The sequence below is a fragment of the Cupressus sempervirens genome, chromosome 1 (genome assembly GCF_028749045.1).
Source record: "Cupressus sempervirens isolate cs-2001-9-10 chromosome 1, ASM2874904v1, whole genome shotgun sequence".
Taxonomy (NCBI): domain Eukaryota; kingdom Viridiplantae; phylum Streptophyta; class Pinopsida; order Cupressales; family Cupressaceae; genus Cupressus; species Cupressus sempervirens.
Window position 1 is genome coordinate 775,855,040 of NC_143118.1, and position 72,089 is coordinate 775,927,128.

The 72,089-nt window shown below is 33.1% G+C and overlaps 1 protein-coding gene across 1 annotated transcript; it reads left to right on the forward strand.

The window, feature by feature from the left end:
* Nucleotides 1-42,579: 42,579 nt before the first annotated feature.
* On the forward strand, nucleotides 42,580-55,041 carry LOC149580173 (metal tolerance protein 5-like). The gene is made up of 6 exons (XM_089789883.1): nucleotides 42,580-42,841; nucleotides 45,842-45,951; nucleotides 46,076-46,321; nucleotides 51,661-51,741; nucleotides 52,565-52,798; nucleotides 54,339-55,041. Exons 1-6 carry the CDS (start codon nucleotides 42,673-42,675, stop codon nucleotides 54,684-54,686), a joined length of 1,188 nt encoding a protein of 395 aa, XP_089646009.1. The 5' UTR covers nucleotides 42,580-42,672; the 3' UTR covers nucleotides 54,687-55,041.
* Nucleotides 55,042-72,089: the final 17,048 nt, after the last annotated feature.

Here is a 72,089-nt window from a genome sequence, read left to right on the forward strand (position 1 = left end):
ATCGCTATATGATCCAGAATGTTATGAAGTACTGAATCTAGTAGTAACTTCTCCCATGTATCCAAAAAATGTAGCATAGGTTCAGAGTCCCTTGGCTCCCAAAATTTTGTAGCAATTATTCTCACTATTGGAAGAATAACTTCAATGAAGAGTTGAGTGTAAGGAGTTGAAGAAGCAAGTTTTGCTTCTATGTAAATGTCATAATCAAAATGTGCATTCCCTTATAGAAGCCTCTTCCATAATGATATTACCTCTAAACCATGCAAAGGATGTTGAAGTGATTCTCAACCTTGAAACACTCTTATAAGCAATGGCAAAGAAAATGCAGATGCAATACATGACAAATTACACAACTTGTAGTCTTTATATATAGAGACATCTTTTTTAAGGTGCTTATTACATATTAGAACAATAGAAAAATTGATCTAGCTACATAAATATTCTAGAATCCAAATAATAAAACAATAAAACTCACTCAACCCATGCTAAGAGACTTAGCTCATGATCCTACACAAAAATAATGCAGACCAAGAAAAATGGGCAAAGTTCACAAGAAATTTTATAAAAACATATCATAGCAGATATTGTTAGAAAGAAACAAGCCATAACCTAGTTAAATTGGTCTAGTTACTAATTAGTTGGGTTGATTACAAATTCCTATAGAACTGTCATTGGATTAGGTACAATAAAATGTGCAATCAATTGTTCCTAGCTAGTAGGATCAAATACAATTTTTCAAGGCGATAAAATTGCATATGTAGATGCATCACTTCCATGCCATGCATAAAGTGCATTTCCAAACTTATAATAAATGGTTGGATATAAAGGCTCCATATGTTGGCCCAACAATGGATGCCAAGGATGTAACCATGCATGTATTGGCACAGTCTCCCTACGAGGATCCTAAGTATCTATTGTTGCTATTAATTTGGGAATCACTATATGATCTAGAATGTTATGAGGTACTGAATCTAGTAGTAACTTCTCCCATGTCTCTAGAAAATGTAGCATTGGGATGATATCAATTGATATTTAGGGGATTATTGTATGATTATTTTTAAATAAAATGTGATATAAAGTATAACTAGTATGATATGGAATGTATAAATATAAAATGGTTTGGTTAGAACTTAGCATAGAATTTTCTTTGGTGTCATAACTTATTTTATGTGAATAAGCTAATCATTTATAATATTTTCTTTTCTCACTTATTCAATATGTAATTGAATAGAAATATTATGGCTAAACTTAAATGGAGATTTAGAATTATATGCTCTTTGGCATTACTTTGGTTTAACGATATACTTCTCCAATCATCTACATTTCTTTTATATTGTAAAATTCTAATTCATAGTTATGTTATAAACTTTCCTATTTTTTGTTAATGATATGTTTCTCCAGCAATCTACTTTTTTTTTATGATGATATTATGAAGTTCTATTTCCTAGTTATATTTCAAACTTTCCTATTTATTATTTTAGGATTCATTAGTTTCCATGGAATGATTATTCTAATCTCTTTTAGTCTAATCATAATTATTACTTTCTAATAACTTTTTAGATCTAGGCTCTTTTGGGACTCAAAATTGCCTTCCCGATATTGAGTACCATTGAGAAAATCAAGCCCCATAAATGCTTTTGATGAGTTTGTACCTGGTTGTCAGTCTAAGGCCTAAGAGGTGTTTAATGCTTCTAACTCCTTTCATTTAGTGCATCTATGTGTTTCATGAAGCTAAATTGACATTCTGAGTCATTTTGTGAAGTCTTGTTTTGAGCAATTGTCATTTCTACATTTTTGCCAAAGTGTCAAACAGTGATAGGAGCCTGTGTTTGCAATTAAATATCTCACACCCAGAAATATTTCATGACTTGCAAATTTTTGGGAGTATCTAGTGTCCATACCTGAGAACCTATGTTTCAGATTTTGAGTTGTTTCGAGTCCATTTGACTAGGTTTTGAATCCCTCAAAGTTGGTCTTTTAATGTTGTCATGCTGATGCAATTTGTTCTGATTTCTTAGAAGCCCTGTTTGACATGTTATAACTTTGACCCAGTTGACCCAAATGCTGAAATTATTTTTGCGTTTCATTTTAGACATTAGAGACTTGTTATGTTTCACGTTTCAACTTATGACAAATTCATTTGATCATTTTTCAAACACAATTTCTACCTTTTTACTAGTGTCAGCATTTGCAGATTTGTTGGAATCCCTATTCGTGATGTTATAACTTGAGATTTGTGATTGGTTAGATCAAATTGATTATACCACTATGTTGCACTCTAAAAATACTTTAAGTGTGCCAACTTTTCAAGTCTTTTCAAATCCATTTGCACACTTTTCCAGGTCAATTCCATTTGCAAAAAATGATTTAATGCTAGTGTTTCTAGTCTGCTAAATCCAAGTAGCCTACATTGACCGCTCACCATTTGTGTCTTGTTATTCATCATGAGAAAAAATCACAAATCCATACTCTCCTCATGATAGAGAACCAATGCCCCAATTTTTGTTTTCCCAAGTATCAGTTTGCCCTATTTTCAAAGCTAATTCTAAACCCAATTTAGTGTTTTCTGACATGTTTATTTGCAGGTAATTATGAGAAGGCAACTTTGACAACTAATATATTTTGACTCCAAATTCATCATGAGATAAGATTCGAGGGGGTAAAAGTATGTGGAATAGAGAATCATTGTGCCATTTTTTAGAGCCCGGTGAGAGGTTTGGGTTAGTTTTTAAGGCCAGTCAACAGACCTCTTGACATGAAATTCATAGTTTGCAAATTAGTGGTAAAATGGGTTTTTAGTTGATTAATCAGTGGTTGAAGTTGGTTCTAATCAGTTTAAGGTGATCGATGGATCAATTCAGCATTCCAGTTGTTCAAAAACAAAAATAAAATTAGTCAAACCCACTTTGGGGCCTAACTAGTATTAGAGATGATGTGGCACCAAACAAAAGATCAAATGACAAATACTTAAGATTGTGACATGTGTCAAATCCAACAGCCAGTGCATGCTCGCTTCCCAAAGATGCAAGGTACTTAAAAAGTGCAGGGTTGCGGAAAGGCAACATGTGGCACCGGGTTAGGGAAGATGATGATGAGGCAATGATTGTGCAAGTTGGCCAATCACAAAGTGCCATGTGGCACCCGATCAAAGAAGAGCTGGACCGAATGGAAATAAGGGGAAAAGTGAAATAATTAAAATATTAAATATTTTAAGCATTTTCCCAAGTTTAATATGCACGTTCACATTTTAAATTTAAAAAGTCTTTTTCTAAAGTTGTGACTTTAGAACTTTTAAATTTTTTATTTTTAAATTTCAAAGTGTAGAGCTGAACCTTCTACCAGAGGAGTGATTTTCAAATCAACTTTTTGGAGGTTTCTTGTAGGCTAACAATGTAGTACTATATATCGTCGAAATTGGGAGAAGATGAACTTTTCGATTTTGAGGTTAGTTTTTGCATAGGAAGCAGTCTATTCAGGATATAAGAGGTTTTCTATCATATTCCTAACTTGCAACCAAATTCAAGTATCCAATTTCAGTTGTGATTTTTAGCAAGGTACTAACCTAAATATAGGTAAAAGACCATGGAAATAAAATTTGGGCTGATTTTAATCACATATTCAATAAAAACTAAGATTTCACCAGCATTTTCACGAAGTTATCAGATATTTTGATAACTCAAGAGTTTTTCATCATTGAGCAGAGATATTTCAAGATTAGTTACAAGTAATGATGAAAACAAAATTAGATCAAAGGGGTAGAAAGGTGAGAGAGGTTTTCAATTGTAGGAGATTGAATTTCAAGTGGACAGATGTCAGTTGCATAACAGATTTGGGAATTCATTTCTTGCTATATCTTTCTTTCATCCATTCATTGTAAGGGTTGAGAAATTTTGAAAAGTTTCTTTGGAATGAAGGCATTTAGTAGAACTAGCCCTAGAATTGATGAACTCTAAATGGAAGATATGGGATGTGTTGGTTCCAGACCACACAGCTTTGCTTTGGCTATGATACCTCATTCTCATCCCATCAGCTTCTCATTCCCACCATTTTCTCTCTTATATGATAGCATTTTCTCATTGTATAGTCTAGTTTATTAGGTTCTTTGTGAGTTAATTTCATGTATTTTTATGTATTGTTTCAAGAAAATCAATACAAGGAATAACAAGTGTTTAGTTTTAGTTTAAATCTTGTCTCCTTTCTCAGTTGAGCTGTGATGTTTTATGATCTTTGAACAAAGATCCTAGATCATAAGTGTAGTCCCTTAAGGTTGTATGTTGCTTCATTGTCGCTTGTAATTCAAGAAATTATGTAAATGCTTTAGAGATTCAACAGGGTTGCAGGTTTAGTGAGGAGGATATCAAGTAAGAATGAGATTTAAGTTGAACATTGATGTCTATTTACAAGGTGAATGGATAGATCATATATCTGAATATATGAATAAATATCAGATATCCAAAATGCAGGAGGGAGATTCATGAATTGCCCAATGGATCAGGCACTAATCAACTATAGGATCATAAGTTTGTTGTTCAAACCTAGTTTTCATCCACTTTCCCTACTCACATAAAATTAAATCAAATTCAAATCATCTTTACATTTTATGTTGAAGAGCTAGAATAGTTTAACCCTCACTAGGCTTGTGAATGTTAGAGAATTGAAATTTGCTACTGTAGATCTATGTCATTTCATAAGCCATAAGGAGATTTAGGGGTTTTCATCTGCTTAATAGATTTAGGGATATGTTTTGCACTGGTATGGTATCAATTGAATCTAAGGTCCACCCACCTAGGTCTTATAGAGTCTAAAATTAAGAAGGAGATATGCCTTAGAGTTGGCCCAAGACTGCAATCTAGTGTATTTGTTATAGAAAGTTGCTAACCTTAGATGCATTTATCTAGTTTCTTGGTCATTTTCAAAACTATTAAATCAGGAGCCAACAAAATGGCAACTCTGCTGGGGACTGTATTGAATCTAAATGATAGAAAAATGTTGAAAATTTAAAAGAGGAGATTCAATACAGCAGAAGAAGTGTATAAAAAAGTTGCAGCAGTAGGTTATCTAATGTGTTTTCTAGTTTTCTTACTCAAATATCATGCACCCCAATTGAGCTTTATTCATGGATAGTAGTATTTTGTGAAATTTGATGTAAATTGTGTTCTATGACTGTTATAGGTCCATCTTCAATCAATTCAGTTTGCAAGTGCTATTGAGAAAGTTTAGAGTCAAGAATTGATTTATAAAGTCTAGTTTCTTTTCAAGCTGATTAACAATCTGCAAGTTTCTCCTACATTGAAGGTCTGGTTCAAATTTTTCAAGTGACAAATTATGTTTTATTTCTCACATGAATGAGTGGTAGCTCTCAAGTCTTTGTACCAGTTTGTTCCTAGTTGATTTCATTGCAAAATTTTGAAGGATTTTCAAATGTATGGGCAGATCTAAAGCTTTTGATAGTCTCTTGGAAAGAAAGTTTTAAATTCTTGATAAGTTTTAAAGTGTTGTTTGCAATCTGCTGTTATAAGAAATTGAAATGTAAAAAGTGAATCACAGAAGTGATCTCTTTATCCTCTTGAAAGGAGGTGGCGGCTCTACAAAGTTTGACCAATGGTGTAAAGGATTTTCAGTCTTGCACCTATGCCAAATCAGCATATCAAAGTTTAGCATTAGCACTTGAGGTATTTTGATTTTCATGTTTTCTTTTCATGGAAGTCAAATGTTAGAATCAGTGCCTCTATTCAATGATTTTCAGCACTAGAAGGAAGAGGTAGAAATTTTGTTTTATAATGGAGTTAGATCTCAGATCTAAGATTATTTTTCCAAATTCTAAGAGTTTAGAAACTATGAATATAACATTGCTATGTTGAATAGACTGGTCTACAAAAGGATTGTCAATCTTATAAGAATTGAAGTAGGAACTACTCAAGGTTTAAGTGTTGAACAATGTTATTTAAGGCTTAAATAAATAATCAGTAAGATGCCTTTTCATTGTAGACATGAGGAATCTTCCCTACCTAGTGTTTTCCTTGATGTTCTAGTGCTTAATTCAGTCAATTGGCTAGCACCTATAAGGTTACAAATAATTTTGCAAATTGAAAGATTCATTGAGGAGATCAAAAGCGGTGATTATAGATTTCTTGTTATGTCTTCTAATGATAATGAGTGTGTTGAAAGCCAAGGTAGCAATGAATATAATGGATTAATATATAAAGATAATCTATCTTCTGAATGGGAAGAGAAGGATTCAAATGCAAGTGAATTGGGTAATTGCAATCAGCATAAGGAAGATGGATGTTAAAGTGAAAGTAAACTTGGTTATAGTAAATATGAAGTTAAGGAATTATGTAACAATACTAAAGGTAGTGATTACTATGATAAGAATGAATGTTGTAACAACTCTGAATTTCTAGATTGTTATACTAATGATCTTGTTGTTGTAAATTCTTCATGCCATCTGGATGATAATCACAGCCGGGAGAAGATTCGTGAGGCAATCTTCTTGAACTCTGATGAAATTTCAGATTTGTTGGCTCATGATTTTGAAAATAATGTAAGTACTTCCAAGGATCTTCATATTTTTCGTCATAATGTTTCTTCATTCAGTCAAGTTGCTTCCCCAAGGTTTGATGTAGAAAGAGATGTGGAATCTAAACAATCCTTATCAGATTTTGAAGGTGTAGATGATAGTAACTCAAATGTCTTTGCACATGATGATTTGCTGGATGCAAAAGATGTTAATGAAGGGAAGGATAATGATGTTTTAGATTCTTTTGTTAGATTGTGGTGACTGATTAGGAAAGTATTGTACGTGCTTCATAAATAGTGGGGTTCGGGGCATCGCCCTGAAAAAAAATTTTGGGCAGTAGCCGACATATTATGGCCGACATATGGCCGACATGTTATAACCCTAAAGCGGTTTAATACTTGTATAAAAGGGCTTAGGGTTGGGTATTTTTCATAATGTTGTGATACGAAATTGGTTCTTGCGGCGATATTGAGTTGTAAGGGATTACGGATTGTAATTAGGTTGTAATCACTAGATTGTAATAAGATCGAACTTGCTGTTTGGTGGACATAGCCCAGGGATTGGGTGAACCACGTTAAATCTTGGTGCCTTGTTTTCATTTCTGTGTGTTCTATTATTTTCTATTATTGGTTATATTTGCATGTAGTTTTTATTTCTGTCCGTGGTTTATCCTAACATCTTCTTGTGTTGATCTGATTATAGATTTTCTTTATATGCTGATAAGTCTTGTAAAGATAAGTTCAGGGTTTATTCTGACATTCAGTTAGATGAAGAAAATGATTGTGATCAGCATAGTTTAGATCAGCACTTTCAGAATGAGTTTTCATGCTTGGTAACTAATTAGTTGTTTGAAGAATGTGAAGAGGTTTCAGTGAAAGAAGAATTTGATTTAGTGAATGATTTGACTACAAGTAGGCAACAATCAGATTTCAAATACTCTTTACAGCCAGAGACACAAGGTGAGTTGCAAGTTTTTGGTACATGCAACTTGATGAATGGTGTAGAATATGAAGTTTTTGTGTTTTTGATCAGCATGCATGAATCATTCTTGGATTTTGATTCTTACTTCAGTTTGTGAAGTCATGAGCATGCTGATGTTTTTTCTCATAGTGAGCATGAAGATGAAATAGTCTTTGAATTTTATAGGCACTATGAGAATGATGATAATTTCATTTTACCAAGTGATGTGATTCAAGATGTTAATCTGATTGGTAAAATTGAGAAAGATAATTCCAACTTGCCTTAGAGAGATGTAAATGAGAATCATATTTTTGACAGAGGTAAGAAGTTTTGAAAACTTTTTCGATGGCCCAGGGCCATCGTATGTACATAATAGTGTAGTTGTTTCCTTTCTTTCAATAAAGCTATTCGAGAGAATTTTTGAAGTTAGGTGTGTGTTCTACTTCTCCCAGAGATCTGAATCCTTGCCATGCCTGCAAGGGACATGCATCCCTAGACAAAGCCACTGTTGGGACTCAAAATTGTCTTCTCGATTTTGAGTACCATTGAGAAAATCAAGCCCCATAAATGCTTTTGATGAGTTTGTACCTAGTTGTCAGTCTGAGGCCTAAGAGATTTTTAATGCTTCTGACACCTTTAATTTAGTGCATCTATTTGTTTCATGAAGCTAAATTGACATTCCAAACCATTTTTTGAAGTCTTGTTTTGAGCAATTGTCATTTCTGCATTTTTGCCTAAGTGTCAAATAATGATAGGAGCCTGTGTTTGCAATTGAATATATCGCACCCACAAATGTTTTATGACTTGCTGCTTTGGGAGTTTCTAGTGTCCATACTTGAGAACCTATGTTTCAAATTTTGAGTCCATTTGACTAGGTTTTGAATCCCTCAAAATTGGTCTTTTAATGTTGTCATGCTAATGCAATTTGTTTTGATTTCTGAGAAGCCATGTTTGACATGTTATGACTTTGACCCAGTTGACCCAAATGTTGAAATTCCTTTTGCATTGCATTTTAAACATCAGAGACTTGTTATGTTTCAAGTTTCAACTTATGACAAATCCATTTGAGCATTTTTCAAACGCAATTTCTATCTTTTTACTGGTGTCAACATTTGTAGATTTGTTGGAACCCCTATTCATGATGTTATAACTTGAGATCTATGATTGGTGAGATCGAATGGATTGTACCACTATGTTGTACTCTAAAAATACTTTAAGTGTGCCAATTTTCAAGTCTTGTCAAATCCATTTGCACACTTTTCCAGGTCAATTCCATTTGCAAAAAATGATTTAATACCAGTGTTTCCAGTCTGCTAAATCCAAGTAGCCTACTTTGACCACTCGCCATTTGCATCCTATTATTCATCATGAGCTGAAATCACAGATCCATACTCTCCTCGTGATAGAGAACCAATGCCCCAGTTTTTGTTTTCCCAAGTATAAGTTTTCCCTATTTTTAAAGCCAATTCTGAACCTAATTTAGTGTTTCTAACATGTTTATTTGCAGGTAATTCTGAGAAGACAACTTTGATAGTGAATATCTCTTGACCCCAAATTCATCATGAGATAATATTTGAGGGGGTAAAATTATGTGGAACAAAAAATCATTGTGCCAATTTTCAGAGCCTGATCAGAGGTTTGGGTCAATTTTTAAGGCCAGTCAACGGACCTCCTAACATGAAATTCACAGTTTGTAGATCAGTGGTAAAATGGGTTTTTAGTTGATTAATCAGTGGTCGAAGTTGGTTCCAATCAGTTTAAGGTGATCGATGGATCAATTCAGCATTCCAGTTGTTTGAAAATGAAAAAAAAAATAGTCGGACCCACTTTGGGGCCTGACTAGTATTAGAGATGATGTGGCACCAAACAGAAGATCAAACAATGGATACTTAAGATTGCAACACGTGTCCAATCTGACGGTCAATGCATGCTCGCTTCCTAAAGATGCAAGGTGCTTAAAAAGTACGAGATTACAGGAAATCGACACATGGCACCAGGTTAGGGAAGATGATGATGAGGTAGTGATTGTGCAGGTTGGTCAATCACAAAGTGCCACATGGCGCCTAGTCAAAGAAGAGCTGACCCAGATGGAAATAAGGGGAAAAGTGAAATAATTAAAATATTAAATATTTTAAGCATTTTCCCAGGTTTAATATGCACGTTCACATTTTAAATTTAAAAGGTCTTTTTCTAAAGTTGTGACTTTAGAACTTTTAATTTTTTGAATTTTTAAATTTCAAAGTGCAGAGCTGAACCTTCTACCAGAGGAGTGATTTTCAAATCGACTTTATGGAGGTTTCTTGCAGGATAAAATAGCAGTATTATATATCGCCAAAATCAGGAGAAGACGAACTTTCCAATTCTGAGGTTAGTTTTTGCATAGAAAGCAGTTTGTTCAGGATATAAGAGGTTTTCTATCAAATTCCTAACTTGCAACCAAATTCAAGTATCCAATTTCAGTTGTGATTTTTAGCAAGGTAATGACCTAAATATAGGTAAAAGACCATGGAAATATAGTTTGGGTTGATTTTAATCACATATTCAGTAAAAATTGAGATTTCACTAGCATTTTCATGAATTTATCAGATATTTTGATAACTCAAGAGTTTTCAATCATTAAGCAGAGATATTTCAAGATCAGTTACAAGTAATGATGAAAACGAAATCAAATCAAAGGAGTAGAATGATGAAAGAGATTTTTAGTTGCAGGAGGTTGAATTTCAAGTGGACAGATGTTAGTTGCTTAACAAATCTGAGAATTCATTTCTTGCTATATCTTTCTTTCATCCATTCATTGTAAGGGTTGAGAAATTTTGGAAAGTTTCTCTGGAATGAAGGCATTTAGTAGAACTGGCCCTAGAATTGATGAACTCTGAATGGAAGATCTAGGATGTCTTGGTTCCAAACCATGAAGCTTTGCTTTGGCTATGATACCCCCTTCTTGTCCCATCAGGTTCTCATTCCCTCCATTTTCTCTTTTATATGACGACATTTTCTCATTGTATAGTCTGGTTTATTAGGTTCTTTGTGAGGTAATTTCATGCATTTTTATGTATTGTTTCAAGAAAATCAATACAAGAAATAGCAAGTGTTTAGTTTCAAATCTTGTCTCCTTTCTCAGTTGAGTTGTGATGTTTTATGGTCTTTGAACAAAGAGCCTAGACCATAAGTGTAGTCCCCTAAGGTTGTATGTTGCTTCATTGTTGCTTGTAATTCAAGGAATTATGTAAATGCTTCAGAGATTCAATAGGGGGTTAGGTTTAGTGAGGAGGATATCAAGTAAGAATGAGATTTAAGTTGAACATTGATGTCTATTTACAAGGTGAATGGATAGAGCATATATCTGAATATATGAATAAATATCAGATATCCAAAATGCATGAGGGAGATCCATGAATTTCCCAATAGATCAAGCACTGATCAGCTATAGGATCATAAGTTTGTTGTTCATACCTAGTTTTCATCCACTTTCCCCACCCACATAAAATCAAATCAAATTCAAATCATCTTTACATTTTATGTTGAAGAGCTAGAATAGTTTAACCCTCATTTAGCTTGTGAATATCATAGAATTGCAATTTGCTATTGTAGATCTATGTCATTGCATAAGCCATTAGGAGATTTAGGGGTTTTCATCTTCTTAATAGATTCAAGGATATGTTTTGCACTAGTACAATATCAATTGAATCTAAGTTCCACCCGCCTAGGTCTTGCAAAGCCTAAAGTGAAGAAGGAGTTATGCCTTAGAGTTGGCCCAATGCAGTCTAGTGTATCTGTCATAGGAAGTTGGTAGCCTTAGATGCATTTATCTGGTTTCTTGGTCATTTTCAAAACTGTTAAATTAGGAGCCAATAGGCTTCACTAATAATTTGATAATCTTATGTCTCAAATAGACCAAGGTATACCATATACACTAGATCCTTTTATTGTGTAGCAAGGACCTTATATAGACATGTCCAGTTCTAAATGTATATGGCAATTTTGAGTGTTTTTATTTGCTATTTGGTATTTCTATATATCAATTTTTTTCTTATGCCATTTTCTTCAATTCAATGGTTGCAATATGAAATCTTGTTACCTTGTTAATTTTTGTGAATGTTCCCATTTTGAGTGTTTTATGATACCTTAGTTTCTATTGAATATCAATTGATGTTATCCATTGATTAGGTTTAATTATCATAGGTTTAATTGTCATATTGAAATAGCTCACATTGAAGATCATTGGATTAAAATTATTTTTTACATAAGGTAAAGACTTATAAAGATTAATGGATTTGATAGTAAATAGGTTATAACTAATTCCAAAGTTGTTTGAGGAAAATGGAAGCTATTTCCAAGGTTATCATGACACAACAATAAAGAATGTAGTTCTTGCTATAGATTGGTTGAACAAAGTTGAAGTTTTGACACAATAATGATTCATGTTTAACATTATTCACATGCACACCGGATAAACCAATAGATGGCTAAGTTGAAGGAAAAAAGAATTCCATTGAAATATGAACTAATGAAAGATGTAGAAGAACCAAATGAGGAATCATGTGAACAACACCCTAAATGTTCAAGAAAATAAGAAGGCCAAAACAAGAAGAAGACTGGAGGGAGTGCCAAGCAGTTACAAACAAGATAAATGAAGAGGAAGGAGATAGAGGACAAGGGGACACCTAAAAAAAAGCAAAGGTCAAAAGGCAAGATGGCTTTACAAGTTGTGACTAAATTAGAGACAACAAGAAGTTCAAGTTTAGGGTGCTCACCCTTATTTCCAAGTAAGTAAGAGATAGATTCCCCCTCTAATGAAAGTAAAGAACAATATATTGAGAGACATTTTATGGTCAACATTTAGGCCCTTTGAAATGATGATCAAATAGGGCCCTAAGGTGCAATTGTCTTGGACATTAATTTGAGCACCCAAGATCATGATTAAGGAATTCAAAGTCATGAGGATGAACTAGGTAAGATCACCTCCCTAACATGGAAAATTGTACATCTTGTAGTCCTCCTAGTATTTGGCCTATAAATTCCCAAAGACACTTGCAAGTGATTCCAATGTCATAGTACCTACTACAACACTTCCATGGATTCTATCCAGTGCTCCCATAATATCCTCTATGTTGACTAGTTGTTGTTTCTATTGTGCAGTCTCTTTCTGAAGTTGTTCCTTGTCCTTCTGGTATATTGCCATAGACTCTCTCTCATGTCTTAAATTTTGATCAAACTTCTAAATATCTTCCTCTACCATGCCTAAAATCAACTTCGCATTATGTTGTAACTCTGGCATAGGTGTTTGATCCTTTCTAACTTTCATTCTAGCATTCAAGTTTTCAAGATTGGTCAACACCCTCACTTGTGGACCTTTCAAGTCAAGTACTTTTTGTATATTTCAACACCATGTTCTTGCTTCTGAGCTAACAATTCTTTAAGTGAATTTTATTCTAAAACATTAATTTTGTTGAACAATTGTAAACTCTTAGAAAATGCATTTTTATTTTCTATTATCATTGATAGGATTTCCTTTAAAAAATCAAACTGAAGAGGCATAAATACACCAATTTTTTCTTTCAAAACTATATGTGCAAATATAAACATTAAGTACATGTCCAATATTTTTGTAGATATACACATTAATTACACCAAAAAAAAATTTCAAACCCATACATACAAATATATACATTAACTACAACATGTCCAATATTTTTGTAGATATACACATTAATTACATCATATTTTCCTTTCAAAACCATATGTGCAAATATAAACATTAAGTACAACATGTCCAATATTTTGTAGATATACACATTAATTGTACCAAATTTTTCTTTCAAAATGATATGTGCAAATATAAACATTAAGTACAACCAACTCAATAATGATACAAGAATAGTTGATTCCCATGAAGAAGGATCATGTCAAATAATACAAGGGAATTTGATCAAAAGAGGGAGACAATCACTAGATTGTTGTCTAACTTTCAAAGAGAAGGGGATGAAAAATGCTATTGTCCTTGTAAGAGTTGTAATGGCTTCAAGACAAGAAGAATCAAAATCAAAATAGGTAAGAGATATTGTAGGGAGAATGGTCACACTGAAGGGGGGTTTGATTATCATCCATTGGTAATTTTTTTGTTATATTATTTTCATAATTAATATACATATGAACCACAGAATGGGGGTTTTATTATCATCATTTTTATATAGGTTGATCTCCCCAGGGTAGTATGTGATATGGACCTACACATCTCAGAGAAACATGGAGGTGTGAATATGGAGGAACATGGAGGTGTGAATATAGAGGAACATGGAGGTGTGAGTATTGAAGGAGAAGATCACGATCCCATGGAAGATGATAATCATGAGCAAAAAACACATTTGAAGATGATGGTACAAATGCATTGATCCATGATGCATTTGGTACTGGTGTTGTTGGTAGTGATGATGATGATTATTATTATTATTATGAGGGTGACATTGAGGCCATCCATGATATACCTCTACTTGATAAGGCAAAGACAACCCTTCATGAAGGATCCCAATCAAGTCTTCTCTCTACTATATTATTATTGGTGAATTTGAAGGTTATGAATGGTTTATCCAACATAACAATGTCACGTATGCTAAGGTATGTGATATATGTCATTATAGTTTTAAAAAGGTGAAATATGTACCATTAATATTGTTTATACTAATGACTTCTTCTTTTTTGTAGATTGATAGGTGGTTATTTGTTACCACGATCAAATGTTCTCCCTCACTCATACTAAGAATTATTTGCCACTATGAAACATATTGGAATGGAGTATCAAGCAATAGATGCTTGTCCTAAAGATTGTGTAATTTATCATAAATAACATGAAAATACAATAGAATTCCCTAATGCCATATGGGAAAATATTGAGATGATCAAGTGACAAAAAAGGTGCCTCACGAGGTTCTTCATTACATCCCCATTATTCCACATCTTAAACAATTATTCAAGTGCAATATCTTGGCACAATTTATGGATTACCATGCATGTTATAGAAGTTGAGATGACATTATTTGAATACCTATAGATGGTTCATCATTTATGGACATAGAATAAAAGTGGCCACACTTTAAAGAAGAACCTCAAAATCTCAGGCATTTTCTAGCAACTAACAGTGTAAATCCATTTGGAGAGATGACATCTGTTTACTCAATGTGGCCTATTTTTGTTATCAACAATAACCTTCCTACATGGATGTCAATAAAGAGGGAGAAAATTATGTTGGCAATGATTGTTCCATGTATTTTATTAATTTATTGTTATCTATATGTAATTATAAGTCTTCGAGCAAAATGACCACAATAATTATTGGATGTTGTTCATTCAACTAGGTAAGTACCAAGTGAAAGATATGAATGTATATATTGTGCCTCTTATTGCTGAGTTACTGGTGTTATGGAATGGTTTTACTATGTATAATATATCTAGACCAATTAGACAAAAAAAATTCAATTCCATGCATTTCTTGTGGGGAATATTCATGATGCCCCAGGGTTGACGCATTTTTGTGCTATGCTATGCTAAAATCTAATTGTACATGATAATACTAATTCCAAAAATGAACATATTTAATCCAATTGTATCACTGTCTTGTAGGTCTTCAAACAAAGGGAAAATTTTCATGTCCAATGTATGGTCCAAAGATGAAATATTTTCATTCCAAAAGTTTCAGAAACTAGGTGTTTAATGAGAATATGCACTTCCTCCACATAAATCATAAGTTTTCAAGTGTTGAAAAATATCTTTTCAATGGGAAAGAAGATACTACATCAAAGCCACGAAGAATGACACCTCACCTATGATAGTTGGAATATAATAGAATTTGAGGTAGTATCGCTCCACCTAATGGTTTATGTTTTGAAATTATATATTTTAATAGTATTTTGTTGGCTAATTATGTAATTTGTGACTTCACTAACCACCTTCCAAAGGGACTAAAATGTTATCCCAGAGAATTTAGTAGGCTACCCTATTATGAGCAATTACAAATTGTTCATTTGTTTGATACTATGCATATTGGAAAGAATGTAACAGAGACACTATCAAAAATATTGGATGGAAGATGTAAGAAAAAAAACTTGCAAAAATTTGCAATGGAATTCATGATTCCAATCATGCAATGAAAAATATCATTGAATCAAATAGCAATGGAGATCGGATTAATGAAAGTGTCCTTCCTTGTTTATTAACAGAGCAACAAAGTAATCCCATAAAATAAGTCATACGAAAAATTTGATTTCTTATAAGATTTGCCACAAATATAAGCAATCTCATATCAAAGAAAAGTAAATTTGGGCCAGGGCTAAAAACACATGATTGGCATACCTTCATCAAGGTTAGTCACGATCTTTTGTATTTTCAATATATTTGTGAAACTACATTCAATTATTATTGTATTATGTTAGAAAATAATGAAATGATCAATTGATAATTGTTGCAGCATGTGCTACCCCTATCGCTCCCAAAAAACTTTGACAATAATATCAAACAAGTGATATATGATCTTGAAAAATACATGAGGTAAGTAGTGATATTTGTCTAATATATCAAACAAGTAATATATTGTAAATTCTACTATTTATATGCCTTTGTGTCTTAAATCCCTTGTAGGTGGTTGTCATCTAAAGAAATCCATAAACAAGATATAACATATTGGAAGAAAAGAATTCATCTAGTAATGTGTGAAATTCAAAAGTGTTTACCTTCAACTTTTTCCAATCCACAAGAACACTACCTCATACACCAAGTTGAGGAGGTTGAATTGTGTGGACCTATACAACCTCGGTCAATGTGGATGGTTGAGAAAAACTTGAAATTTTTGAAGGGTTTGGTTCAACAAAGAGAACATCCCAAGGGTTCTATAATTGAGGGATAAATGGTATACCAGATGATTGTGTATGTTTCTCAATATCTTCCTAATCTTGCAGCAAAGACCCATATAGATTACATTTGGGATCTTGACTCCATTAAAAAATTCATGGTGGGGAACAATAGATTTAGGAAAGTGAAAGGTGCTAAATTATGAGATGTTATTGTAGTTAATTAATTCTTAATCTTCAAAATAAATCTATTGTAAGTCATTTGTTTACTTTTGTACAATTGCTAGAGAGTGGGATGCAATACATTTGTTTATTGCGAACAATCAAAGATTAGATGATGGTATGGATTAAACGATGTCAACATTCTAGTCATAGATTAAAATGGGAATCCATGTCCTCATTGATTAAACAAGTTCATTGTAATGGAGATCTCAATGTTACAAAAGGAAATAGATTTAGCATATGGTTTAAGAGATGTCCAGGTACTTATAAGTTTATTAATCAACCATATGTTTTTGAACTTGTGATGCAATAATTTATACATGTTTGACATTATTGTAGGTGAAATGTCACAAGGATATGTTATGTAATGGTTATTAGTTCTACATCAAATATTTTGATAACACAAAGAGAACTTGTGATTCTAGAATAAGTGTAGTCTTCCAGGTGACCAATATTTCATCTAGAAATGACATACATCCTCAAGAATCTCAAAATCAATACTATGACATTTTGGTTGATATACTTGACTGTGACTTTAATTCCTTCAAATTATTTCTCTTCATTGTCAAATGTTACAGACTACAACTCAATCAAGATTGTCATGATAAAACTATTATTGAGCATGAGAATGGATTTCTAATGATTAATAAAAGTTTGTTTGAGTTAGTTGGGGATGAGCACTATGTTCTTCCAAGCCAATGTAAGAAAAAAATTTACTCAGAGGTTCCACATAAACTGGGTTATTTATTTTTTCTTAGACATGATCCAAGAGGAAGACTGGTAGAGTATAATGAGATGGAAGAAGAAGATATCATGGAAGAGGAAGAAGTGGATCATGATCAAGAGTTAGTCGATGATGCTCCTGATGTTGCTACTAATCATCATGATGATGCTTCTAATAATGATGATGATGCTACTAATGACAACAATGATGATGACAATAGTGGTGGTGATGATGTCAACAATGATGATGTTGACAACGATGATCATACTGATGATGAGATGGATGAAGAATAATATCAATGATAGGGGGGGCATTTTCTTAGCTAACATTGGAGGGGGGTTTGATTATTAGTGCAAATGACAACAATAATAATAATATGCCTTTGACTACATATAAATTTTTTTATGTGTGCCAAATAGATGGTGGAGTGGCCATATGAGATCATATTAATAAACATTTATCTCAAGCCTATGAACTATCCACTATCAAACTTGAATGTAAACTAATCTATCTCTCTACCATTTAATAATCTTGTGTGAATGGAGTTTCTAACACATTGTTACATTGCATGTCAGTATGTACATTTCTACTTTTAATCCTGTAAAATTTTGATAGCCCACATGGTCATACTTTTTTTAGACTGCACAGTTAGATAGCCCACATGCCATACATAATATCAAACATAGGCATTTCTCTAACATCTAGTGATACATTGAAAACAATCCAAAATTTCTTCTTCCAAGTGAAGGGCATGTGAGTTTAACTAAATAATAATGAATGTGTTACTAAAATCCATGAACTATGTAATGACAGGCTCCACATACTACTGAACATATTAGAAACTAAGATGATTATATGAAGTTTTTCTTATCTTATTTGGTCCAATGCTTGTTAGATAATGAACTCAAGATTAGGTTGATAAATCAGCTCCAGATGCATGGTATGGTTGTGAAGTAGCTAACTAAACTGCATACTGTTGAATAGCATTGGGTGGAAATGAAAGAGTCACTCTTATTTTATTGCTGCATACTCAATTTAGTCATTTTATTCTTTTCATCTATGAAAAATTATAGTATAACCAATTGTTAATTATTATCCCCCACTCTTAAATATCTTACATTTACTATTAGTTAATCAAATTTGACTATTGTTACCAATTTTTCTTATCTTTCAAATTGGTGACACTTAGTAGCCAAAAATCTAAAGGATCACAAAAAAATAATACAAGGATAAAAAGAAATGCATTGGACCAGGAGCTTTCATGGTGATAGGAACTACATCATAGGCTAAAATTTGCATAAGCCCAATGCTACAGGAGAAAATATAATGAAGGTTGTTGAAGGAATTAAAATGTAGCTATAGGAATAAAATAGGTAAATACATACTTTAAGAAATGTGGAACCTTAAGTAGTGACTATTTTCATCAAAGGGTGTTGCTATAGGAAATCTGAAGTTACATGTTGCTACAGGAAGTGTGAGTTTTACTATTATAGCCACTTGAAAATTTGGTACGGTCACATATGGACTCAAATGACCCTATAAATTGGTGAGAAGTTAGATATTGATGTTAGGAACAAACTTTTTTCTTTCTAGAAAAATTTATATGGAGTTTTAGAGGGTCTTTTAGTTTATTTTCTAAAAACTACCTGGCCAAAAATTAATTTTGAGCATGTAGCGGAGAAAGAAAAATTCGGCACAGCCACATACGGATGCCCATGACTTTATAATGAGGAGCTAAATATTGATGTTGGGAAAAAAATTTGTTCTTTCTAGAAAGCCTTTTACAGACATATAAGGGGCCATATAAATTTTTTTTTTAAATTGTCCTCTTGAAATAGATGTTGATGCATGTTTTTAAATGGTTGAATATTTGAACTGTAAATTCCCAGATTGCAAGAAGTTCTAATGAACTTATTATTATTTTAAAATATTAAATAAAATGATGTATTGTAAAACATTTTATTCAAATGTTATCTTTAAATGCATAGTTGGGGATTTGGCAAGTTAAATATGCAAGTTTTAGAACGGGATTTGGTTGGTGAACTATGGAAGATATATCAGCTAATTATGTGGGGGTATCCAAAGTTCAGATATTGGGAAGCATGATCCATGGACTTGACTCCCTTTATTCATATTTTCAGATGTTGATGGATATTATTTTCCTTATTCATATTTTCAGATGTTGATGGATATTATTTTCCTTATTCATTCCCAAATTTAGTGTAGATGATAGATGTATGATATCAGATTTTAGCATGATCCATGGAGATGAAAGATTTCACCTACGAATTGGTTAGAGGAAAATCAAGGGTATGCTTCCCTTTTGAGGAGATAATACATTGTATGAGTTTTGAGCTTATTTATACCCCATTCTTGGGCATTATTCGAGCTAGTTCTTACATTCTATCTCATTGCAAGAGGCCTTGTTTTTCCTTGCAAAGATAGTCTTGTTTGTAGCTCATGTCTCATATTGTGATGCAGTTCTTAAGCCTTTGCTCCTTCTAAAATAATATAGCAGTTATCCTCTTTGGTCATATTTTTAATTTTTCATTATCTTTTAAGCATTTCCAACTTTAAGTTAGTATGTTTTGCATGAAACCTTGGCTTAAGTTAAGTATTTGAGAGATATTTGAGAGGTTGTTTATGAGAAGAATAAGTGTAATTTGTGTGCAATCTAAGTTTGAAAGTTGTGAACAAGTTTCCTTCTTTCAAACCCCACACCTTGTTACATTTCATGCACTTAATGTTAATAGGATCTTTCTCTGATCAAATTGTTATAGTCATTTCAAGTTGTGAGTTTCATTCAAGGTTGCATCACTCCACAATTTTGGTGAATCACTTTCATTTACAATTAAAATTTATTTTATGGTTACTCTCTCTCCCCTTTTCATACAAAGTTAAAGTCAATTCCAAGAGGTGATTCAAGGGAAGCTGACCCTTTGTACCAAAGGTTGATCCTTAATATGGCATACCCACAAGCCAAGGATCATCCCATGTTTCACTAGATTGTTGAAAGTTAAACTTTAGCATAAGGGTGAAATCTAGGGTGACAACAACTATTTAACACTTTTAGCTTAAAGAGTTATACTTAAGCCATTGGATAACTATTTGAAACCAATGGGGAATCAATATGAAGCTATATAATGGGTATAGATTGGATGAATTCATTCACCTATGGCTATAGGAGGAGTGGGAATGATCCCACCATATTGTTGTGGCAAACTTGAAATTGCATTGCCTACTATTGGATGATGTAAAATTGGTTGTGCATGTGGGTATCCTCCTACATTGGCTTGATTATATGTATATAATGGATAGACAGCAAGAGTGGATATCATTCCTTGCCTTGGATACATTTATGGGTATTCAGTTGCTCCATATGGATTGTAATAGTTATGCATGTACATAGATTATGTGTTGTACTTGCCAAAAATAATATATACATTGCACTTAGTTTCTCATGATATAAGGGGACCATCAATCTCACTTCCAACTGTTTCAAGATTTGAATTGGTTAGTATTTTGAAGAAGTCCTAAAGTCTGACATAAATGAGCCTTGCAGTATTCCTTCAAAGACCCAAGTTGAAAACCTTTGCCCTTATATTTTAAAAGGAAAGGATATGGTTTTATTCAATAACTTACCCTAAAATGGAAAGAGCTAGGAGTTCACATATTGAAATGTTAGCTAATACAGAGAGGCGTCTACTACAAAAAATGACTACATACTAATTAAATATTTTATTCATATTTTATAAAACTAACTGAATTAATAGAGTTAAACTTTATACTTTAAATCGTAGACAATGAGAATCATAGCTAAGAAGGCTAAATACCTTATGCTTTAAAATATCATAAACCAAAGAAGTTTTAAAACTAGAAACATCATATAATAAGCTATCAATTTCTATATAAGAGACACTAGATTTGTCTGAAATATCTTTTATATGTTGACAAGAGAAGTGTTTAATTACAAGTATATCCCTTCATCCATCTTTAAACATTTTACCCAAATGTATATAGTTTGGTAAAAGTGAGGAGATGAAAAAGTGACAAGCACAAAATGACTCTTTCCTCTATTATCCAAAACACACTATTATGCCTCCATTTATAGAAAGACATTCTTGCATCAATGTTTAGGAGGACTCTCTCTAAGTTCACTAAATACTTTTTTAGAAGGACATTCTTGCATAAGTCCCTTACTATTTTGGATTCCCTTTCAAAAATCACTACTAAAGATAAGAACATGGTTGCAATGTTAGAGTTAACTTTTGTTCTATCTACATTTTCTAAGTATTCCTCTCAAACTTCTACCACTAGAGAGTGAGGAAAGGCTAGTATGAATTTTAGGCCTGTACAGGGAGGTTCCGATAGATTTATATATTAGCATGTCATATGATGTTCATATTTTCTCTATGAGACAAACATAAGGTTTTTCATTTACCAAATCTCAGTTTCAAGATTAAAATAAAGGTGTCACATATCATGCATCTCTATTGAATTGCCAAGATAACCTTGTGAACTAATATCAATTGAATTCCCTTGAGAATTGATTCATTATTATAGATCATTAATATCACATCAACTATTTTTTAGTTCTTTTCTATTGTAGAGTTTAGATTTTAGTGTAATGGAGAGCCTCAAGGCATGAAAATTGTTGGCATCATAAACATAACAAACAACTTAATTTGTTTTCTTTTGCTAATTTCCAATGTGACAAAGTTGTTTTATGTTGTGGTGGTTTGTTGAAAACTGAGAATATGCCCTTTGAAGTTTTGACTTTTCATGTTGGTCTTTAGTTATTTTAGCTTCTGATTATACATATATAGTTGTTTAACTATCTAAGTATGGATGAAGTTTCCATATATTCATATCCTTTGTTAGGTTATCATAGGCTATTTAGTTAAATCCCTTGGTTGTATATTTTACTAAAGTAAGACAAATTTTACTTTTCTTGAACTCAAAAGGGTCTATATTAAGGTTGATTTAACAATTGTTTTTAAACAAACTATTGGCATTGAAGAGGGTGGTCATTATTTTGCTAGAGGTGTTCTACATCAACTTGTCAAACACTTGCTTTAGATGTTAAGCTCCAATCCCCATGATGAAGGGATAATCATCATGAGTTGTCCAACATTTATGATCTCTCTAAATTCTTCCTCACTATTGTCAAGAAAGGAGGAATAATGGAACAACATTGATTGAAAAATGTTAGCACATGTTTTTTCTAAGAACCCTATATCATATTTAGTTAACTTCTCTACTAGAACAAGATCTTAATTAATTAGTTAACTGACACTAAATTTCTCATCTATCTTAGTTAAGCATGTAGATGAGACCAACTCACAATCCAATATAACTTTGTTGTCATCTTATATATCGGAGAATCAAGATCTTGACTAGTAGAAATTATCCATGCAATCTCATGACAAAACACACTTGTAGCCTAACATTCCTAAGGTTATAGGTGAAGGATGCTATGAGGGTTGAAGACGTAAGGGACATATGGCTTAATTGGTGATTTTTGGATTAATTTTTTTTCTATAATCAAATTACAGTGCTAAAGCTTGAAGATGAGGATACCACCTAGATTGATATATTAATATGAAAGAGGATATTTTTAGTGTAAATAATTATTAGTTACACTTTACTTAAGTTTACTTAGGATAAATATATTATTTTATTATTTATTAGGTTAGACACCTAGGATTTTGCATACTCATATGAGTTGTCATATTGACAACATAGTTATTCGCTCTCTTAATTTAGCACATGGTGTCTACAACATAATTTTATGTGACACACCTTTGTAGGCTTATCCTCTCATCATCACAATAACTCCTATGCTTAATGGAGGATAATTCACTCTTGGTGGACATGTGCTTAGTTGTGAGGCTTATCATATTGCTAACTCCTAGACATTATAGTCATTCTAGAGGCCTTTATATATAGGCACTTCTAGTGTACTTGAACATCAATTACATCAATTTAATATCATATTATTATTCTGATCATACTTTGTTGGTCTATTTTGTGCTAGTTATTGTGCTTCTTGGTCTTGGGTGATTTTTCCCTAAGGCAAATTCACCCATGGTGTCAGAGCCATAGGAGTGTCATTTCATAGCCATTGGAGACCATTCTTGCTTCACCTCTCTAAGGACCTCAATTCAGATCTAGAGTATTTATAGCTATTGGGAGCATCTAGAGCCAAAGTGGACCTCACCATTGTGTCTAGAGCATCAATTTGGTGAAATCTGACTCTAAATTTGCCTATATTGAGCAATAGTCAAAATTGAGGCAAATTTTTTGGCAAACCGGCACCCAAAGCCCCAATTTGTGAATTTGGTATGATCATTTCAAATCTCTAAATTTAATTTTTAGATCTACATATTTTATTATTTTAGTCTCTACAATTTCTCTACATTTTTTTTGGAGTTGCATATTTTGTTCAAATTTTTTTTGGCCATCAGGCCTATAGAGGAGAGATTTTTTGCAGGACAAGATTGGAGCTTGCTGGTGCAAATCAAATATTGGCATCATATTCAAAAGGTCAAAAAAAAACCCCAAATTGACTTTTATTTCATCAAAATCAGACATCTAAGGTGAAATCTAGAGTCAATTGATTTTTGGAGGTGTGACGGTGGCGATTTAGAAAAAATAATTATAGAGGTGATTTTCAAATAGTGATATCTCCCTCATAAATACTCCTTTTTCTGAGCATTTTTTTTTTGTTTTGGGGTAAAATTTTGTGATCTACACATTGGTGTAGGATGTTTGATATCTCTATTCCTAAATTTTTCTACAAATTACAAATCCCAATTTTTGCAACCTCAATTGCTTAGTTCAAGCTCATCTGGACACATAATCAGGTTCCATTTTTTTTTGAAAGTGCATAATTTTTTGTCTACTTTCCAAATCTGCAATTAGATTATAGGCTTATGTGGACAAAAATACCATTTTCAAAAATAGGTCCTTTTTTGCATTGTATTGCTTCAAAATTGTTGTATATCTAAGCTACATTGCTAAGTACCAAATTTGAACTCCAAGAGGAGGTTATAAAAAACAAAATCAGAAGCCCACTTAGGCCTAAATTGGCAAGTGGCATATTGTAAATGCACTAAGTATAAATTGCCAAAATCATATATTAGGGGGGGTTGATTGATTGTTTTTGAATTTTGGGGGGTGCATACATTTATTGATCTCATGGAATTTTGTCTCACATGTTAGTTTGGTGTTAGAATGAGGTTGTCAAAGAGGAACTATCGGCAATGGAGTGCCTTGATAATTGATCATCTAAGAAGAGAGCATAAGGAAGTATTTCCTTATCTATGTTCCAATGAACTACACTCTTCTATTGATCTACCACCTGTTAAAATAATTTTGGATGTCATTTATTTCAGTGTCAATAGATATTGCTTTGAAATCATTGACATTTTCAATGATCCTTACGACATTTGGATAGGTCTTTGGAAAGCACATGGAGATCCAACAATTCCTTCATTTCTAGAAGACATTCTATCTTTAGTCACTCTAGTTATAGTACCTTCAACTTTAGATGAGATCACATATCCTGATACTCTTGTTGATTCTATTGATCTAGTTCTAGCCATAGATGCTCCTGATTTAGTGCAGTAGGCATTACCATGTCTTCCTACTTCAACTTCATGGGATGACTTCCTTCCAGACATTGTAGGGTTGTTTTTGGAGTCTCACACTGAAGATGCAGAAGACATCATTGTTGACATCCATCTTCTCTTTGTTGAGGAGACTTCTTTACTTGTTGTGAGGGCACACTTTGACCCTAAACTACTTTAGTCATCTTTTGAGACTGACATGATTCTAGCTTCTTTACAACAGTTGGAGAAGAACTCTTTTACTTTAGAGGAGTCATATCAGTCTTTGGAGATTGTATTCCAGTTTCCTTAGACATCATATTTTCTGAGGATTCTTCCTACTAGTTGGGGAGCATTCTCTACTACACCTATGGCACCATTTCTTCCTACAAGGAGGAACATCATTCAACTTTCATGGTGCAACTTCTTCAGTCATCAAGGAGCTTCTTTCATGGGTGTGCCTACATTATTGAGGGGAGGCAACATTGCTTCTCTTCCCATATCTTCCTATCAGGATGCTTCATCATCTTTGGAGGTTGATTTAGTTTCATCCATGGACATGTTATCGTGCTTACCACCTTATTTTGGGCTTCCACCAAATTGGTTCATGACATCTACATTCATCAAGGACTTGTCAACATATGAGCAGACTTCAAAGGCAACATCCCAAGCATATTACATATGGATTTCTCTTCCATCTTCCTATCCACAGTGGGAAGCATACTTGCACCTATACTTGGTGTTTCTTCTTCCTAAAGGGAGAAATGTTGTTTGTAGGCATTGGATTCTCTTTTGTCTTCAAGCACTCATCATCATGAGATCCTTCACTAAGGGGGGGATTTCATGGAGGGATTCTCTATTGTATATGCATGATGTATGTCATAATGAGGGGGGAGTAGGTTCTTGATTACTCCATCCATGCATCTTTCTTTGTTGTACTTATCTCTCTTTTTGGGGGAGGGTTTCTCCCATGAGGTTTTCCCTCTTTCTCCATTTTCAAAGAGATTGCATTGCATTTGTACTTGGGTACCTAAAATGGCCTAGTGGTCAGGACCCATAATGCATTTCATCATAGCTTTTGTGAGCTTAAGTGCATTCCCCTAAGTTACACTTAAAGGGGGGTGTTAGTGTAAATAATAATTATTTATACTTTACTTAAGTTTACTTAAGATAAATACATTATTTTATTATTTATTAGGTTAGACACTGAGGAGTCTGCATACTCATATGAGTTGTCATGTTGACAACACAATTATTTGCACTCTTAATTAAGCACATGGTGTCTATAACATAATTTTATGTGACACACCTTTGTAGGATTATCCTCTTATCATTGCACTAACTCCTATGCTTAATGGAGGATAATCCACTCTCGTTGGACATGTGCTTAATTGTGAGGCTTATCATATTGCTAACTCCTAGACATTATAGTCATTCTAGAGGCCTTTATATACATGCACTTCTAGTGTGCTTGAACATCAATTACATCAATTGAATATCATATTGTTATTCTTATCATACTCTATTGGTCTATTTTGTGCTAGTTATTGTGTTTCTTGGCCTTGGGTGATTTTTCCCTATTTCAAATTCTTACAGATATGGCCTCCAAATTTGTGAGCAATGTCTTACTCAAAGATTCATGTATCTCGACTTGCCCAATATGTGCTATAAGTATCTATGCTTGTAGGGTTTATATTCTTTGTCCCTATGATTTTGAAATGAAATGCTAATGACAAATTTGATCTATAAAGTAAGTACAAAGGAGAAGATGTAAGAAGTATCATCTTGTCCCATGCTGCAATGACCACCAATTTTCTTTTATAAATAATTCAACAAGCCATCACAATTGTGACGACTTGTTCTAATAGATAGTCGTTGCTCCCACAATATTGTTGTCACACTTGTGATGGCCCTTTCTAATAGATATTCTTCTCTACCATGGCATTGTTGTTGCATACCAGTCGCACCTGTGATGACCCTCTCTGAAAAATAGTCGTCGACCCTACAACATAGTTATTGCAATTGGGAAGGTAGACTAAAAACTTTAGTTATCACAATTACAACCATTTACTATCACAATTGGGACACCATGAAGATGGAATCTTGCCCATGTCTTCTTCCAAGTTATGATAGAATCATCCACTACAATTGCGACATACTCCCTTTCAATTGCAATTTGTGATAACAAAAGTCTGATGCTCATCCAACGGGAGCCAATTCATGGTATTATTTCTTGAGCGATGGGTGGTCATCACAATTTCGGCCCAAATGTACTAGTGAGCTATTGTGAAGAGGTTTAAATAAGTGATAACCAAATTAACTAATGGCTAATAAAACTTAATTAAGATAAGGGCACACTTGAACATTCTTCAATGTGTCGATGCAAGGTTATGTGGTGTTTGTACATTTTATAGTCTTTTACATAAGCTATTGTGAGGGCACAATGTTTTGGCCTCCCAAAGGAGAGGATTCCACACCATATTTAGCTTGGGCTTTCCAATACCAAGCAATCTACACTCCACTAGAGTCCCTACATAGTTATCCTATAGTGGTTCTAACTAGTGACCTGATGTATGACATTATCTTCATGAGCATATAGATGTTGGTATCATACTTGATTGGCATGTGTGTTAGCCATGGATGATTGTCTTATGTTATTGTGGTTGGGATATCATCTCCATCAACATGATGAGAGTGGACTTGCAGTTTTCACGTGGTTGGGAGGCATAGCTACCTATACCACTATTGGGTATCGGTGTACAGAGATGATCTACTTTTAGTCTCGACACTAGTGCTAGATGTTCACTTGGTACATTGGTATATCTAAAGTATGTTTCCTTGTGATTTATGTTTTATCTTGGATGCATTGATAACATGTTTTGGATGATGCTTAATATGTTTACTTGATGCATTCTTTATCATGATGTTAGATCTTATTTCTTAGATGATGATTCTTACCATTGCTTTGGATTGGTGATTCTATTGGTAGATTTGTTAGAAATAGGAATTATTGAGGGTGGGGGGGGGGGGGTTACTAATTTACAAACTTTAGTTGCCAACTGAATATTATATATTACTTTGAACCATACATAAGAAAGTAATAAAATAATGTTGAACAGTAACAGTAACCATGCACAAAGATAACTCATAACACCATATTTTGTTAACTAGGGAAACCTTGGCCAATGGAAAACCCCGATGGGGATGATACCCACTAGATAATATATTGATATATAAGTTCCTTGTTAAAGGATGGACCTCATTAGGAGTCAATGGGAAAATTTAGTATAGAGAGTACTTGTTAGGAGATTCCAACCTTGTTAGGAGTTGTAGTATAGTAGATGCAAGATGAGCCCACTGCCCAAACATGCACTTCAAATTACAAGAAGAGCTCACTACCCAAACAAGTAATTAGACTTTAGGAATATAGGTTCTTCCTCAATTAGATCTCGGATCACAAAATAGCTTCTCAAATCTTTGCATACATCACTTTCACAAAAAGTTCGCATATCACTTGATACACACTTGAATTCACAAAATTTCCTTTGCATAAATACCATGCCTTTTCAAAAATTGTTGCTAGGTCAGCTAAGGCCATAATATACTTTTCCAACTTAGAGTAAACATCTAGGATATCGGCCCTAATTGGTCAAGTAATTATTTTGTAAACAAGATAATTTTCCTTTAATTTTGTTGTCTTGTTTCACTGGTAAAACACAAATATCTATTTTATGTACAATCTACACTGATTTTTAAGGTTATACACATCATAATAAACATGTATACTATCTCCATCTAGCTTCACTAGTCATAATATGACGTCAGTAACAAGTTACATACAAAACAATACACTATTGTAAACCAAATTCATACTTAGACAATTTTCCGAGTACCAAAAGCTAAGTATCTTTATTTCCAAGGTTTCCTATAAGCATGTACATCATGTGTTTCCATAAATGAAAAAAATTACACATCTTCATTAGCCAATTGTCAATAATCTCCCCTTTGGCATTAATGGCAACAAAATAGGGAAAATTGGCTAAGTATAAAAAACTTGTCAAAAACAATATAGTAACATTACATTAATTATCTATTACAACTTGTCCATCTTACATATGCTCCCCCTTACAATATGATTTTATACCTTACAATTTTTTCTTTTCATTTTTACCTTATTTACAATTTTCTTATGCCCTTCTCTCCCTTTGACATCAATGACAAAGGTTGGTATGTCAAAAACCATTGTCAAAACTTTTGTAAACATCTACCTTAAATTGATAGTATCTTCATGTAATCATCAAAACTTGCCTTAATACTATTCATACCTTTTGTCCATGTATCCTTGGTTGATTCAACAGAGGTGAGAATTGCACATAGGGTATATGATGCAATCTCAACAGCATTTAGATTGGAATATAAAAAGTTAGAATAAGTGTCCTTGGCTTTGATACATTCCTCCAACTATTTCTCTACAATAGATATTTTCAGAGCAATAGACTCTCTTAAATCCAAAAATATTTTCAAAATCTATTCCTTTTGAAGTTCCAGTTTCCTGATATCACAATGAATACTGGCCACTTGTCCTTCAAAGTCATCAATTTTTCTAGAAGGATGTTGTATTGGCTAGATAGAGCCTCTAGCTCACTCATCTTTCCTTCAATCTAGATATCAAGATCTTTTGTCAACTTGTGAGATAAGGTACACTTGATGTACAATACATTTCCATCCTATTGACATTTTTGAAGTTCCTTGATACAAGTATCAAGACTTATCAAATCATTCTTGATGTTCTAACAAATGGTGCTAAATAAATTAGCACCATGTGAAATATGTGCCTTAGATTATGCAACATTCAACAAATTTATAAATTCCTCATCAAAATATTTTATCACTGCTTGTGCCTTCTGTTTAGGATCTGCCTCTGTGTGTTGCACTGCCAGAGTACTATGTAATCTGTCAATAACCTCCATCAAGGTTCTCTACAAGCTCTTCACTTTACTGTTCTTCTCAATAAGTTTTGAAAAAGATGAGATCAAGTCAGTTTGATTATCATCATCAGTTGTCAAGCTAGCAAGCAAAAGTAGAGTAGATGAACTAGAAGGTTTAGATTCATCTTCTCTTTTCTTCTTTTCAACTACCTCTTTGACTATTCTCCCTTCTTTCTCTTCTTTCTCTTTTCTTTCTCTTTCTCTCTTTTCTTCCTCCTCTATTCTCTTCTTCGTATCTTCCTTTACTTTCCTCTTCTTTTCTTCCTCAACTCTTATCTTCATTTCTTCTTCAAGAAATTTGTACTTGGCTTCTTCTATTTTCCTCTTTTCTTCCTCTAAAAGCCTTTTCTCCTCTTCAATTTACTTCAATTGTTCTTGAATATCTTTACCATGAGATTCAGGTTGTTCTGAACTCTCAAAAGGGTTAGTATCATCAATGTTAATGGTAACATTGGTCTCATCAATCTGCATTGTGTCACCAATTACTAACACTTCCAAAGTTATGGGTGCTAGTGAAGGTGCTACCTTGGATTCTATCATCATCTAACTTATGGTTGTCATTGTTTTACTTCTTATTTTGTCCTTCTCACCCACCATAAAAAGAAATGGTATTACTTTGTTCGTTAAGTAAGGTGCTAGATTTTTCAACAATCTCTTGACTTCTTCTTCATCATCAGTCTTGCATATAGTCCTTAACATAGACTTCTAAAGTTCTAAGTCCTCTTCTCGAGTTGGTGCCTTCTTTACATTGAGTCTATCATAGACTTTTTAATTTACCATGCCTTCAGTATCTATAATTTTTATATTATTAGCTATTATATATCTCATAGTAGAGATATCAATCTAATCTTTCTCAAAATTATTATACAAGTCATAAAAAAATTTCATCTACATAAAGTTACCTTCATGAGCAATAGCTGAATTTATCTTCTCTATCTTTGGCTTCCAAGGTTGTTGAGCTTTACCTGCTGATTGTTTAGAAGTAATTACATTCTCTACCTATTTAGCTTCTTCTTCTTCTTCTTCTTCTTCACTAGATTTAACAATTGTCAACAATATCTTTTGTCTCTTTCCAGGTCTAGTGGCTTGTTGCTTGACCCTTTTTGTCTTGGTGGTCATAGCTTCCACTAGTCTCTCTGATTTTGTCTTCGGCTCACTTGGTTGTATATCTGATACTACTGCATAAGGGATTCTCTATCCTAAAGATGTCTCTGCAATAGATACTAACAAAGGTTGCACATTCATCATTCCTTGCTTCATAGTCTGTCTAACTACCTATGACTCACTTTTAGTCATACCGGCCTCTAATGAAGCTTTCTTCATTATGGTTTCTATCTTCTTTTGAGATGCTTTCTCTAAAGATGCCTAATGAGCTGATTGGGTAATCTCATCATAGGTTCCAAATCTATACTCAACTTGGTCCTTCTCAGAGTTCAACAATAAATCAATGTATCCAACTATTGTATCATCACTTATCTCATAACCTAAGGGATCAAGAAATATTTCCTGAGGTTCTATTGCTTGAATATAAGTAAAAATTTTATCAACCATAACACATATATCCTCTTTAAATCTTCCTACAATTGTAGGTGCAATTCTGAATCTTTGTCTCATCTCATTCTGAAATGTTTTCATTATCAAGTTCCCACTATCCAAGATTTTATCTACTGTATGTCTTCTACATACATTTTTGATTTTCTCCATTATACATATATCATTGATCATAATCTTTGTGACTGAAAAATATGGAAATCTTTTAAGTACATGAAAGAATAAATGATTGGTCGATGACTGAAATCTAAACACACCATTCTTAGTCCTTTTGATTTTCTCCAGGTTCTCAAGAAGTTGATTTCTTAGAATTTCACTAAGATTAACTTGTTCCTTCTCAACACATATCTTGCAGGCTACATAGATGAATCTGGTTGACAATTCATCAATCTTAGAACTTGCACATATGGGGTAGGCAATGATTCTACTCAAGAATCTTACATCATCTTGTTTAATGGTGTTGATCACCGTGGCCTTTCCATTATAAACTGCTTTTGTGTAACTCTCAACCTTCTTCTTAAGTTTCTCACCTATAGGTACACTACTTTGTTTGCTAAGACCAATTACCTCATGAATAAGGTTGGCTAAAATATCAACTACATTATCTTCCATCTATAGTTTTTCATCATAAATTCTACTTAGTATAATCTATGTCCAATTCACAATAAAAATGATATTTGAACAGGTCTAGTTCTTTCAAATGTTCAAATCCAAGCTTCATAGTCATATCATGATTAAAGACTAATTACATATCTTTATTCATATACTCACTCCCAATAGATTCAAACTTCTTGTTAAGATAACTTCCTACATCTTCCAAGTAAACTACATTGTTTGTCGTAATGGATAATGCAAAATTAGGGTTTCCTTCTATGGGTTTCATAGAAACAACCTTAAATTTTGGTCTTTCCTCATTCTCAACATTATGAATTACAAACATATCCATGGTTCTATCAAATATAAACTTTATTGAAGAAATTCTATGAATAAATGATAAAATACCTCTTTATGAAAATAGGGTTTACTTTGAAATTGCCTTATCAAGCTGCTTCTGAGTGCTCTATGCTTTGGATGTGATCACACTAAAGTGGTAATCATGTATGTACTCCATTTATTCATCAATTCAAACTTTCATTAATTGCATACTTCACAAATATGAAAAAGTTGTTAACTACATTTTTAAATCAAATATTTGCTCAAGATCTTCCATCCAATCTTCAGATGCTACTTGAAGTTTACCATAGCCTCCTTCCATCATGACAATGCTCCACAAAACATCACTCCACAAAATTCTCAGTAAGAAAATAGTTTTCATCTTCTCCTATAGAATTAACTTTCTCTGTAATAACAATAACTCTTAATTCCTTCATAACTAGTTTAGATAAGCTCCAAATTTCAAGCGAGCTTAGATATAGTCCAAACTTATCTCGATCCACCTTTTCCCAACTTCACTACCCATAATTCAATCTCTGAGTGAAGTTACAAATTCTGGTGCTATGAACAAGCTGAATTCAACTTAGTTGAGTCAAACTCAATTACTAACTTCGATCTTCCTATCTCATCATCTTCTAATTTTTTTTTGAGATGTCTAATCCTTTTACAAATGCCTCATTGAGTTCTTCTCAAAGTTCACTGACTACATTTCTTTGTTCCTCATTGTCTTTCTTAGTTCTGAAGTTCCTTTCATGGTTCCTTCTATCATTTCTGGTATTTCTTCCATCATTCCTTCTATTTCCAAAGTTTCTTCCCTTATTCCTTCTACCTCTAAAGTTACTATCCATTCTACAATACTTTTCTATATATCTGAAGTTGTTGCATAATTGACATACTGGAGTTTTGCTTAGGATTCTGTTAATCATCAAGTGCGTGACAATTCCAAGCTATGTGTCCAAAGTTGTTACACTTATAACACGTGATATATCTTCTGTCTTCATACGGTCTTTCTTCTCTTGATGTCCTTTCGTTTGATCTTCTTTTATCTGTAGGGTTAGTATTTCCAGACATTCTACTATTCCTTATATCATTATCATATTTAGGTTTCCTACAATCAATTGCTTTATGACCCATACCATGACAATTATAACAATAAAAATTCTTAACATGATTAAATGACTTATTTTTACAATCCCTTTTCATATGACCTATTTCATTACATGAAAAACACTTACCTCTAAATTCATACTTGGTTTCCTTAGGAGATTCTACTTGCTTTGGTTCATCCAAAATCTCAACTTCCTTGTCTTGTCCAACTTCTTTAGGTTTATTAGAAGATTGACTAGATTCAATCTTATCATTATATTTGGATTTTTCTTTTGGATATGATCTAATCTTAGGTTTCATTGCAGACATGTTAAATAGATAACCAAGACCAATCTCATCATAGGTAGGTCTATGTATTGACATAGAATCATCAAGATTTTCTCTGCTAGAATAAAGCTTCTCAAGTTGATGCTTGCATTGAGTTAGTTCACCTTTCACAATAGTATTGTACTTATGAAGTTATTCATGATCTTCTTTCAATGTTTCAAATTTAGATGTCTTCTTCACCAGACTTTCTCTAAGATCTGTATTCTTAGTCTTCAAATTAGATTCAACTTTGCTAGGATCATTCCTCAAAGTCAACTTTAGATTGGTAATCTTCAATTCATGCTTCAAGATCTTGTACTCTATCTTCATCTTTGAATAATAATCATCACAAGTTTTAGATTTAGTAGATTTAGGCTTGGATTTGAGATGTTCAATCTTGTCCTTCAATTGTCCAATATATACTTTGTAGTCTTCATAACTATCCTTTAGCTTATCTCTTTCTTCAATAAGGAGATCAATTTGTTCAAGTGCTTCTTCAAGGTTCTTCATCAACTATTTCATATTTATAACGATCTTACTCAAATTGTTAAGCCTCTTTTGAGTAACTATGCTCTAATACCAATGGTTAGAAATAGGAATTATTGAGAGTGGGGGGGAGGGAGGTGAATCAGTAATTTACAAACTTTAGTCACCAACTGAATATTATGTATTACTTTGAACCATACATAAGAAAGTAATAAAGTAATGATGAACAATAATAGTAACCATGCACAAAGATAATTCATAACACCATATTTTGTTAACTAGCGAAACCCTGGCCAAGGGAAAACCCTGGTGGGGATGATACCCACTAGATAATATACTGATATATAAGTTCCTTGTTAGAGGATGGACCCTTTTAGGAGTCAATGAGCAAATTCAGTATAGAGAGTCCTTATTAGGAGATTCCAACCCTATTGGGAGTTATAGTATAGTAGATGCAATATGAGCCCACTACCCAAACATGCACTTCCAATTACAAGAAGAGCTCACTGCCTAAACAAGTAATTAGAATTTAGGAATATAGGTTCTTCCTTAGTTTGATCTTGGATCACAAAATAGCTTCTCAAATCTTCACATATATCACTTTCACAAAAAGTTTGCATATCACAGCATATCACTTGATACACACTTGAATTCACAAAATGTCCTTTGCATAAATACCATGCTTTTTCACAAATTGCTACTAGCTTGGCTAAGACCATAATATACTTTTCCAACTTAGATAAACATCTAGGATGTCGGCCCTAATTGGTCAAGTAATTATTTTGTAAACAAAACAATTCTTTTCCTTTACTATATGAATATCTCTTTTTTGTATAATTCATACTGATGTTCGAGGTTATACACATCATCATCAACATGTATATTATCTCCATCTAACTTCACTAGTCATAATATGATGTTAGTAACAAGTTACATACAAAACAATATACCACTGTAAACCAAATTCATACTTAGACAATTTTATAAGTACCAAAAGCTAAGTATCTTTATTTTTTATGTTTCCTATAAGAATGTACATCATGTTTTGCCATAAATGACAACAATTGCATATCTTCATTAGCCAATTGTTAACAAGATTAGCATGTTTGGTGTACTTAGTCATGTGATGTTATTGATAATTTATTAGTAAGAAAGATCTCATAAGACAACTCCAAAGATCTTGTTGGCAAGTTGAGATTTCATGCTTGGGGGTATGGTTAGGATCCTTGAGATCTCACGATGCCATTACAGTAGGGAGGAAACAAGCATGGTTATTTTATTTTAGTTGCATCTTATGCTTGATCCTTCCTTTCATTGCGATGTTGCTTATGTTCATGTTTTTCTATTGAGGATGTTGATTAGATGGATGTATGCTATTGAAATGTACATTTTAGCTTTATTTAAGTTCTTTGATTTTCCTGTATACTCTTTAGTGATCATTCCTTGATTTATGTGGATCTAATACTCCCTAGTGTGGAGGTTTCATGTTTTCACACATTTGTTCTTGCATTCTTTTCTAGTTGTTGGTTTTATGTCACTTGGGAAGGGCATTTTCTCACATGAACTTGCAAAGTCGCACATGAGATTGTATTCCTTGCATGACAGAGAAAAGTATCGCATGAGCCTGGTAGGAAAATTTTCCTATCCCATGGAGAATTCTCATGCAAGAGTCCATCTTGACTCACACAAACTTTTAGGCTGTTTTGTCGCATGACAAATAGTGAGTGTTTTCACACACTTCAAGAAGATGATATTTGTACTTTTGGATACCCTTTTGGGAGTTCTTGCTCCCTAGATCTTGATAGATTTCTTATTAGATGTTCTTAGATATTAATGTGATGAAGTTTCTTCATTGTGGTGTTTTACCTTAGTTAATGAACTTGTATGGATTAATCACTTAGGATCTTTGGATTTGGGCTTTAAAATGCACCTTAATTATAATTTTAGATTATGTCTTGACATGAATCTTGTGTGATTAATTCATGTAGATGGAATGAATGTGTTAGTAAGTGATGAATGCTTGGGGATCTTTGGTTGGCTGGTTAGTTAAGTCTTCCATTGCAATCTCTTTTATGTTTGTTGTTGCACGTGTCTATGCTTTATCTTCAAAAAAAAATCCATCTTTGTTTATCCTTGTTTTCCAAGGATCTCTAGGTGGGGCATTACAACTAGCCTCCCTTAGGGGGGATTGAGGTGAAACATCATTTTGATTCGTAAAGAATCCCTTAACTAATTTTGGCTTGATCAAATTCATCTTATCACTAATCAAGATATCTAGGGTTTTGAAATCTATGGCATTGACATTGGTTTTGATTATGATAATTGGGCTAGAGGTAGTCATATTTGCTTCTATCATTTGTACATATTTTCCCAGTTTAGATCCAATGGATCTAATTTTTTCTTGAACCAATAATTTGATCGACATATTTGGGAGTAAGATTGCCTTTTCTACTTAAAAAATTGCAGAATTATAAGGGTCAAAGAAAGGGACCCAATCTATAAATTTAATTGCATAGCCATTAAAGAATAAAGTATTACCATTTAGAAGTGAATCTTTCAGATCTATATTATCATAGGCTAGATAAATAAACTCATTCTGCATTATTGTCAGATTTATGTGACTGCCATAACAGTTGCTAAGACAATGCGCAATGTTACCTACCTCCATTCCAGCTCTAGTCTAATGGGCAAACAGGTCATGGTCCTTACATCTTTTCTAGGCATATTCAATGGAGTGGCTTGATAGTGTCACTATGACTCGATCTGCCTCCCATGTTTTTGTTTTGGGTTCTAATGTTGACTTTGGTTCCTGAGGTAGGGCATCTTTTTTCATTAGAGTAGTCTCTCTTCCCAAATATTGGAGAGGATCAAAGGAGTTACATCATCTACCATGTCCATTGCATCCATGAGCTATTTTGCCAAGATTTTTCTTTCGAACCTTCCTAGGTATGTTTATGTTAGTCCTTTGGGATCTCACCTTGATCCATCCTTGATCTACCTCTTCTGTTTCCTCTCGACTAAGATAGGAGTTATAGAATGGAATTGCATACTTTGTTTGCCAAAAATACTTACATTGTTGATCAAGTTTGGGTTGTTTTGAGCCCTAGATAGCTCTGTTTGCATATGCCAGGGCATAACTCATGTTTACATTTTTATTGAAAATGTTTTGTTGTACAATATACCTAATATTTTATAAGATTTAAAATTATTTTATTATTCATATATTTTTAAGATTGAAATTTATTTTATTATTCATGTATTTTTATATGAAACTATAAAATAATCAAAGATATTAGAATTAAGCTAATTATAAGTTATTAAATAGGCAAGAGCCTACAACACAATGGTAAATTTTGAGCCTCTTATTCGAGAGCTCTTGGGTTCGACTGTACACAAGCTTAATATTAATAATAATTGATCACATCACATAATAATAATGAATCACATCACATAATAATAATGAATCTTGGCTTCGACCTCTTATCGATAAAAAATAAATAGAAAAAATTATAAGTTATTTTATTAAATTTAATTGAAATAAAATAATTATATTTTAATATAAAAATCTACTAATTTATATATAGAGTTAAAAACATATATAATTTTTTATTGCACTATACAATTCACTACTTCTTAACTACGTGGAAAGCTTAAACATTTTTTTAAAATTTTCTAAAAAATCATGGATCGTCTTTAATGTCTTAACGTCTCCATTAACGTGAACTAGAATATTTTGTAGTTCATTTCCATTAGGGTCCGTTTGGTTGCAAGAATTTTTGAATGCGATATTCATCTATAGTGGAATAAGCTCTCTTCTACTATTCGTGCATTCTTAAAATAAGTTCTAGAATATCATTTGAACCTATTTGGTTGACCTAGAAGAAGAGTTGAAAGATGTATATTTTATGTTTGGTTACAACAATTGAAATAGGAATTGGAATAGATTTTGTTTTAAAATTTTACAATTAAATTATTTTTATAATTGGTAATTATTTTAAAGAAATGAGATTTTTTATTTACAAAAATTGACCTTTTAAATTAATTTTTTAAAAGCTAATTTATTTTAATTAGCCTTTATTTTATTTTTTAAATCAACTTTATAAGTGAAAGATATACCGCAACCTTCGAAATTTAGCAAAATTCAAAGGACATATTATATTGTCTATTATAAGTTTAATTTATAAATTAAATTAAATTATTTTAATGAGTATAAGATCAAAAATAAAATCATTTTATTTTTAAATATATTAAAGAAAATAAAAAATACAAATAAGTCTAGATCATTAATATGATATTTAAATGACATTTCAACATAGTTTTAATTATAAGACTAAACCCAATATTTATTTGTAAAGATAATTTTATGAAGTTTAGAAAAGATATCAAATATGATATTAGTCTTTTTTGTCCTTTAAAAAAAACACATATTAAATGTTAAATAATGTTGACCTAGTTTATATCTTATGATGAATGAAGAAAATAGTCCAAAAATGCATGAGTGGCAAAATACAATCAAATGACAAAGTCACGGACTCGACAACCCATCAAATTGAGTTTATTAAAAACTAGAATAAGAATAAGCTATTCTTATTCCACCTTTTTTTGGGAATTCCGTTATGCTCATTTTGGAGTCAAATTAGGATAGGCAATTTCTAATTCCAATTTTGTATTTTACAAACAAACGTCAAATTGGTGAATGTGGGAATTTAGATATTCCTATTCCCATCCAATTCTTGCAACCAAACAAGGCCTTAGTACTTAATGCTAACCGAATTTAACGATTTAGTAAGCCCAAAGCTACCCTTTTATCTTGGTTCAATGCAATAAGAAAAACAATAAATCAAACATTGATTATTATGTGAACATTATCAAACAATTTTAGAAAAAATAAAATAAAAAATATATATATTTCAAAAGTAACATAATAATTAGATTTATAAGATTTATACAATCCATTAGCATGTTATAGTGTTTCTAGATTTGATTGCAAATTTTTTTCATCAACATTACATGTGAAAGTGCAAAAAGAAATTCTAAACTTTAAATATTTTTTATTATTATATATAATTGATTCCAAAAACAATATAACACAACATAATAATTTTTATATCAATTTAAAAATGACAAATCTTTAAAATTTATTTTTCAAAAAGTCTCTAAAAAGTTATGTAATAACTTCTTAAAATACCTCCCGCTTTACTAATCTAAACATTATCTATATATAATTTATTCAAACCATTCATGAAATAGATTCTTAAGCAAAAGTAGGAGAAGCCTCTTACTAAATTCGGTTACCTAAGTTAAAGATCTTTTCCAATCATCCACCTATTTAATTTAAGAATTACTAGGTATAAATAATAAATAATAATAATAATAAATTACTATTCTCCATTACTCTAAATGGTTAAAATGCTTCACAATAAAATAGGGAATAAAACAAATATATTGTTTTCGTACTTTATTAAGAGGCCACGTGTTAACTATTTTAGTGGTCACAACATAACTTACCCACATCACATGATTCTTGTCGTGAGAGCTGACACAAAATCTTTTCATAAAGATATAATTTGAAGATTTCAATCTCTAAAATTAATAGATAATACACAAACCACATCATTTTTCAATGCGTTGAAACATGTGGACAACAAATTTATTAAGATCTTCCACTAAAAACATAATTTTAATATTATCAACTACTTTATTCAATTAATATATATATAAACTACATCATTTTTCAAAGTCTTTAATGAAGGTCCACTTATTATATTGATGAGTGAAGGGGATAGTTATATAAACAAACAATGTATATACTTTACAAACTAAATAGTACAACATGGGCTAATGTGAGATCACAAGTAATTATTTTTTAAATAAATAGAAAAAGAAAAACATTAGTTAAAAGTGAAGATTTAAAATATAGTCTTATGTGAACAAATTAGATTATTAATAATTTTCAATTTAAATAACATAATATTTACTAAAATATTTTAAATTGATTAAAAATATTATTTATTTAAATTTAGTTTATAAAAAAAATCATTTAAAAAAACACCATCAAAAAATTTATTATGGAAAATTAATAAGAGAAATATGAAAAAATATTCTATTGACTAAATAAATTATAGAAACTAAAAATAATATTTAAAGAACTAAACTAATATACATAATAAATTAAAATAATTTAAAAATTAAAATCTAAATTAATTTTAAAAATCAAAAGTTAAGTAAATAAGATCACCACATGAACTAATTAGAGATACAATTAATTAATTTTTTAAATAAATAGAAAAAGAAAAATAATAGTTAAAAGTGAAGATAACAACTAATAAAATATTAAAAGTGGAGTGAGATAAAAACTGGCGATAAATAATTAATGGGAAGGATTGACAATTTTGAGTCAAAATGACAAATTTTGCAGCCAATTGACAACTTTTCTGTTAAAATTTCAATTTCCAAGAACAAAGGTTCCACAAATGGCCTATTAGCTAAATTAAAAAAAAATAAACTAATAGCTATCATATTTAAAATTTAAAAATTTATTAGTAAGAAAATAATGAGTTGTAATGACATTTAATATAATTTAATCAATATTTCATTAAGATATGATACCCATATTTGAATATTTGAAAAAAAAAATTGTTAATATAATATTTTTTAAATAAAATGAGCCAATAAGATCAAAACATTGAAAAAGGAAAAAGAAATAAAATAAAAATTATACACAATCAAATCCAGAAGCAAAAACATCATTTTTAAATTTGTTAATATTATTATATAATTGGTTGCATATAATTAAGGAGAAGTAGTAAGAGCTATATCAATATAATTTTTATAATAATTATATTGATAGATTTTATTTATTTGTAATTCTAACAAGTTATAATAGTTTAATATTAAAATTAAAAATTTAATAGTTAGAAAACAATGAAGTATTTAATAGTATTTAATCAATATTTAATTAACATTATGTGTAATGCTATTATTGTACTTATCATTACACTAATACCATTGTATTCACTTTGGACAAATAGTAATTAGTTCACCAAACCAATTAAAATGAACTATATTTAAGTTAAAAAAATATTTATAAAGTTAATTTATTATTTTATTATTCTAATATATTGCATATACTATTTATCTCAATGATTATTGGCTCATTTCATTTGGTCTTCTCATTTCTAGCTTCTTCCATATTGATTTATTTTCAACTATATTTTTGGATAACTATTATGCTTTATTAATATTAATATTTCTTCTATAAAATATATTACCTTTTATATTAAAATAAATAATTACTAAAATTTAATAATAATATCTACTATATAATATATTACTTTTTAAATTAAAATAGATACTTACTATCCACTATGTTCTTCAAAACCATATAATATATTATGTTTTAAAATTTATTTTTTGGTTAATCCTAGCATAACTTTAAATTTTTACCAAAAATAATCATTAACCTCACTTATAGTTTATTTTAAAATATAAAAAGGTAGATAGATGATATATGAAGAAGAATGATAACAATATTAAATGGAGAGCAAAAGTGATCATACGTAGACTTAAGATAAGCTATCACTATTTGATGCCTTATACACATAGATAGATGATATATAAGAATGAGAGAATATTAAACGGATAGCAGAAATGCTCATAACTAAATTTAGGATAAGCTCTTAACGTTAGAGGCTTCAAACAAATAGATGGATGATACATAAGAATGAGAATGTAGAATACACCTATTCTCCATGCACCTTTATTAGCAACAAAGCAACATTTATCAGGAATACCTATTTTATCATAAACCAACATAATGGCATCCATTGCAGCTCTGGAAATATTTTAGAAGGGATATTTTAGAAAGATACACTTTAGACACTCTATTAAAAGAAACATAACTAAATAGAATAATAATAATAACAAAGACCATCAAAATATACTGTTAAATAGAATAACAAATCAAAATATACTGCTAGACAGAATAACAAATCTTGTGATCAAAATATATTGTCTATCTATAAAAAGTTCAAAAATGATTAAACTTTAACATCCTACATTTAGCCCTGTACTACTTAAGAGACCTTATAAATATTATAAAAATATTTCATTCATTTCCTTAAAATTCAAAATTATCATACAACTACCTCACCTAGTACAGAGCGTTAGGAGCAACGTGTTGTTTTTCCGTACCTCTGGGCGAAGAGATTTTGAGCCCAGTATCAGAAAGAACAAAGCCAGGAAAGGCTCCTGAAAATGTTTTGGCGGACCCACTTCTCAATTAGTTCCTATTCCTTTTGTTTTAGGACACCAGGTGGACAAATATAGACTCACCTTTAATCAGAATCGAGGTTCTGAATTATTCTCTTTTCTGACATAGTGCGCATATCTCCGGATTTTTATCACATTATCCGATCAATCAGCCATGGAGGATCCCCTGGAAGAGGGAACTGAGAACTTGCTCAATGATAACGAGGTTGAGAGGTTGAGAGGCGAGGAGAACGAATGGAGGCTCAGTTTCAACAAGATTTCAAGGCCTGAAAGGGAGGATAGGCCTCAGAGAGGAATCCATGATTGCTTCAATGTAGTACTCGGTTTGTGTTTGTTCTCTCTGCCTTTAGGATTTCTTTTCTTTCAGTCCTTGTTTGATTGCTTTACTGAAACGGAATAGACCCATTTGATAGATTTATAGCAATATTTTGTTTCATCAAATTAAACCCACTTGTAGATTTTAGAAATATGCAGCTTTGAGAGAAACAAATTCATGAAAGGGGTGAAGAACTCAGAGAGGAATCTAATGAATTGCTTTAATGCCATATTTGGTTTGTTTTTCTTCCTCTCCTTGTGTTTGTTTCGAAGATGATTGTGTTCTGCGCTAAAATCACCTAGGTTCATTTCCCAGGTTTTCAGATATAGGCAGATTCAATAAGGCAAACCTACTTCATCAGAAGGCGATTTCAGCTACGCTTACCACATATATAGATTTGTAGAATTAATAGAGAAAACCCACTTCACAAATCTATAGAAATACACAGCTAAAAAATAGAGGAATTCACGATTGTTTTTATGTTAACACTTGGTGTATAAGTTTCTCCATCAATTCTTCTACACTACCTTAAAGTATTTCTTTTTTTCTTTGATATTCTTTCAACTTTTGTTGCGACTTGTGTTGAAACTTGAAATTAAGTAGACACGGTTTTATCGGTTTTAGAAATATTGAGTTATAAAAAAGGAGACTCAGTTACAGGGTTTTCAGAATTTGCATTATTATTTAAGCAGACCCACTTCATGGTTTTTACGGAATGTGGAGATTAAACTAAGAGAAATATATGATTGCTTCAATATAGCACTTCAGTAGTTGATATGTGCTACCTCATCACTACCTCATCAATTTGCATACATCACATTTTTGCGGGAATGGGGTGTGGGGATTTTGTATCAACTTCAGGTTTATTCTATGCTGAAATCAAGCACGTCCATGTCATAGATTTCTTAGATGCAGGTAAACATGTTTTGAGAAATATCTATGTAGTCCAATGAAGCAGACGCAACTCCGAATTTTTTTTAGTTTTGCTAGAGCAGATCATTTTGTAGATTTTGAGATATATGCATTGAGGTTGATTTTGATTGAATTACAAACCAAACGTGTCATGTGTACTGAGACTGATGCCTTTATGAATGTTTTTTTTCCCAAAAGAATGACATTGTGTATCAGACGAATTGTCTTTTTGTAAGAATGATATTGTCTATCAGATGAATTGTATTTTGTTGTATTATTCGGTTTTCATAAATCAATGCAAACCCATCTAAGGGATAAAAAAGTCTGATTTTGAACCACCGGTTAAAATGTTTTTCTTTTTTGAAATTAAGCAGGCCTATTAGTCAATTCTCTAGAAATGTGTTGTCATTTTGCCATTTTCAATCCAACTGGTTGAAACCTAAAAAGTGACATAGATCAGATTTATTTTAGATTTCTTGATGTTGTTTGTCAAGAAAGTTATTGCAGCAGAATTTGCTTTTTAGAGAAGGGATATTGCTGTCTTAAGCCTTAGATCTCATAACTTTGAGCAGACCCGCTCATATATTCTTACAAATGTGAGCATGTACCTAACTGAATAATAGTTAAAGTTGTCACAAACTCAGACATGCAGAAGGTTTCTTTCTGAATATGGATTAATCAGAATAAGCTTCTCATAGGAGGAATGACATTCTTGTCATAAGCTCTAGGAATCGTAATTTTTTTGGACTCATTTTTGTTCACAGTTTTTTGGTAAGACACGGTAACTATTTGCTGGTCTTAACTCTGTGTTGGCTATTATCTAGAACTGCCTGCTGGCTCATATTATAACTATATTCTTTGTTAACTTAAGCAACATTGAAAAATTTACAAAATTTCAGTGGATCCACCATACAAATGAAAATCTATAGTGATCTGCTGTCTCTCAAGCATCATTTATCAGTCGAGCAGGAAGTAAAATTTATTAATTCTCACATTTTCGCTTTATGAACGTTGTTTTTATCTTGGAATGGTATTGGTTAGTACAGAAATGATTTTCTTGTAACAGATCTTATAAATCACAAGCTATTCCAGAATTTATTCTTCATTTTTCCCAGCCCTAATTGAATGAGCATTAGAAATTTTGAAGTGAGAAACAGATGGCACTCAACCAATTCAAAGAATTATTGTACTCTGTGAGAGAACATGCGGGCTGATCTTTTGCAGTGGTTTTGAAGATGATGTGTTATGGGTGTAATTGAGCAGAAACACCTTTATCCTGGTCTGCAAAAGAACATTTCGGTGTTCTTTGGCAGCGATTTCTCTAACTACTGAACTTGGATTTTATGTTAGTTATCTTGCCTAGACTACAAAGAATGCATGGAGAGAGTATCTGAAAGTGGATTATCTAATTTCAATAGGATAAATCTTTGTTGCTGTTCAAAACAAATTCAAACATCAGAATACTCTATGAAAGCAGACTAGCAATTGGAAGTGTATTGGTTTTGATTTTATCCCAAGGGCCAAGAACATAGGTAGTTTCATCAATAACTGACTAAAATGATCTGTGTGCCTTAGAGAGCATAGAGAAATCTAAAAATAAACCCTCAGTTTCTTCTGCTCTCTAGTGTTGGATGGGCCATGCTTCTGGGATCAGCAGTCAACGCTTCCATTGGCATTGACAGTTATTCAATGCAATGCAGTATCTGGAATGCTGAAGTGTATTCACCAAAGCTAACCAATGAGGTGGTTTTTCTAAGCTTATTCCTCATGCCTGGCACAGTGTTGCTGAGTCGAATAATGAGAGACTTATCGAAAAGTCTCTTTAGATTCCTATCAAGATCTACTTTCTGTACTCAACAAATTCTCTGGCTGCTGATGGGGAAGCTCCTAACTTGTAATAGAGGGTGTGGGTGTGCTTACAGTGTCATGAATGAGTTATGATTCTTCTCATCCTACAGGATGTTTTTTCCACTGTCTTTGATTGACTACATTGAGATGATAGCAGTTGTAGATTCCTTTTAGAGTGTCATGAAGAAAATTTATTGAGTTTTATGGAGAGTTCTTTATTTTCTTTATTTTCCTGAACCCTTGACAGGTCCTGGTGATGGAGTGGCTGAATATTATCAGCAGCAAGAGGAGATGCTTGAGGGTTTTACAGAAATGGATGCTGTTTCTGAGCATGGATATCGACGTACCATGTCCAAGGTTTAGTTATATCCTTCTGTTGTTATGCACATTCGTCGAAGCAGTCAGTGCAACAGTGAGGCCTATTTTACCTTAAGAAGTATTTGATTATATGAAATAATACTCTTCGCTCAATTTTTTTCAGGAAGATCGTGATAAGGTTGCAAGAAGTGAGAGGACTGCAATTCAAGTGTCTAACTTGGCAAATGTTGTACTTTTTGGTGCAAAAATATATGCATCAATAAGGAGTGGTTCATTAGCCATAATTGCTTCAACCTTAGACTCTCTCTTGGATCTTCTTTCGGGCTTTATTCTCTGGTTCACCGCATTTAAGATGCAGTCACCAAATCCCTATCTCTATCCAATTGGGAAAAAGCGTATGCAACCTCTGGTTAGTCCTTTGTATTTCTTCTGTTCAATTCATATGTTTCAAACCTATTGTATGCAATCATTATCAATTTCACTAAAATTGAAAGTTTAGTGAATCCATAAATGTAGGGTCGCTCAGTTTGCAATTATTGTTATTTCTGTGGCGGGTGTTTCTTTATAATGTAATTTTTTTTAATAAACTTTTCAATTCCTAGATATAACTAATTTTCTGAAAGAATATAATTGTAATTTCAAATTAGCTTTATACTAATGTGGTTCTCTGTCTTTGAAAGTTTAAGTCAATGAATTATATCCAGTTTCTAAGAGATAATTCATCATTCCTCTTGTCCTTGAACAGTTTTAGTTTTGTAGTTGAAGAGCGGGAACTATTCAAATTACTGTTCAGCACAAAAAGTCATTTTTTTTCTTCATCTATCAGAGAGATGACAACTTCTAAGAATATTTTGGGGTATTCTCAGTCAAAGAGACAATAATGTATTACATATCAAGCTATCTTCTTCACAAGTTGATCTCAATCTCCAGAGAAAATCCACAGACAAAAGTATTGCAAAGCATAGGAATGGGCTGGTGACCGAAATGGGTCCTTGCAAGGAACTAAAATGCTAGGTGCAAGTGGAGGCACTGACTGCTGTCCTATTGAATTTGTGCAGACAGACAAACACTTATCACAGGAGACATTGTACCTGCCTATCACTCAAGTTCAGAAGGACCTGAGGGCCCGCTTGAGGCACATCTCTTAGAGCTACCAGTCAGTCATTTACTGGAAAGTGTGAGAGTGGGCAGGTGTCATTTAAAGGGGTTGCTGCTGTTTTGATTGTTTATGTGGAACTTGTGTGTTTAACCATTTTAAGAGTTTGCAAAACTCCATTGATTTTTAGAGACGATAAAGACAACTTAGATTGACGTAAATAATTCATTATATTATTTGTCACAAGTTTTTTACATTGAACATACTTTACATCAGTTGTGCTTAGCAAGATTGCATAGAGCATGCTCAACACTATCCTTGCTTTTCTGTATACGCAATTCTCATCTCTGTTTCATACATTCTTTATTCCTTTCTCTCTGTGTTAGAATATCTCTTTGGCCTTAGCTCTCTCCGTACTAATAGTGGAATCCTCTTCTGAGCAGACCAGGGTTCATTCCCCCGCTGTTCTCTCAGCTAGGCCAGTAGCTCATCCACATAAGTTTCTCCTTGCCACCATTCATTTGCTAGCAAGCTCAGTTATACTTTTGTCATTATGTTACTGCCAGTTTGTATTTTTCCATGTCACATCCTAAATTCTATGTTACCCGTTGGAGGAAATTTCCTTCATTTGCTTGCAAGCTTTAACCATAAGATTCTTGTTCTGTCCATTTGTGCGTTCACATACAGGTGTCACTGAAGTGGTCTTGAATTTCCAGACATCAAGCCATGTTCCATGCAAAATATTGTCTTAGTCACTCTGAAGGTCAAGAGAGCTCAAATGTCAATTTCTTTGGCAGTTTTTGAACTCAGTAGTGTTTATGTTGTACATAGTGAAGGGAGTGTAGAGTAGATCACCTTTCTTCTGCCATTTTCTCTTGCTGAGGTGATTTGCCCCCTCCAAATTCTAGTGGAATTTCATTCGACTTCTTCAAATTTTTGAATGCAGCAGAGATACTCTGAGAAAGTAATATGCTACAGACTAACAGATAGCATTTGTTATCAAGTCTTGGAAGCGAAAAATCACTTTGACAGGAAATAGGTCGAAAGGTTTTGTGACTCCTGGGTGAATGAAATGTATGCCACAGGACTTAACGTCTTTTCAATTTTCTAGATTTTTCAGGTTTAGGAAATACGACATTTAATGATTAGCATGAAGCACCTTCAATATTTTTGGACTAGCATTCTATTCAAGTTGTTGCTTTTTCCCTCAGTTGGAGTACTCATAAGGTAGGACTTCTCAAACCCTTTCCCTCATTTGATCCATGCTCAAATACACATCACTAGACATGTTTTGTCATTTGCAAAAAAATCCAAATTTAAATTCTTGAGTCATATGCATAGCTCATTTGTGCCACTAGAACAGTTCCATCTTAAGTTATGTGCTGAAAAGTGTCCAAAGGTCTTGAGGTTCCATTCCCTATTATCTTGCCGTTATGGCAAGATTGTCACATTGAGTTTCTTGAATACCTCGTGGAGCAGATCAGGTCCATGATAAGATGAATTCAAGTTACTAGTAGTATTTTTCCCATTTCCTTCATAGCTGCAGCTCATAAAAACATAGTTTGTAGACTTGAATTCAGCTAGTAGGGCTCTGAGGGCAGCACCTCTGACGTGTTCACTGTTGCAATACTGGTTGAGGTCAAGGGTGGAGTCCCGGACACCAAGCTCGAATGAAGACCTAAAAAACCACATGGACCTTCATGGCATACGTGACTTTCATATTTTTTTCTTTAAAGGCAAAAGACAATGCTTGTAAAACAAAAATTTGAAATTTCAGAAATTAATACAAATTCAAAATTCCAGTAATTCTTCAAACACCCTAAAAAAAACCTTCCAATTTGCTCAAGAATTCTCTAATGCTGTTTTGTATATTCAATATGGCCAAGTAGGGTTTATAAAGGAAAATTCCCTTTTATTAGAGTTTCCCTTCAAATTTTTATGTTGTTACCATGGTGAAAGTTTACCTGTTGGACTCACCAAATACTGTAACCTATGAACTTGTCAATTTCAGTCCAAACAATTGGCAAGTTAAAAATAAGAAATACTTGTTGGGAGGAAAATGTGGCGAGTACTCATGACTCTTGAAGTTGCAAAAATTGACTTGCAATTTTTGTGCTGAGACTTGAATGTGCAACATTTTCTGAAAACTTCTCCTTTACTATTCTTAATAATAGAATAGTTACATATCTATAAGAAATTTGGGCATCAATTCTCCCCACAAATGCACCCACATGCCAAAATGCCAAGTTGATGTGGGGTGCAAAATCAAATCCTTAGAGAAAATTCAAATTGTGAAGGTATGCTACCTAGTATGATATATCTTATGGATTCCGCAATTTTGTTCATTTTTGGTGGTTTGAAGTTTGGGGGAGATAGGTGAGTGGGGCAGGCAGTTATGTGCCATTTTGTAGAAGTAGAACATTTATAGTTCATGTCCGTTCAATGCAAATGAGGACAGAAACGAGAAAATTAATAAGAAAACAAAAAGCAATGCCTCCAGAATTTGAAAGCTCCAAATTTGAAACATTGTTCTTTAGCAAACGAAGAATCCCTTTGAATGTGTGATTTTAGTAATTCCTTAACTTCAAAATTCAAGTGTAATATCTTTTGTTTTTTTAAGTTTCAAAACATTTGAGACCTTAAAATACCCAAAAATTCTTTGTGTAATTAAACTGCCATGGCCAATTGTTATTTTTTTTTGTTTTATGGTTAATGATTAATTGGTTAAACAGATTACTTATAGTCAAATCCCTCCCCTTGCTCATGCACCTAAACATTACAGAAGCATTTTGTCCTTTTCTCAAAAGTTAGACTATCCTTTATATCTCTTTGTTTTGAGTAGATGGGTGAGATAAGGGGGTGTGAAAGTTTAAGAAACAACCAAGAATTAAACCATTTTTCATCCTTGGAAGGCTTTTTTGCTGGAAATGGAATTTTTTTGCAAATAACTTGTCATGGTGCTAGAATTGAAATGCATGGGGGCTTGTGATACATTAAGATGACAGAACCACAGTGAATAACTAAAGACGGGATCTGGATAAAACAAAGTGTAGTGCCAAAAATTTCCCCCATCTAAATAGCCTTTCCTGCTTTGGGGATCTTGAAAAGTCTATCTTGCACTAAGTATCAGAAACTGAACTATAGAAGCTTTGGAAACATGGGCATTGAAGGCAGGAAAGCCAAGTCAGAAAATAGCATACACTTTTGAGGCAAATTTGTCAAGCAAACAGCAGGAAACGATTTCAGAAATGACAGAAATCTCTAGAAGCTCTTGGAAATTGGTATTGGAAACTGATGAAAATATCCATATAGTAAGCTGTGAAAGTGTACTGAAACTCCTGGAGAGTAGTGGGAACTGCAAGAAATGTTTCTGGAAGTCTCTGGGACAGTGAAGCATTTACGTCTTATCAAAAATGTTTTTTGGGACCCAAAGCGCAAACCTATTGTGTATCTCTAGAATCAAGTCAGATCTTTTTTTTCATCCTGTAACAGATTTTGTTGCTGTGTACGTTGTTCCTTAAGAGGGTTTTATGGCTTGTGTAATTTTTTATTTTATTTTTCAGTTTCATCTTTTGTTTCTTGAATGCAATCAAATGTACCACTTCCAGGGGAGGGATATAAATGCCTAATGGCATTTTACTGCAAGATGAGAAAGTTCTGTACCAATGCTTTTTTGAAGATATAAAATATTCATCAGTTACATGGAATAGCTCTGCAATTTCATGTAACAAACATTAGACGATTGCTAGGATCCCTTGATCTATGGAAAAGTCACTACTTAAAACATGAAAGTCATCACCATGTAACTATTAGGACTCTGGTTGTTGCTAATTAGTTCTTTTGTGAATTGCTTATTGTCTACTATGCGTAACACACATCAATTCTATTATAGGCTATTGTCAGACATTTCAATTGCTTTTCATTTATTTGCATAACTGTCTGGTTCCTTGTCCTTTAGCTTCTTATTTGCAACATGATAATGGAATCTGTGAAGCAGTGGAACATTTATAGAGGGAACTTGTGTATTGCAAAGCTCCAAAATCCAAAGATAATTACATTCTTTTTTAGCCTTAAGTGTTAATACCTGATATCTCTTATTTTGAATTGCATTGACGTGCTACCCTTGATCCCTACCAATGATGGTTTGGTTTCAGTTTAAATGCAGGATGAGAGTTTTAACATCTTAGTGTAATTTTTATGAAACATATCAATGAAGCCTAAGATTGATTCTATTAATGATTAGTGTGAGAAATTGTTGTTTAGATTGTTCTTTTATAGTTTGGATTTTCCATTGCTATGGTTACTCATTAATATGGCACATTTCATGACAAGTTGAAAATCTTCAGTTCCCTTTTTTTAAATAGGGGTAAATGCTTGACCTAGAGATATGGATCGGTGAGGCCACAAATGGGGGACCTCATCCCCAATGGGATTTGAACCTTGATGGCAAGAATAACAACACAACAACTTAACCATCACAACATGTCAACATTGGCATCTTCAGTTCTTTTTTTATGACCATGTAAATTTCATATAATTTTGTATGCTCATATTCCTTGTTTCATGGTCTGTATTTGTTGTTCAAAGCATGGATATCATGAATTGCCCAATATTTGTTGGTGTTAATTCTTAGTAAAATGGTCCATGTGCAGGGAATTCTGGTTTTTGCCTCAGTTATGGCTACATTGGGACTGCAGATTGTGCTAGAGTCTACTCGACAACTTGTTTCAAAGGTAAACTCCCTGGTCATGGATATACATTTAAGAATGGTGTATGTGTTTCACCTAACTGTGCTAATAATGTTTTGAACTCTGTACAAGCAGGCAGGGCATGTTTTATGCTTTATTTGGATACTTGTTTGGCTATGTATGGTATATACCATGAAGACACATGCAATATTTTACAGTGGACATAATTATAATTTATAAGCTTAGTTGCTATCTCGGACTCTTGATTTAATTCCTGTAAATGGCATTGTTTTGTGAAGTTATATAATATTTAGTGCTTTGGAGGCAATATTTGCTTGCTTAAATTATACATACAAACGCAGCAGCTACTTGTTAATGTTTTGGAGTACTAAAGCCTCATTATTGTTACTGATGGAATTATAGTATCATTGGCATGAAGTCTGGCTATCTGTTTTTACTGAAAGTCTTTTTTCTTTCTCTGATTTACATCATTTGCTAGGGATGTTTATTTTTATTTTTAAAGAAACCTTTTATTCTGAGTTTTGCTTTGTCTGATACACATGGTTTGCTGGTGATGCAAAAATAAAATACAAAATGCAGGCCTATTTCTTTGTCCTAAAAGCTAGAAGGTTTATACTAGGTAATTTTAAGTTCTGACCATTATTCTTGGGCTATAATTTTTTAAGCTTAAATGTAACATGTAATACGGATTATGCTTCTGTTCTGTTCGACACAGATAACGCTTTTGGGTTTCTATTCTCATCTGTTTTATTGTGTGTCCAGTCTTACTGTATTGTCTTTTAATAAGCCATTTTTGGCATATTATATATAAGTAATTCCCCTCTAAACTCTATTGCTAATTATACAGGAGCAAGTTTTATCGTTAGAAGGAGATAGCTGGCAGTGGGTTGTTGGAATAATGGTATCAGTTACTCTTGTGAAGTTGGCCCTTGTAATCTATTGTAGGACATTTACTAATGAGATTGTAAAGGCTTATGCTCAAGATCATTTCTTTGATGTCATCACCAATTCAATTGGTCTCTTTGCTGCAATTCTTGCAAGTACGTTGTACTGGTGGATAGATCCAGCCGGAGCAATAGTGGTAAGAAGTTTTCTGACTATTACTTATACACTGTAACTTGTGATACTCGGCATTTACTTCAAAGGTTCTCCAGAGGTTTTTCTAGCCTTTCTTTTGACTGTCAATATGCCTGAGAAGTGTCTTTTTGACTTAAATCTATGTTAAAGAATAAATATCACCTTTTATTGATCAATGTCCATGTGGATGTCCTTTCGAGAGTGTGTGCTATGTAAGATCCTTGCAGTCATTCTCTTTGTTGTTATGATGTCTATTTAAGATTTTGGAGTTCCTTGATTGTGTATGATTTCAAAAACTTCCAGTATTTTGTTTTCTTTCTTTATCGGTCATTGGTCTTCTTTTTCACGTCTTATTGATCATTTCAGAGTAATAATTCATTGGGTAGTAATTAAAATACTAAATACTGATATAGCCTAACATAATTTTTGATGATTTCATTTGATATTGTAAAGATCACATATCCATGTATGATCGATATGAGAGGGCTGAAGCCAATGGTTTTAACTTTTAACAAAAGGCTATTTGTGCATCTCTTATTTGAAATTTCAATTAGTTTCAAAGATGCGATGTTGATTTTTCCTATTGTTTGAATACATGGGGTTATGAATACATGTGGTTATTTAATGTCTCCTCAATATATTTGTCGTGATGGAACCTTAGCTTTATGAATTGCTCTTTTGCTGTACTAAAGAGTCTGCTGATTCCATGAGAGACCCTTTCTAGAGAAATAGGGTTAAAGGCATTTGCCTATCTAAAATGTTTTCTGTTAGGTTTTACTTTTTAGCTACAATTGTACTTGTGCTATAGGCAATGCATTGTAATATCTACTTTGTTGATAGACTCAATGATGTTTAAACGTATGCTCGTAGCTAGCTTCCATAATCCACATTCAATGTACAACGTTTTCATTTTGCGCTAGTTGACATGCTGTTAGAAATTGTGAATACATGTGACAGTATGTACTACTTGATATATTAAATAGTGGAGAGCTTATTTATTGAGGAAAGCACTGCAGCTTGCCTTTCCTCGGATATGATGGCAATAACCATTGCAAGGGATCTGTACAGAATGTTTTAGAATGCTTGACTGGAGCTTACCTGTCCATCCTTCCTCTCAGAACCACCATATCGAAACCTCCCTTAATAATATACAAATATATGTTTTTCTGTCTAGATGTTGACAATGATGCCGACCCACACTAGATCTTTAACTTCTCAAGCATTTGGAATACTGATGACAATTGTAGGCATGTAGACTCCTCTGTCCAAAATAATGACATAAATAACCTCTTGCTAGATATGGGTAAATTGTAAAGTTAAATAAGGAGGATGTCCTTGTGTAATTTAAACTTGGTCATTAGTGTCTTGCAGGTTATTTCCTCAGTTGTAGCAAGGAGGATGTATACTCTTCTTATCACTAATATTTTTTTTCCAGACTCAAAATATAGATTAGCTTCCTCTAAGCCCATCACAAGTAGTTCTAAAGTTTATATTTAATCTTCATCATTTGAAATACTAAAGCTGATAATGTACCTTCTGTGCAGCTGGCACTCTACACAATCAGGACATGGTCAAACACAGTTCTGGAAAATGTGAATTCTTTGGTGGGTAAAACAGCTTCACCTGATTATTTGCAGAAATTGACATATCTCTGTTGGAACCATCACAAAGCCGTACGACATATTGATACAGTCAGAGCTTACACATTTGGTTCTCATTACTTTGTCGAGGTTGACATTGTGCTACCCCGTGATATGCCTTTGCAACAGGCTCATGACATTGGAGAAGCACTTCAAGAAAAACTGGAATCTCTTCCTGACATAGAACGGGCTTTTGTGCATTTAGACTATGAATATAGTCACAGACCCGAGCATGGGAATGGGCATTCCTAGTTGTATATGATGGGTTGTATGCTTTGTATACTTTAGTAACATTCCCAATGTTTCCCACCTTTCATATAAACCTATTATTGCTGACCAATATCACTCTTCTGACATGATATAAGTCACCGTCAATGCTGTGTAGCTTTTAGCCCCAGTTTCTATTTTTAGTGCTCTATTTTTTGTTTCCAAGTATTTGACAAAAAAATTTGAAGATCTTGTGATGTAGTTTCTTACCATTTTGATCTCTGTAAACGTGATTAAGCCACAGGCACCAAATTATACCCTTGGCTGGAAATCTTGAATACCGATTTTTCTCAAATACATGGCAACTATATGCTGCTTTTGTGCAGCAAAGCTTAGTTAATTCTTTCATTGCTTAGAATGCTGACAGTTGAATGACAGTGTAACAACCACTTTTCCTGTGTCTTAACAACTTATCATATAAAAGAAATACAGTTAATACTTCATAAGAAGATAGTTATAGCAGTTATGTTCATGTGAATGAGATTAATGGTTACAATTAGTTAAACAAAAATTTAATAACTACCAATTGAAGATACTATCCATAAATTTAACAAAGAATTTAAAATCTACATACTATAGAATTTAAAACCGAAATTATCTAGGGATTCTTTTGCAATACCCAAGTTAGTCCATAAATACCGCTTAGGAACAAATAACTATACCATTTTATTAAAATGACATATACCATCCAATACCACTATATCATTTAGGGCATCAAATACCACTATATCATTCGGGGCATCAAATACTATTGTATCATTCCTTTTCTATTGCTAGTTGTGGCAATGACATACACTTAGGAGATATGTTCATTTTCATAATTAACATAAATGAAAGACAAATAACAATTTGTAATGCCCCGCTTGTAGATCCTTGGAATAAGAATTAATATAAGCCAAGAAAAAAATGTATATACATGACAATCAACATACGAGGATGAATAAGATCACAATGGAAGACTAACCAAGCATCCAAACGCCAACAAATCTCCAAATGCCATTGTCGAATTGACACGACCAAATTGAAGAGCGAAAAACCCAAGAGAACATCAGAACACAAATTCTTCGATCTGTTGAAGCAAGGAAACACCAGCATTCCTAAAGTGTACTCAAAAGTCCAAATTGTGTTCTCCGAAATCAGTGGAGATGCCCCTTATTTTTCGTGCGAGAGAAATTGCAATTGACAATCTTGCATGAGGAAGTACATCTCTGCGTGAGGAAGTACACTGAACCATGCGAGAAAATGCCCATTCACGTAAGGAAGTATTGGTTCTAGCAGCCAAAAAGCACTACACTAGTGCTGAGGTTTGCGCGAGGAAGTGTAACGAGCCACACGAGGAACTACAGAGAATCGCGTGAAACTTCCACAATCTCGTGCGAGGAAGTAAAATCTTGTGTGAGGAACCATAACAACATACCAGGAAAACAAGGAACAAAAAGCAAGAAAAGACAGTTCCTCCACACTTGGGAGTACCAGAGCGACAAATTGTGGCACAAACACTTGAATCATAAAAAAAAAAAGACACAATTGAATCTAACCATCTAAACATAATAATGTAGGAAATGAACTAAAAGCAACGTCACAATGTACTAAAACAACGAACTAAGTGTGCGGTTTCTTTCAACCATAATAGCATCATGAGATCTTGAAGGTTCTAAACATCCCTGCGCGTAACAACCCAAACTGCCAACTATGTAGTCAAAGTTGTCCTATGAGGATGCCACTACTAAAGTGTAACAACATAAGAACATGAAATCCAACATGCTAACTAATAAGCAATAGATACTCCAACTAAGTAAATCACAACATTTAATCATATGCTAAACATCATAATATAGGAATGCATCAAATAAACTACATCATCTAAACATGATATCCAAACATTCTAATGAAAGCATAAATCACAAGGAAACATACTCTGGATAAACTGAATACCAAGTGAACATTAATCATTGGTCGCATTGGTACTAAACCATCTTTGTACATTGGTCCCCAACAATGTTATAGGTAGCTATGCCTCCCAACCACATGAAATCTGTAGGTCCACTCTGGGCGTGCTGATGGAGATAATGGTCCAATCACACACACATAAAACAAACATCCATGGCTAACACTTGCACTATACAGTAGAGAGGATTGCAACCAAGATCACGAGACAATGCAAGTGGATCAAGTTCTAGTCAGACACTCTATGGGTCACTATATAGGGACTCGCCTAGAGGGTAAATAACTTGGCATCAAGTACCCCAAGCTAGTGGTGGTAGCATCAACTTCCCAATGGATGGCACACAATCTTGACAAGATCAACTTCCTAACGAAAGGTGCACAATCTCGTGTCCTCAAATTTAATCGGGTGCTCATATAGCAAGTGTCCTCGAATTGAATCGGGTGCTCACTTACATTTTATTATCTTTCATTTATTACCTAGTTAATTATTTAGTTATCACTTAATTATAACTTCTTTATGTAAACCCTTTGGGAAATAGTCACCAAGGTTGCGAGAGAAGCCTCTCCATGTTACCCTACATACTCATGCTCATCCAACAATGAGTGCCCATAGGCATGCATATTTCCAACCCAACCCCAATGAACATAACTCAACTATAATACAAATGGGAGATCGGACCTCGCAGGTCACCCAACAAATGCATGTGCACGTGTTCGTGTGTGACGCACCACCATCACAAAGATCATAACACAAGGGCTGGATGAGAACATAAGTAATAAAACACTCAACCGAATAACAACTCAGAAGAACGGACGCAACATGCATCCCAATGCAGTACAAAAGTGCAAAAATGATCTAACTGACATCCAGAGGATGATCCAGGTCCACAATCAAAATCATGCCAAGAAAACCTGAGAAAACTAGACAACACACAAATTGAGGTAAAAACCCCAAAACTCAAAAACATCGAAAATAAAACCCATTTGGTCTTTGGGCACAAAAGCTACGAAAATTCAATAAAATTCGAGTTCGAACATCGTATGCAAAAACAATTAGTATGACGGTGTGAAATTTCAAACCCTCACCCCCAAAAAAGGGAAAACATTCATACCTGACCAACTGGGTAGAACAAGCAAAAAAAAACGGAGGGGAACACTAGTTATTAGCCTCCTAACCAATAGCTACCAGAAACATAACAAAAAATAGAGCTGAAACATGAAAATGAGAGCCCTACCTGACAACAAGAGGGTAGAAACAAAAATCAACTAGAGAAAATAATAATCTCACGAAAGCTGTTGAAAATTGAGGCAAAACAAGGTCTCCCCGAGTTGGATCCAATGAGACTAATCTCGTGAAGGTCCCATGCCCGTAGCTCTCACAATGAACAAAAAACTGATCCTCCAGAAGAGGATTTTGAAAAAAGCTCTCAAATTTGTGATTTGCAAAAGTGAGAAGTGAGGAATTAATTTCCTCTTTTAATACTTATTCACTTTTCAAGTGAATAGTTGATTAGGGAAAATAACCATAAGGACTAGTTAGATCCGAATCAACCCAAACGAAAGCAGGTTATTCCAAACAATTGAAATTCATCTATGACAAAACTGCTAGAAATTAAATTCAATAAAATCTAAAGCCCGAAAACCCAAAATCACAGGAATTTTCTTAACTACTTTTGCGACAATGCAAACCTCTAAATGCACATTCATGCTTATAGGTCTAATCACAAAATACAAATGAGTTTAGATTTAATAATCACCGAAAGGTTTAATTTAAACAATTCAATAAAGATATATTGACCATATAGGGATGACATTGGCAAATATGAATAGTTGAATCACTACTCCATTGTGCCACTACTAGAGATATGAATCCTACACACTAAAACACATGATCAAGTGCAATTACATATAATAACATAGCCGAAACAATAAATGCATTAGATACCTAATTTAACCATTTATTCAAATATACTGAAATAATCCATTTACATCACTCATGTTTGCATTAAACATAACAAAGCAAGAATGACGTAAATCACAATAGCATTAAATCCCACACATAACCAAATTAGAGATATGTCCAAATACAAAATAACCAGATATCATCATGAAACGTATTGTCTTCTCAAAATGACATCATCATGTAAATATGATCAGTTGAACAATATAGTAATCTACCATCTATGATATTGAAATCAAAGTATAACTTCTAACCCTCAGGTCATCTCAAATGTAATATAACAAGAGTATAAGTATTTCTCAGATCAAAATACATCAAGGTACAAACTACAAACATGAGAGACACTACACAATCCATCAGAGAAACCTATCTCTTACATATAGATATACTTCATGTTTAGTTGGAAGATCAATTGATCTATGTGGTTACCAATTACATTGAGGAGGAAAATTGTTTTCATCAAAGTAATTAACTGATTCAATGATATAAATCAATCCATCATATCTTCTATTTGCAAAAACATCATAAAAGTAAAATACCTGTTACTAACAAATGTTTGAATGCATAACTCATCTTTGTCTGGTGCATGTCTTGGCATCTTGTTGAGAGGGGAAACATTATTAGGGGCTTAACCTTCTAACCACGGACCTTAAACTTATACCCACACTTTCTCTAATGAGAGAGACCCTCCCTACCTTGAAATAAACATGGAGCACCTTGATCCACCACTGAGCATCCTGGTACTTAATTCCACCACTCTAATAGGCATCTAGAACTAAACAGTGGACTACCATGAGTTGACTCAGTTTACTCTGTTTTAATTTATTTTCTTATTGATTACTGATTTTTGTTTCTCTTATCATGCAGGGATGTACTTGAGGTTTAATGAGTATCAACACACACCCTCATCTCGACCATACTGGTCTTCCTAGATGAATGCTTGGGTAATTCACCTTAACATTATATATATATATATATTCACAGTCACTCATATTGCTCAACCTGGGTTAATGGCTTCAACAAAAGATTCATATTACTTTTCTTTCATAAGAGTATTGAAAACATTCTTCATTTATCACCAATGCATTATAGATGACGAATTATGGCTCCTTCTAATTTGATGCAATAACACATGGATGTTGTACTTATCTTAGAGGTACATTGATGATACCCTTGTACAAGTTGACTCTTTTAAAATAGAGATCAAAAGAATTACTAAACTTACTCGCAGTTAGCGTTTTTCTTATATTACACAAATAAAAAAAGTGAAGGAGGAAATCCATAGGACTGCAAATCATTCCATTTACTGGAGTTAGTATTGATATTGTTTTCATTTATCATCAATGCATTATACATGACGAATTATGGCTCCTTCTAATTTGATGCAATAACACATGGATGTTGTACTTATCTTAGAGGTACATTGATGATACTCTTGTACAAGTTGACTCTTTTAAAATATAGATCAAAAGAATTACTAAACTTACTCGCAGTTAGTGTTTTTCTTATATTACACAAATAACAAAAGTGAAGGAGGAAATCCATAGGACTGCAAGTCATTCCATTTACTGGAGTTAGTATTGATATTGTTTCCTTAATATAGCAGACCGAATCATTTAATCTATTGCTTGAATTCATGATATCACAAGAAGATTAAATATAGTCATGACCCGAGAGTATCCAACGCAATTCAAGCTCAATTCTTGTGGTTAGTCAATGTTGGAAATGTGAGCCTGTTATCCCGTGCATTAATGAAACAATAACTTCGTCTTGGGAATGGATGCTGGTGGCATGAGCAATAAATCATACACACTCGATGCAATAGCGAAATACATTCTAGTTCTGTATTGAAATAATAGTTTTGTAAAATGAAACTTCCCGCAAGCAGGAGTATCGAAGAGCAATAAGCTAGAGACGAGAGAATGAATAAGAATCCCATCGTGAGCGTAGATAAAGGCCCACCACTATGCATGTTCGATAACATAAGAAAAGTTGAGGTAGTAAGGAGGGACAACAAAGCCATCGATTCACGTGTCTATCATGTTTAAAAGGCCACCTCCAAAATTAATAAAGTCCAATGGAGAAAGAAAGAAATATAGATGGCCACTCAAGGCAAAAATAATTATCAAGTAGAATGTATATACGTGTACATGTGTAAAAACCCCACCATATATTTCTTACATATACACCAAACATCATGTATGCGTATGAGTCCTTATATATGTAACAAACACATTTTCATAACCAATTTAAAGATACCTATAGATCTACTATCTTCTAACTTTATAATTAACTGATTCCATTTCACATGACAATGACTTCTTTTAACATTAACATAACGTAACTATGATAAAAGAAACTACTACTAATCTAACTATATTTCATGTTCAGCTGATATAACAAGAACATGAAATAAATAATTACATTGTAATCAATTTAACCATTCCTTACGGAAATCATGTTCGGCTGAAAAATAAAGCAACGACTATCTTTCTTAACTGAATTCATACCTAACTGAAAGTGAACATTCAATTTAGATGGCAATTAACTACTCTATTTGAAATTAAAAGACTATCTAATTATTTCTGCTAGAAGATTACCAAGTAAAAGTGTGGAAAAACATACAATAATAATGGTGGATTTTTTTATCTGGTGGTACAAGCTTTGGCATTGGTGAGAGGAGAAGCATTGACATAGGCTTAACCTCCCAACCTCAGACCATACTTATTCTCACACATCCTAACATATTAGAAGACCCTCCCTACCTCGAGATCGGGCTTGGGATGTTCTTCAGTTCAGCGATCCGAGCTACTTGGTGGTTTGAGTGTCCAATCAATTATACCTATATAACTGATGTCTATGGACAATCAAGTGATCTTAGAATTGGCACATATGCCTATAAACTACCTTGGTCAAAGATTTTTGATGGGTGCATGGACCCGATCACCACCACTCGACTTGACAACGAATTTTATTACCGAGACAAACATGAGCTATTAATTGTTCATTACTTAGCTATTCATATTTGATTTTATTCTTGGTTTTTGCAGGCTAACTCCACCTCTTCACCATTCTATGGCTTCTTTTCTGGTGAATCCTAGGTGCCTAAAAGATTATGATCATTTTGTTTTATTTACACCTCTTCACCATTTCATCACTTCCTTGTCGGTGAATTCCTCGATGTTTGTAAGATTATGAGCATTCTGTTAGTGTTTACACCTCTTCACCATTTCATGGCATCTTTGCTAGTGAATCCTAGGTGTTAGAGAGTCTATGAGTATTTTGATCTTTGTTTCGAAAATTATGACATCATGCTTATTGATGTTGGTTCAAATAATCATTACAACTACCATTCCATTTCATAATGATGTTACAATTTACAAAGATAAAACTAAGAAGATCTCAATGACTATGAAATGCGAGAGACCATCATCAAGGTATTTGTATTTAAACTATGTTTGGTTGCATTCAAATTTCTACTCAAAGAAAGAAGACTTATGATATTCAAATGCATGTATTGTATTATTCACAGTCCTAGCATTGCATCTCTGATTGCAGTCAGACTTATGCTTCAAAAAGGAAGGAAATAGGAATACATATATTTTACTATTCACATTCCTAGAAATGTAAAAGTTAGCTACAGGTGGTCTTATACTCAGGAAAGAAAAGAATTTATGAAATACAAATGCATAAAATCATGACTTGAGATTGGGCCTGAAGTTTTTCGAGAAGTGGTTCCTCTTGTCCTTGGCCAGAACTCCTGTTTGGCAATTTGGTTTCACCCACTAGCTTTGACACTTGGTTTGCAGATTTCAATGATGGTGGAGTAAGACAAGAACAGTATAACACTGATTGAGCAAACAAAATGAATGGCTCAGCTGGAAAGAAGATTCACGGCATGAAACAATTCTCACGGCTTGAAATGGAAAATGTATCAAACGTGGGAAAAGGTGATGTTGCCTTGGTCGATTCACGACTTCTTAAAGGCTAGCCGAGACTCCTCGGCTTCTATCGGTTTCCAAGATAACCATTCAAATTCAAAAACATTAATTCGATTTGAAAAATGAAGAGGGAAAAGAAATAAGGAGAAAGGAGTTGAAGAGTTATAATTTTTATTTTATTATTATAATACGTTCTTATATATGTTCACATAAGTGTATTGACAAGGTGACATCGTTAGATTATATTATTATAATTTATTGGTGCCATTTCATTTTTATGTTTATGTGTTTGTATGCAAATATTTATTATAATGATATGATAAAAATTAATAAACAATCTCTTAAGGTATGTATTATATTTTAAATTAGATTATTTTATATTTTTTCTATAGTGTTTCCTTAATAACTCATGTGGGTCCCATAATGTAACTTGTGGACAAGTCATCATATCCCTTCCAAGGAAGTCTAAGATCATAATTTTTGATCCTGATAACTGAACCAAAAGAACATCCCATTCTGATGATCCCATTTAGCAATGCTTCACCTCTCTTCAATCTTCTCCTGCAATCACCCATGTAAAACATTCTTGCCAAAATATTAATTCCATAGTAATTCAAATTAGAACATATTAATCGTTAATTTAAATCAACAAATGCTAATCATCTAATAAAAGTTATAGGTTACTGACCATTTCATCAACAGTTAGTATAACGTATATAAATAACTAACTCATTTCACATGATCATGAAAAGAAATAATTCGTTAAACCAATAGTTATGATCAAATTAAAAATTAAGGCAAAATTTGGGATGTAACACACCCTCCCCCTTAGATTTTTCATTGTCCTCGATGAACATATCAACAAAACTTAAAACAATACTTAATCAGTTTATACAGGAAGAAAAGAAATGTTCAGTTTCTAGTTCTCGAGAAAAGATGAGGGTGTTTTTGGAAAATTTCATGATAATCCTCCCAAGTGGCATTATCCTCTACATATTGGTCCCATCGGACCTTGCATTGAGTCACCTCCTGATTTCGTAAGCATAGCTTACACGCCTCGAGTATTCTAAGTGGTCCTACCTCTACCACCCCTGGTTCTCGCACTTGCAATAATTTCCAATCGATCATATGATCATGGTGGGTAATGTACTTTTTAAGATATGGCACATGGAAGACGTCATGCACCCTGGTAAGGGCTAGTGGTAAAGCAATTTTGTAAGCTACTAGGTTCGCAAATTCCAGTATCTCAAAGGGTCCCACATACCTCAGGGCTAACTTGGCATTCTTACCAAACTTGATGGTACTCTTCTATACTTTAACTCTTAATAATACCTTTTCCCCTACTGAGAATTCTTTTGGTGTTCTTCTGGCATCAACATAACTTTTTTGTTTGTCATTAGTTTCCTTTAATCTTTGACGAATTTGGATTATTTGTTCTTCCATTTCTTTAAGCATTTCAGGTCCAACAATGGTTCTATCTTCCAACCTATTCCAACTCACAGGAGTTCTACATTTATGGCCATACAAGGCCTCAAAGGGAGCCATTTTAATGGTAGATTGATAGTTGTTATATGCAAATTCTACCAAGGGTAAGTATATTTCCCACCAATATTGTCGGGCCTTACAATATACTCTTAGAAGATCTTCTAATACCTGATTCACTCGTTTTGTTTGACCATCTGTCTCAGGGCGATAGGCTAAGCTGATGTTTAATTTAATGACCCAAGCTGAAAATAATGTTTGCCTAAATCTATAAGTTATCCTAGCATCCATATCTAAAATAATTTTCTCTGGAATTCCATGCAATCTGAAAATTTCTTTTATGAATTTATGAGCAATCTTTGGTGCCCCATCAGTGAAATTCCTTGGTATAAAATGAGCAACCTTGGTTAATCTATCAACTACAACCAAAATGGTATTGTGTCGATTTCGTGTCATAGGTAATCCTTGTACAAAATCCATGGATATTATCTGCAATTTCCATTCACGTAGCTCATTAGGGTGCAAAAGACCTGTTGGGTATCGATGTTCTTCTTTTACTCTCTTGCATTCCAAACAACCTACGGCAAACTATGTCATCTCCCTTTTCACCCCTTTCCAAAAATATAGGGGTTTTATATTAGATATCATTTTTGTTACTCCCAGGTGTCCTGAATATGGGGCTGAATGAAATTCTCCTAAAATCGGTCTTCGAAGTTCAGGGTTGTTAGGTACATAGATCCTGTTGTGATATCTTAGTAATTCATCCTCTTCTAAACTAAACTCTAAATACTTGGGATCTTGTGGATCCTTGATAAGAGCTAAGTTTCTTTCTACATAAAACTCATCATGTTCTAAGTGTTGTAAAATCTAGTCCCTTAACCTAAGTTTATAGTAGTCATTGCAGAGATGTACCTTTTCTAACTTAGGGCATCTGCCACTTTTTTTTCATTGCCTTTAATATAACTTATCTCGAATTCATAATCTGCTAAAAATTCAAGCCACCTTCTTTGTCTAGCATTTAGATATGGTTGGGTGAAGATATATTTCAAACAATGATGATTGGATCTAAGTTCAAAAGGTTTTCTGATTAAGTAATGTCTCCACATTTGCAAGGCATGCACAATAGTTGCTAACTCAAGATCATGGGGTGCATAATTCTGTTCATAGTTTTTCATTTTCCTAGATTCATAAGAAATAACCTATTCGTCCTACATTAAGACACCTCCTAATCCTTCTCCAGATGCATTTGTTATAACTATGAATTGCTTTTGTGGATTAGGTACCTTTAATATGGGTGTTGTAGTTAGTTTTTCTTTCAAATACTCAAAGGCTGATTGACATTTTTCTTTCTAGATGAATTTCTTTCCTTTCCTCTGAAGCGATGTGATCAGATAAGCTATCCTTGAGAAATTTCTGATAAATTTTCTATAAAATACTGCTAATCCTATAAAGCTTCTAACTTTTGACACATTTCTAGGTATAGGCCATTCCTTAATTGCTTTTATCTTTGATGGATCTACAACTATGGCCCGAGCTGATATAATGTGCCCTAAATACTAATTTTTTTTGATAAAAGGCACACTTAGATAATTTTCCATACAATTTATGTTCTCTTAATCTTTACAAAACTATTCCTAAATGCCTTTGATGTTCTTCCTCGTTCTTAGAATAGATTAGAATATCATCTTTAAAGACCAACACAAACTTATCCAGGGAGTCTTGAAATATGCTATTCATTAAATTCATAAAAGTTGTTGGGGCACTAGTTAACTCGAATGGCAAAACTGTAAACTTGTAATGTTCATACTTAGTTCTGAATGCAGTTTTGTGTATATCTTCGTCCTTTATACAAAGCTGGTGGTAACTTGACCTCAAATCAGTTTTTGAAAACACTACTGTGCCCTTCATTTGATCAAAGAGATCATCTATTCTAGGAAGTTGATACTGGTTTTTGATGGTAACTTTATTGAGCATTCTATAATCTATGCATAATCTCATGGTTCCATCCTTATTTCTAACAAACAACATTGGGGCTCCCCATGGCGAGACACTGGGCCAGATCAAATTCTTATCTAACATGTCCTGTAGTTGAATTTGTAGTTCCATTAATTCTGTGGTAGTCATCCTATATGGTGCCTGAGATATGGGTTCTGCTCCTAGTATGACTCGAGATGAGGGCAGTCCAGGGAGTTCTTCAGGAAACACATCTTGATAATTCTTTAAATAGGGATATTTTTTCTCAAAAGATTCCTTTAACTTTTCTCTGATTTCCTCATCCTCATAAATATAGTCATCTCCATAAGTGGTGGTTTAGGTTCTCTCGTGTCCTCAACCCTGACTACAAAAATCTCGCAGCCTTTTCTTCCATATATCTTAAGTTGCATTGCAGAAATCTATTTTGATTTAATTTCATGTTTATTCCTTGTAATACTTATTGGTCTACCTCGATCATCCACACAGGTTACAGTTTTGGCAACACAATCCACCTTGGCCTTATGTTCACTGAGCCAATTGATTCCTATGATAATGTCATAAGAGCCACTTGAGGTGCTACATATAAGTTCAATTCTGTTGAAATTTTTGGAAAGTCAACTTGAGCTTCAAACGGGCACTGCTCTACCTTAGCCCTTGAATGGTTTGCATATTCGATTGTCCATGGTTTTTCCATAAAGCTAAATCTTTTTGGAAACCTAATTAATAGTATAGGTGATATAAAACATTTAGAAGCTCCAATATAAATTAAAATGGATACAAGGTTTCTGTAGATCTTACTTAGAGTTTCAATAGGGCCTATGTGTTGTTCTGCTTGCCTTGTATCCAAGGCTGCATGAATCCTTTGCTAAAAAACTTGTTGTTGTTGCAGAAGAGGTGGTCATTGTGGCTGATTGGTGTTAGGTTTACTGGGACACGTACTAGCATAATGATCTCCTCCACAAGTGAAGCATCCTAGAAGTGGTCCCTTCTTTTCATTATTCTTGTTATTCTTATTTGCATTGAAGTTACTTTTAAAATCCTTAACTCCATTTCCCTTTGACTCTGGTTTTTTGTACTTGAAGTCCTTATTGTCTTTTCTGGGGTCCAAAATCAACACCCTCTAAATTCCAGGTTGCTTTCCTCTTATTATCTTGGATGGAGTCATCCTTCCTAATTTTGTGCTCTTGGTGAACATCCTTCTCTAGAGCTTCCTCCATGGTTTGGGGAGTGAGAACATCAACAACTCCACCAATTATGTTGTTCAAACCCATAATGAATTTTTTCACTTGCAAATTGGTATCTTGTTGATATGGTGGTACATACTTTAACAGTCGGGTGAATTTCTCCCAGTACTTATGTACTAACACATCTCCTTGCTTCAAGTTTTGGAAGTCTAAAAATTTCTGGTCATAAAAGGTTTGAGGTAGCCAATAGTTCCTAAAAATGGTTACACATTTTTCCCAAGTGATCTCAGTGGTTTCTATGTTATGTTCAACTTTGGTGTTTCTCCACTAGGTTGCAGCTTCTCTAGTAAAATAATATATTCCCCAAACTACTTTTGAGGTTTCAGAGAAATTCCTAATCTCAAAATATTGTTCTATTTTAGTTAACCAAGTTTTTGCTTCCTCCCCAGAGTCAGAACTAGAAAACTTGGGTGGTTTGATTTTCTTAATATATGCTGATAGATCAGCCACTATTTCTTGTTTTTTTTTTTTCCTAATTGTTTGGGTGAGGAGGTTTTCTTGTTATGCCTGAAGACTTCTGTCTCTACTCTAAGAGGAGGTGAAGATTGAGTTTCCTCATGATTTTGCCCCATTTGGGCTGCCATCTCATTCATTCTTCTTTCCATGTTTTCTAACTTCAGTTGTGTTTCTTGCAAGATCTAAAGTAACAAGTCATTAGAAGAATGTGTATTTTCATAAATTATGCTTTGCTCTGCAACATTCTCGTTTCCATTCATTTTATGTTTATTGATTCCACCTGTTAATTTATAAATTTGTGTCAATTAAGTGGATTTTATACATGTTTTAAAAATTTCCACAAAAAAGAAAAAGGCTTGTGAATGCATGAAACACATGAACTAATAACTTTGATTAACTTGATACTTTGTTGCTTCACTTAGAGCAACCTTATTTACAATTTTTTTTTCCTCCATTGACGATGTTTACATCAAAATATTCAGTCTTTCTTTACAACACTTAATTTTGACTTAGATTGGTACATATCCCACACCATCCAGGATCTGTGGAACTGTAAAAGAGAATTGGCCTGTCGAGCATTCCAATTTTGAATCAACTTGTTCCTATATGTTTCTTTATTAGCAAGATTCCATTTGACTCTTTCTTTCTTCATCTGTTGTATTGCCTGGTTCAAATTTTTGTTGCCTTGGGGCATGGAGCAGCAGGTGTAGTCGTATTTAGGCATGTTTTTAATTTAATAAGGAAAAATAGGATGTCGAGTCTTCTTGCAGGGTGTTTTACATGCATCCTGTGCAATCAGTCTAGAACTTTCAGGTTTACGTAGAAGGTAGTGTGCCCTAGATTCAATGTCAAACCCAACGCTCTGATACCATATGTAACAAACAAATTTTCATAACCAATTTAAAGATACCTAAAGATCTAATATCTTCTAACTTTATAATTAATTGATTCCATTTCACATGACAATGACTTCTTTTAACATTAATAGAGCATAACTATGATAAAAGCAACTACTACTAATCTAACTATATTTCATGTCTTGTTGATATAACAAGAATGAGAAACAAATAATTACATTGTAATCAATTTAACCATTCCTAATAGAAATCATGTTCAGCTGAAAAATAAAGCAATGACTATCTTTCTTAACTGAATTCATACCTAACTGAAAGTGAACATTCAATTTAGATGACAATTAACTACTCTATGTGAAATTAAAAGACTATCTAATTATTTTTGCTAGAAGATTACGAAGTAAAAGTGTGGAAAAACATACAATAATAATGGTGGATTCTTTATTTGGTTGTACAAGCTTTGGCATTGGTGAGAGGAGAAGCATTGACATAGGCTTAACCTCCCAATCTCGGACCATACTTATCCCCATACATCCTAACATATTAGAACAACCCTCCCTACCTCGAGATCAGGCTTGGTATGTTCTTCAGTCCAGCCATTCGAGCTACCAGGTGGTTTGGGTGCCCAATTAGTTATACCTATATAACTGACGTCTACAGACAATTAAGTGATCTTAGAATTGGCACATATGTCTATAAAATACCTTGGCCAAGGATTTATGATGGGTTCATGGAACCGATTACCACCACTTGACTTGATAATAGATTCCATTACTAGGACAAGCATGAGCTATTAAGTGTTTGTTACTTATATATTCATATTTGATTTCATTCTTGGTTCTTGTAGGTTAATTCCACCTCTTCACTATTCTATGGCTTCTTTGCCAGTGAATCCTAGGTTCTTGAAAGATTATGATCATTTTGTTTTATTTATACCTCTTCACCATTTCATGATTTCTTTGTCGGTGAATTCCTCAATGTTTGTAAGATTATGAGCATTCTGTTATTGTTTACACCTCTTCACCATTCCATGGCATCTTTGCCAGTGAATCCTAGGTGTTAGAGAATCTATGAGTATTATGATCTTTGTTATGGAAATTATGACATGTTTATTGATGTTGGTTGAAATAATCATTATAGCTACCATTCTGTTTCATAATGATGTTAAAAATTTATAGACATAAAACTAAGAAGATCTCAATGACTCTATGAAATGCAAGAGACATCAACAAGGTATTTGTATTTAAACTAAGTATGTTTGGTTGCATTTGGACTTCTACTCAAAGAAAGAAAAGTTATGATATTTGAATGCATGTATTGTGTTATTCATAGTCCTAGCATTGCATCTTCGATTGCAGTCAAACTTATACTTCAGAAAGGAAGGAAATACGAATACATATATTTTGCTATTCACATTCCTAGCAATGTAAAAGCCAGTTGCAGTCAGTCTTATACTCAGGAAAGAAAGGAATTTATGAAATACAAATGCATAAAATCATGACCTGAGATTGGGCTTGAAGTTGTTTGAGAAGTGGTTCCTCCCATCCTTGGCCAAAACTCTTGTTTGGCAATTTGGTTTCACTCACTAGCTTTGACACTTGGTTTGTGGATTTCAACAATGGCAGAGTAAGATAAGAACAATATAACACTGATTGAGCAAATAGAATGAATGGATCGACTAGAAAGAAGATTCACGACATGAAACAATTCTCATGATTTGAAATGAAAAATGTATAATACATGGGAAAAGTTGATACTACCTTGGTTGATTCCTGACTTCTTAAAGGCTATCCAAGACTCCTTGACTTATATTGATCTCCAAGATGACCATTTGAATTCAAAAACATTAATTCGCTTTGAAAAATGAAGAGGGAAAAGAAATAAGGACAAAGGAGGAGTTGAAGAGTTATAATTTTTATTTTATTATTATAATAAGTTTTTATATATGTTCACATAAGTATATTGAAGAGGTGACATCATTAGATTATCTTAGTATAATTTATTGGTACCATTTCATTTTTTATATTTATGTGTTAGCATGTAAGTGTTTATTATAATGATATGATAAAAACTAATAAACAATCTCTTAAGGTATGTATTATATTGTAAATTAGATTATTTTATATTTTTCCTATATTGTTTCCTTAATAGCTCATTCGGGTCCCATAATGTAACCTGTGGACAAGTCATCCTATCCCTTCAAAGGAAGTCTAAGGTCATAACTTTTGATTCTAATGACTGAACCAAATGAGCATCCCATTCTGATGATCCCGCTTAGCAATGCTTCCTCTCTCTTCAATCTTCTCCTGCAATCGGACATGTAAAACATTCTCACCAAAATATTAATTCCATAGTAATTCAAATTCGAACATATTAATCATTAATTCAAATCAACAACTGCTAATCATCTAATAACAGTTATAGGTTACTGACCATTTCATTAACAATTAGTATAATGTATATAAATAACTAACTCATTTCACATGATCATGAAAAGAAATAATTCGTTAAAGCAACAATGATGATCAAATTAAAAATTAGGGCAAAATTTGGGATGTAACAATATCAATATATATATATATATATATATATATATATAATTGGTTTACAAATGTACACATATACATGTATGTACATGTATAGATATTTAGGTATCATGTTGTTCAATATGATAAGACATGTTTATGCACCGAGAGGCTCCATCTATACAATTACAAAGGTAAAAGTTTGCTCAAATATCAATTCATGCTTAATGACCTCTTTACTATTAAATGATATGGAATTTAATAGGTTAGCTCATGCTTGTCCAATGTACACTCTTGCTTGCCTAATCGTTTACCTTTAGCCATGGTGTTTCATGGCTTTTACCTATTTTCTCAGTGATAGTGGTGCCCCCCATGCTCAATTCCTTTCTACCAATGCTTCCCCTCTTTGACATGCTCCTGCAAAGGAATTCTGCATAATTATATTATATTCCCCAATATAATAACAATTTACCATAATAAATTATTATTCATAAACCATCATAATGACAAATCAACATCCCACTTCCCATTATGAATACCAATTTTCTAAGATTACAAGATAACAATATAATAGCATCATAATGATTAATTAACATGCCAGCTTCATATGGAATTAAAACATTAACCATCTTACCATTTCACATGATCATAACTAATCTTAATTATCAACTAAATTCAAGTGAAACCTCAATGACTATATGAATATTTTAAATTGAGTCAAAATTTGGGATGTAACAATTAGTACTAGAACTATAAATTTTGATATTGTTGTTTGCTTTAAAGAACTTTCATGGTGACAGATATAGTGGAAGACTCCTGCATATGCTTTTTTTTTATCACTTTCTGCCTAATGGATAAAAGGGACCTGCATCTTTAAAAGAAAATATCTAGTGTCTATTATATGTAGTAGGTTGCATCCTTGGAGGGCATGCAATATTTCTATTATGACTGGTAAATATGTTAGGTGCACATTATGGAAAGATGGTTTGGCAGTTTCAATTGCTG

What these genes read in the sequence shown, in the direction of transcription:
- LOC149580173 (XM_089789883.1), top strand. Translation starts at nt 42,673, where the DNA reads ATGGAGGATCCCCTGGAAGAGGGAACTGAGAACTTGCTCAATGATAAC. An exon ending in AAAAGCGTATGCAACCTCTG is followed by an intron (nt 46,322 to 51,660) that starts GTTAGTCCTTTG and finishes GTCCATGTGCAG; the next exon opens with GGAATTCTGGTTTTTGCCTC. An exon ending in ATCCAGCCGGAGCAATAGTG is followed by an intron (nt 52,799 to 54,338) that starts GTAAGAAGTTTT and finishes CCTTCTGTGCAG; the next exon opens with CTGGCACTCTACACAATCAG.